The sequence below is a fragment of the Oncorhynchus mykiss genome, chromosome 18, assembly GCF_013265735.2.
Source record: "Oncorhynchus mykiss isolate Arlee chromosome 18, USDA_OmykA_1.1, whole genome shotgun sequence".
Classification (NCBI taxonomy): Eukaryota; Metazoa; Chordata; class Actinopteri; order Salmoniformes; family Salmonidae; genus Oncorhynchus; species Oncorhynchus mykiss.
The window spans coordinates 13445904-13515995 of NC_048582.1; the positions used below are offsets into that span (position 1 = coordinate 13445904).

General features: G+C 43.4%; 1 protein-coding gene and 2 long non-coding RNA genes across 6 annotated transcripts; 2 read left to right on the forward strand and 1 right to left on the reverse strand.

The window, feature by feature from the left end:
• Positions 1-4253: 4253 nt before the first annotated feature.
• On the forward strand, positions 4254-5775 carry LOC118941043. Its single transcript, XR_005037325.1, has 2 exons — positions 4254-4458; positions 5543-5775. It is a non-coding gene; the product is annotated as an uncharacterized LOC118941043 (long non-coding RNA).
• A 14225-nt stretch (positions 5776-20000) lies between these two features.
• On the reverse strand, positions 20001-24167 carry LOC110495499. Its single transcript, XR_002469429.2, has 5 exons — positions 24066-24167; positions 23647-23985; positions 23155-23262; positions 22709-22800; positions 20001-20974 (listed from the first exon to the last, which is right to left on the reverse strand). It is a non-coding gene; the product is annotated as an uncharacterized LOC110495499 (long non-coding RNA).
• A 5003-nt stretch (positions 24168-29170) lies between these two features.
• Positions 29171-57365, forward strand: LOC110495498 (sentrin-specific protease 7-like). 4 transcript variants are annotated; one of them, XM_036951883.1, is made up of 23 exons: positions 29175-29422; positions 29672-29779; positions 31098-31186; positions 33776-34006; positions 34398-34498; positions 37120-37307; positions 37920-38290; positions 38330-38436; positions 42411-42532; positions 43418-43564; positions 44862-44895; positions 46379-46603; positions 47911-48149; positions 50235-50311; positions 51398-51514; positions 51864-51983; positions 52252-52344; positions 54715-54887; positions 55515-55567; positions 55671-55714; positions 55803-55871; positions 55979-56129; positions 56315-57365. In XM_036951883.1, the coding sequence occupies exons 2-23, from the start codon at positions 29672-29674 to the stop codon at positions 56456-56458; spliced, it is 3003 nt and encodes a 1000-aa protein (XP_036807778.1). In that variant the 5' UTR covers positions 29175-29422; the 3' UTR covers positions 56459-57365. The 4 variants fall into 4 exon arrangements, with proteins under 4 accessions (XP_021426469.2, XP_036807778.1, XP_036807777.1 ...); XM_021570794.2 differs by having other exon boundaries at positions 29171-29422; positions 37923-38436; XM_036951882.1 differs by having other exon boundaries at positions 29175-29417; positions 37920-38436.
• The last annotated feature ends 12727 nt before the right edge of the window (positions 57366-70092 follow it).

The following is a 70092-nucleotide window of genomic DNA, read 5'->3' on the forward strand; positions in this document are numbered from 1 at the left end:
ATTCCAGTGGGTCAGAAGTTAACATACACTAAGTTGACTGTGACTTTAAACAGCTTGGAAAATTCCAGAAAATTATGTCATGGCTTTAGGAGCTTCTGATAGGCTAATTGACATAATTTGATTCAATTGGAGGTTTACCTGTGGATAAATTTCAAGGCCTACCTTCAAAATCAGTGCCTCGATGCTTGACACCAAGGGAAAATCAAAAGAAATCAGCCAAGACCTCAGGAAAAAAAGTGTAGACCTCCACAAGGTTGGTTCATCCTTGGGAGCAATTTCCAAACGCCTGAAGGTACCACGTTCATTTGTACAAACAATAGTATGGTAGTATAAACACCATGGGACCACGCAGCCAACATACCGCTCAGGAAGGAGATGCGTTCTGTCTCCTAGAGATGAACATACTTTGGTGAGAAAAATGCTAATATATCCCAGAACATCAGCAAATAAATTTTTGAAGATGCTGGAGGAAACCGGTACAAAAGTATCTATATCCATAGTAAAACGAGTCCTATATCAGCGTAACCTGAAAGGCCGCTCAGCAAGGAAGAAGCCACTGCTCCAAAACCGCCATAAAAAAAGCCAGACTACGGTTTGCAACAGCACATTGGGACAAAGAACATACTTTTTGGAGAAATGTCCTCTGGTCTGATGAAACAAAAATAGAACTGTTTGGCCATAATGACCATCGTTATGTTTGGAGGAAAAAGGGGGAGGCTTGCAAGCCGAAGAACACCATCCCAACCGTGAAGCATGGGGTGGCAGCATCATGTTGTGTGGGTGCTTTGCTGCACGAGGGACTGGCGCACTTCACAAAATAGATGGCACCATGAGGCAGGAAATTTATGTGGATATATTGAAGCAACATCTCAGACATCAGTCAGGAAGTTAAAGCTTGGTCTCAAATAGGTCTTCCAAATGGACAATGACCCCAAGCATACTTCCAAAGTTGTGGCAATATGGCTGAAGGAGAACAAAGTCAAGGTATTGGAGTGGCCGTCTCAAAGCCCTGACCTCAATCCCATAGAAGATTTGTGGGCAGAAATGAAAAAGCGTGTGTGAGCAAGGAGGCCTACAAACCGGACTCAGTTACACCAGCTCTGTCAGGAGGAATGGGCCAAAACTCACCCAACTTATTGTGGGAAGCTTGTGGAAGGCTACCCGAAATGTCTGACCCAAGTTAAACAATTTAAAGGCAATGCTACTAAATACTAATTGAGCGTATGTAAACTTCTGACCCATTGGGAATGTGATGAAAGAAATAAAAGCTGAAATAAATCATTCTCTCTGCTATTATTCTGACATTTCAAATTTTTCAAATAAAGTGGTCATCCTAACTGGCGTAAGACAGGGAATTTTTACTAGGATTACATTTCAGGAATTGTGAAAAACTAAGTTTAAATGTATTTGGCTAAGGTGTATGTAAACTTCCGACTTCAACTGTACATATGAGATGATTATTGTAGGATATGTATACATTATTAGAGTGGCGTTATTTAAAGTAACTAGTGAAAACTTTTAAGTCCATTTATTAGTTGCAAGAGATTTGAGTCTGTATGTTGGCAGCAGCCTCCATGTTAGTGATGGCTGTTTTGCCTCTATGTTAGTGATGGCCTTGAGATAGAAGGTGTTTTTCAGTCTCTCTGTCCCAGTTTTGATGCACCTGTACTGACCTCAACTTCTGGATGATAGTGGGGTGAACAGGCAGCGGCTCGGGTGGTTGTTGTCCTTGTTGGTAATCAAGCCTACGACTCTAGTGTCATCTGCAAACTTGATAATTGAGTTGGAGGCGTGCATGGCCACGCAGTCATGGATGAACAGGGAGTACAGGATAGGGCTGAGAACGCAACCTTGTGGGGCCCCAGTGTTGAGGATCAGCGGAGTGGAGATGTTGTTTCCTACCCTCACCACCTGGGGGCGGCCCATCAGAAAGTCCAGGACCCATTTGCACAGGGCCGGGTCGAGACCCAGGGTCTCGAGCTCAATGACGAATTTGGAGGGTACTATGGTGTTAAATGCTGAGCTGTAGTCAATGAACAGCATTCTTACATAGGTATTCCTCTTGTCCAGATGGGATAGGCTAGTGTGCAGTGTGATGGTGATTGCGTCGTCTGTGAACCTATTGGGGCGGTAAGAAAATTGGAATGGGTCTTATTATGCTATTCCCTACGCCTTAAGTAGGGAATAGCTACACTCTTTGTATTTGGTCATGTTTCCAGTCGCCTTTCCATGATTAAAAGCGGTGGTTCGCGCTTTCAGTTTTGCGCGACTGCTGCCATCAATTCACGGTTTCTGGTTAGGGAATGTTTTAATAGTCACAGTGGGTACAACATCACTGATGCAGTTGCTAATAAACTCGCTCACAGAGTCAGCGTATACGTCAATGTTATTGCCTGAGCCTATCCGGAACATATCCCAGTTCACATGATCGAAGCAATCTTGAAGAGTGGAATCCAATTGGTCAGACCAGCGTTGGATAGACCTGAGCATCGGCGTTTTCTGTTTTATTTTCTGTCTATATGCTGGGAGCAACAAAATTAAGTCATGGTCAGATTTCCAAAGGGAGGGCGGGGGAGGGCTTTGCATGCATTGTTAGAGTAGCAATGGTCCAGAATGCTACCAACGCGTGTCACGCATTCGATATGCTGATAGAATTTACGAAGCCTTGTTCTCTGATTAGCTTTGTTAAAATCCCCAGCTACAATAAATGTAGCCTCAGGATATATGGTTTCCAGTTTACATAGAGTCCAGTGAAGTTCTTTCAGGGCCGTCGAGGTATTTGCTTGGGGGGATATACACGGCTGTGACTATAATCGAAGAGAATTATCTTGGTAGATATTGAGGTCAGCATTTGATTGTAAGGAATTCTAGGTCAGGTGAACAAAAGGACTTGAGTTCCTGTATGTTGTTATGATCACACCATGAGTGGTTAATCATAAGGCATACACCCCTGCCCTTCTTTTTACCAGATAGTTGTTTTTTTCTGTCGGCGTGATGCATGAAGAAACCCGGTGGCTGTACCGACTGACAACATATCCCGAGTGAGCCATGTTTCCGTGAAACAGAGAATGTTACAATCTCCGATGTCTCTCTGGAAGGCAACTCGTGCCCTAACTTCGTCCACCTTGTTATCTAGAGATTGGACATTGGCGAGTAATATGCTTAGAATCGGTGGATGGTGTGCTCGCCTTCTAAGTCTGACCAGTAGGCCGCTCCGTCTGCCTCTCCTGCGGCGACCGCGTTGTTTTGGATCGTCCTCTGGGATAAGATCCCATGTCCAGGGTGGAGGTCCGAACAATGGATCCACTTCGGGAAAGTTGTATTCCTGGTTGTAATTTTGGTGAGTTGACGTCGCTTTAAAACCCAATAGTTCTTCCCGGATGTATATAATAACACTTGAGATTTTCAGAGCTAACAATGTAAGAAATAATACATAAAAAAATGACCTCATAGTTTCCTAAGGACCTGAAGCGAGGTGACCATCTCTGTCGGCGCCATGTTTTTTTGTTGTTGTTTTTTTGCATTAATTGTCCAAAAACTATGGCTAAATCATTGTGCATGACTTACTCTACACAGGAAACACATCTTATCGTGTTCACATATCTAAAAGGTAGAGCTATGTTGTTCTGGTTTAAGACAACTTTGTTAGGACAGGGTAATAGTTCCTGTGAAACCATGATGTGTATTGCAACAGACCACCTTCTGCCAGACAAATTATTGCACAAGCATCACATAAACAACTAGAATACTGGAAACAATCACCATTTACATGGTGATATTTTTTGCGTGTTGTGGTGTGTGGTATTTTCCACTGTGCAAGAGCTTTCTCGTGACTAAAAGGCTCTACTTCAACTGATTGGGTCATGAGTCATACAAGTATTTTGTTTCTGTGATCCTTACTGCAATTTCATTGGCCATTTCCACAGAAGTCACAGCTTTAGAACAAAAAGGAAGTTAAGCAGCTGATTACTGTAATCATGACATTTTACTAGAAGATAGTTACACTAATGGATTGACCATTCATGTATATATATATATATTGTGGCAAAGAAGGGGGTCGAGTGATAAATGGCAGATATGTGAGAGCAGAACTAATAAACGGGCTCTGCCCGATCACTAAAATGGCCACCCCTGTGAGAACTACAGATCACAAAATGGCCGACCGCCAAAACTACAAGTCCCAGAAGCAAGGGGAACCCTCAGAAGGTGGAGCCGACACACAGATAAAGGGTCAAGAAAAACCAGGAAGAGTGAGAGAGTGCTGGAAGGATCTATGAACAATAGAGAAAGAGACAATAGAAATTGGCTGGATTTACCGTGTATGAGCTGGACTGTTTTGGACTTACCTGTTGGTGTTTGGACCTGGACCTACTGAGAACCCGATTTGTGTACCGAACCCTGCTATCCTTGATCTCGCCTACGGCCTGGGTGGACCAGGACTGAGAAACAAACACACAGGTACTGTCCTGTTCGAAAGAACTCTCATTCTTGGGTGATTTGGTGACAGTTTACCACTTAATTTGTGACAAACGCTCCTAACCTTGAAGAGGTTTGCCACAATATATATATATATATATATATATATATCACACTAGGACTAGCTGGAGTTGTTAGCTTGCACTTGTGAAAGCATGCATTATACTGCAATAGTAACTATTGATTCAAGTTCAGGATGTAATCCTCTTGGTGGTGCTGTGATCTGTGTCACTGATTTAATAAACAACAACAATGCAATTCATATTTTAAAAAGACCATACCAACAGTCAAAGTTAAGTTATGATATGTAGTATGGTTTTCAGTATTTGATACTGTTAAGTTTAATCAATTTGTGAGGGAGAATGCTGCAACTGTTCAGGTGGTGTACAACAAGTCTCTTACCTCTGGTCTGCATCTTGAGGTGGTCTTAGTTTTGAAAGACAGTTTATGTTCTGTTATGCCAAGGCCACGATATGTACTGAAATACAAACCAACATAGGAAAAGTCTATATCAATATTACACAAGTAACATCTACATTCTCAGCATACAACATTCTAATGTTAAACTATTTAAAACGTTCACATTATTTAATTATCTAGTATTTTTTTATTCACTCAACCAGGATTACAACAATCAGAATAACATTCAGAACACTGTAAATGGACAGAAGACAGTTCTCCCATGATGACCTGCAGTTGGAGGGCTGGTTTAGTTAGTCAGCATAAACAAAACAGATTTACTGCACAGCCAATGTGTTACATCTGCTCCTGCCATGCCCTCTACTGCTCATCCTGTGTCTCCTTGACATGCCACCACTCCCCCAGTACACTCTCCCTCTCCGTGTGTGTGATTGTGTGGGCGGAGACAGGTGTGCTGGAGTCAGAGCAGATCCCCACCAGCTGCAACCTGTTCCATAATCATAAACTCTTCAAATACTCAGCCCTTCCACTTCTACGCTGCCAGATCATAATCTCTGCTCAGTCAGCCTATGCGTCTAGCTGTTTGTTACTGTTAGATCCTGTTATGCCTGTTTTCCTTGACTGACGCTGTTCTCCTCTCCGCTAGTTACCCCCGCTCTGACTCTGGTCCCTGTCTCCAGTTCCACGTCTCGTCATCCTGCTACTCTTTCCTGGATTCTCCACTCTACTACTCCCTTGGATTCCCCTCCGGACCTGCTTACCCTGTCCCAACTCCTCTCGCTCCAGCCTCAGCACCTGTTTTCCTGCAACCCAACCGAGCTTCCCCTGGCCTGCACTCCCTCTTCCCCCTGTGTTTAAATAAATACCTTGGTTACTTCATCCCAGTCTCCTCGTCTAAGTCTGCTCTTGGGTTCCCCTGTTCCACTCCGAGTAACATGCATCCTTAGTTATTCTAAACCAGTTTTACAAGACATCACACATTTGTAACACAACAAGGAAGACTGTAATAAACAGGATGTTAATATTGGTCTGCATCCCACATTCAACATATGTAGTGACATCATATCAAAATGTGATATTTTTAATTGAAGATGTGTCACGCCCTGAACTTAGATCCTTTAAATTCTCTATTTTGTAGGTCAGGGTGTGACTAGGCTGGGAAATCTATGTTTATATTTCTTTGTTGGCCGAGTATGGTTCCCAATCAGAGGCAGCTGTCTATCATTGTCTCTGATTGGGGATCATACGTAGACAGCCCTTCTCCAAATTGCATTTGGCTCAGAGCAGGGCAGCACGGCTGGCCCTTAAAAGTACACGGAGAGATAACAATGTAAATATGCATGTCAATCTCTCGTGGCTCAAAGTGGAATGTCATGTCCAATTTGTTTGTCCAATTTGCTGAGTAGTGTTGGAGGCTATTTTGTAAATGACATAGCCGATCCGTAGGATAGTCAGTTTTCCGAGGGTGTATTTGGCGGCATGAGTGAAGGATGCTTTGTTGCGAAATAGGAATATTTAATTTTGGATTGGAGATGCTTAATGTGAGTCTGGAAGGAGAGTTTACAGTCTAACCAGATACCAAGGTATTTGTGGTTGTCCACATATTCTAAGTCAGAACCTTCCAGAGTAGTGATACTAGACGGATGGGCGGGTGCGGGCATTGATCGGTTGAAGAGCATGCATTTAGTTTTACTTGCATTTAAGAGCAGTTGGAGGCCACGGAAGGAGAATTGTATGGCATTGAAGCTCGTCTGGAGGTTTGTTAACAGTGTCCAAAGGGCCAGAAGTATACAGAATGGTGTCGTCTGCGTAGAGGTGGATCAGAGAATCACCAGCAGCAAGAGCGACATCACTGATGTATACAGAGAAAAGAGTCGGTCCAAGAATTGGACTGCTGCACCCCCATAGAGACTGCCAGAGGTCTGGACAACAGGCCCTCCAATTTGACACACTGAACTCTATCTGAGAAGTAGTTGGTAAACCAGGCGTGGCAGTCATTTGAGAAACCAAGGCTGTTGAGTCTGCCAATAACAATGTGGTGATTGACAGAGTCAAAGGACTTGGCTAGGTCGATGAAGACTGCTGCACAGTATTGCCTTTTATCTATGGCAGTTATGATATCGTTTAGGATCTTGAGCGTGGCTGAGGTGCACTCATGACCAGCTTGGAAACTAGATCGCATAGCGGAGAAGTACGGTGGGATTCGAAATGGTCGTAATCTGTTTGTTACCTTGGCTTTTGAAGACTTTAGAAAGGCAGGGTAGGACAGGTATAGGTCTGTAACAGTTTGGGTCCAGAGAGTCTCCCCCTTTGAAGAGGGGGATGACCGTGGCAGCTTTCCAATCTTTAGGGATCTCAGCCGATACAAAAGAGAGGTTGAACAGGCTAGTAATAGGGGTTGCAACAATTGTGGCGGATACTTTTAGAAAGAGAAGGTCCAGATTGTCTAGCCCAGCTGATTTGTAGGGGTCCAGATTTTGCAGCTCTTTCAGAACATCATCTATCTGGATTTGGGTGAAGGAGAAATGGGGATGCTTGGGCAAGTTGCTGTGGGGGGTGCAGAGCTGTTGACCGGGGTAGGGGTAGCCAGGTGGAATGCATGGCCAGTCGTAGAAAAATGCTTATTGAAATGATCCATTAACGTAGATTTATCGGTGGTGACAGTGTTTCCAAGCCTCAGTGCAGTGGGCAGCTGGGAGGAGGTTATCTTATTCTCCATGGACTTTACAGTGTCCCAGAACTTTTTGGAATTTGTGCTTACGGATGCAAATTTCTGTTTTAAAAAGCTAGCCTTTGCTTTCCTAACTGCCTGTGGATATTGGTTCCTAACTTCCCTGAAAAGTTGCACATCAGTATAAATAAAACAAACTTTGGGGAGGCTTCTGGTGTTAACATGCATGAATCCAAGGCTTTTACGGTTACCGAAGTCAACAAATGATAGCGCCTGGGGAATACTAGTGGAACTGGGGGCTACACGGTCTGGGTTAACCTCTACATTACCAGAGGAACGGAGGAGGAGTAGGATAAGGGTACGGCTTAACCTCTTAGAGCTCTAGGGGCGCTATTTCATTTTTGGATAAAAAACGTTCCCGTTTTAAGCGCGATATTTTGTCACGAAAAGATGCTCGACTATGCATATTCTTGACAGTTTTGGAAAGAAAACACTCTGAAGTTTCAGAATCTGCAAAGATTTTGTCTGTAAGTGCCCCAGAACTCATTCTACAGGCGAAACCAAGATGATGCATCACCCAGGAATTAGCAGAATTTCTGAAGCTCTGTTTTCCATTCTCTCCTTATATGGCTGTGATTGCGCAACGAATGAGCCTACACTTTCTGTCGTTCGCCCAAGGTCTTAGCAGCATTGTGACGTATTTGTAGGCATATCATTGGAAGATTGGCCATAAGAGACTACATTTTCCAGAGGTCCGCCCGGTGTCCTTTGTCTAAATTTGTGCGTAATCTTCAGGTGCAGGCATTTTCTCCTGGGATTCAGGAGAGAAAGCATGTTTCCAAGAACGATGTATCAATGAAGAGATATGTGAAAAACACCTTGAGGATTGATTCTAAACAACGTCTGCCATGTTTTCAGTCGATATTATGGAGTTAATTTGGAAAAAAGTTTGCGTTTTGAGGACTGAATTTATGGATTTTTTTTGGTAGCCAAATGTGATGTATAAAACGGAGCTATTTCTAATACACAAGGAATCTTTTTGGAAAAACTGAGCATCTGCTATCTAACTGAGAGTATCCTCATTGAAAACATCAGAAGTTCTTCAAAGGTAAATTATTTTATTTGAAGGCTTTTATGTTTTTGTTAATGTTGCGTGCTGGATGCTAACGCTAATGCTAACGCTAAATGCTAACGCGAAATGCTAACTCTAGCTAGCTACTTTTACACAAATGATTGTTTTCCTATGGTTGAGAAGCATATTTTGAAAATCTGAGATGACAGTGTTGTTTACAAAAGGCTAAGCTTGAGAGATGGCATATTTATTTCATTTCATTTGCGATTTTCATAAATAGTTAACGTTGTGTTATGCTAATGAGCTTGCTGATAGATTTACACAATCCTGGATACAGGGGTTTTTTCATAGCTAAACGTGACGCAGAAAACGGAGCGATTTGTCCTAAACAAATAATCTTTCAGGAAAAACTGAACATTTGCTATCTGAGTCTCCTCAATGAAAACATCTGAAGTTCTTCAAAGGTAAATGATTTTTTTGAATGCTTTTCTGTTTTTTTGTGTAAATGTTGCCAGCTGAATGCTAATGCTAAATGCTACGTTAGCCATCAATACTGTTACACAAATGATTGTTTTGCAATGGTTGAGAAGCATATTTTGAAAATCTGAGATGACAGTGTTGTTAACAAAAGGCTAAGCTTGAGAGCTAGCATATTTATTTCATTTGATTTGCGATTTTCATGGATAGTTAACGTTGCGTTATGGTAATGAGCTTGAGTCTGTATTCACGAACCCGGATCCGGGATGGGGAGATCAGAAAGGTTAAGGTTATAAGAACTGGTAGTCCAGTGAGTTGGCGACAGAGAATAAAAGGAGCAGATTTTTGGGAGTGGTAGAATAGATTCAAGGCATAATGTACAGACAAGGGTATGGTAGGATGTGAGTACAGTGGAGGTAAACCTAGGCGTTGAGTGACGATGAGAGAGGTTGAGTCTCTGGAGGCACCAGTTACGCCAGGTGAGGTCTCCGCATGTGTGTGGGGTGGGACAAAAGAGCTATCTAAGGCATTTTGAGAGGGACTGCAGGCTCGACAGTGAAATAAAACAATAAGAGCTAGCCAAGACAGCAGTAGACAAGGCATATTTACATTTGAGAGAGGCATAAAGCAACCACAGGTGTTGATCAGGAGAGCTAAGACAACAACAGGTAAATGGCGATGAATGGGCAGAGCGGGTCAGTTAGGTACATACAGGCCCTGAGTTCGAGGCTGGGGCTGACATGTAAACAGGATGAGAGTGAACACGCTTTCATCAATTTCTTCTTTTGTTTTCTTCTTCCTGGGATTTGGTTGGCGGATCGCATCCAACTTTTAGTACTGGTGTGTGAGGCCATTCACGGCCTACCTACATTTAAAAAAATAAAACATTTATTTCACCTTTATTTTACCAGGTAGGTTAGTTGAGAACAAGTTCTCATTTACAACTGCGACCTGGCCAAGATAAACCATAGCAGTGTGAACAGACAACAACACAGAGTTACACATGGAGTAAAACAATAAACAAGTCAATAACACAGTAGAAAAAAAGAAAAGAAAAGAGTCCATATACATTGTGTGCAAAAGGCATGAGGAGGTAGGCGAATAATTACAATTTAGCAGATTAACACTGGAGTGATAAATGATTAGATGGTCATGTGCAGGTAGAGATACTGGTGTGCAAAAGAGCAGAAAAGTAAATAAATAAAAACAGTATGGGGATGAGGTAGGTAAATTTGGTGGGCTATTTACCGATGGACTATGTACAGCTGCAGCGATCGGTTAGCTGCTCAGATAGCAGATGTTTAAAGTTGGTGAGGGAGATAAAAGTCTCCAACTTCAGCGATTTTTGCAATTCGTTCCAGTCACAGGCAGCAGAGAACTGGAAGGAAAGGCGGCCAAATGAGGTGTTGGCTTTAGGGATGATCAGTGAGATACACCTGCTGGAGCACGTGCTACGGGTGGGTGTTGCCATCGTGACCAGTGAACTGAGATAAGGCGGAGCTTTACCTAGCATGGAATTGTAGATGACCTGGAGCCAGTGGGTCTGGCTACGAATATGTAGCGAGGACCAGCCGACTAGAGCATACAGGTCGCATTGGTGGGTGGTATAAGGTGCTTTAGTAACAAAACGGATGGCACTGTGATAAACTGCATCCAGTTTGCTGAGTAGAGTATTGGAAGCTATTTTGTAGATGACATCGCTGAAGTCGAGGATCGGTAGGATAGTCAGTTTTACTAGGGTAAGTTTGGCGGCATGAGTGAAGGAGGCTTTGTTGCGGAATAGAAAGCCGATTCTAGATTTGATTTTAGATTGGAGATGTTTGATATGAGTCTGGAAGGAGAGTTTACAGTCTAGCCAGACACCTAGGTACTTATAGATGTCCACATATTCTAGGTCGGAACCATCCAGGGTGGTGATGCTAGTCGGGCGTGCGGGTGCAGGCAGCGAACGGTTGAAAAGCACGCATTTGGTTTTACTAGCGTTTAAGAGCAGTTGGAGGCCACGGAAGGAGTGTTGTATGGCATTGAAGCTCGTTTGGAGGTTAGATAGCACAGTGTCCAAGGAAGGGCCAGAAATATACAGAATGGTGTCGTCTGCGTAGAGGTGGATCAGGGAATCGCCCGCAGCAAGAGCAACATCATTGATATTTACAGAGAAAAGAGTTGGCCAGAGAATTGAACCCTGTAGAGACTGCCAGAGGACCGGACAACATGCCCTCCGATTTGACACACTAAACTCTGTCTGCAAAGTAGTTGGTGAACCAGGCAAGGCAGTCATTAGAAACACCAAGAGGTGTGAGAGGGGTGCAACCAAGAGGAAAGCTATGAAATGAAGAGTATAACTCTTACTCTGGGGAATAATTTAATACATATTTGTGGGAAAATATATTTAAAAATATATATATTCTGATGATGTTTAGGCCAGCAGAGAAGGCCTTGCTGGCCCTGACAGCCCACCACTGCTAACAACTAAGTCTTCAATAAAACTCCCAAGGTGTGACTTTTCTTGAATTAATATATTGAAAACGTTTATGTTGTGAAACTGCAAAATACAGAAAATAATATACTTTAGTATTGAATTCACACTGACACACTGTAGCTGTACATTATACATTTAGTATTCAATTCACACCGACATACTGTAGCTGTACATTATACATTTGAAGTTGCATAAACACAAAGCACGTGCTAAGGTACCATGCATCTGGCATGATGCCAAACCATATGGCTAAGTGTTACTCATATGGTAATTGCCAAACTCCTTTCATTACTCAAATAATGTACAACCATCTATGGAGAATAACAAAGCATATTACACTAGAAACAGTAACAAAACTACAGTATTGTATATTTTACAATTCGTATGCATGACGCACGAGCAAAGTAATACAGCTTACCTTCTAACAGGATGGCAGTACAATACTACAACAATGGGGGAAATGAAAATTGCCCTATCACCTATTATCCCTAAAAATCCACCACCCACCACCCTATCTAGTCCTACTCCAGACCAACGGCATTAGAGGACATATCACTACCACTCAACACCCCCTACAGCTGCCACCACAACCTCTATGTTCTGTGACTTTCAAACCATTTCTACAGTATAATTAACAACCATGGTTATAAATGCTAAAGATCCCACTTTACTGAAGCACATATTCTTCCCATCACTGTCTCTTGATCTCTACCTACTCACATGAATCCTCTCAGGATCCCTCACCCAGTACCATCTTCCTCTACCACTCTCTTCACTGCTACGGCATACAACACTTTCTGTACTACTCTGACCCTGGCACCTCAACCTGCCTTTCTCTCACAGGACACCTCCGATCTCCAGCCTCATGATCACCCCCACAACTAATACAAACAACTTTCTCCACTGATACTACACATTCCTTCATCTCATGCCCTCCTGCACACTTCTCACATCTAGGCATCTCCCTCCTACACACTGTTGCAATATGCCCATAAACTTCACACCTAAAAACACTGTCATATTTTCAGAACTTAAACTCTCACGGGATAACTGACACATCCTATCTTGACCTTTTCTGGTAACGACTCTGCATCAAAACTCAGCATGACATGATCTATTGCTCACCAAACAGCGTGCATCACAGACACCGGGAATCTTCCATTTCAACTGCTCCTCCTCAACACTTAATGCCACCCCCGTTATCACTCCTTTCAATGGCGCCCTGCTCCAGAGAGCAAAGCATGTCACAATTATTGTCCCTAATCTCGTAATCCGGAGCGCCCGCTCCCTCTGGGCGCAGGAAACACAACAAATCATCACCAGTCCACTCCGAGTTACATTCACTATCTTAACAGTCCCCAACCTCTCCTCCACCCAACCTGACACCACATATGGATCACCCAAAAATCAAGGATCTATTCTCTCTACAAATCTCACTCCCACTGGTGCAAAATCATCCTCATCATCCTTGGAAGGAGGCCCAAACTCTGCGTTCCTCGCCCAGGTACTTCACCCTCACTCTCAACAAGTTAAGATTTAAACTTTAACGTCAATTATCTAGAAACGCGTTCAAAAATATATGCATATTTGCAGATGTTGTACCTTAGACCCTATTCCACATCATCTGAGTTTGTTGTGTTGTGCCTGCCATTGGTTCAGACACAACATGCTCTTGAATACAGGGTGGGTGCTATTTTATTTGGTTGTTAGGTAGCCTAGCGCATAAAGCATTGGGCCTGCAACGGAAAGGGCGCTGGTTTGAATACCTGAGCCAACAAGTTGAAAAATCTGTAGATGTGTTCTTGAGCAAGGTACTTAACCCTAACTTGCTCAAAGGAGCCCCGTTCTACTATGGCTGAACCTGTAAATCAACACATTTCACTGCACATATCCAGTGTACTGACAATAAAACATCATTGATTTGTTTTTCAATCATAGAAATAAAAGTCACCATTGAAATGTACATTTAATTGAAACTTCTAATTACTACCACAAAGATGACCGCCGGTCCATCCACTATTGAAGGTCAACTTAAATGGTCATCTCTATTCTGTTTTTTTTATTTCTATGATTTAAATAGAGTTCCTATGGAGGATGGAAAGTATCATTTAAAACAACAGATATTCCTATTCAAGTCACCGTTCTTTGATGTGTGGACCTCCAACCATCTTTGAGGTTCCATTTGATTTATATTTGAGTCATTTATCACCCAAAACATGACACCCACCCTGTGTTCAAGAGCATGTTGTGTCTCAACCGATGGCGGGCACAACACCAAAACCTTAGATGATGTCAAATGGGGTCTAAGCTACAACACATGCGACTGCAAATATGAAACAAATCTGAGTTAGTTAACATTAAAGGTTAAAAGATCACATTTTTATTAAAAATATTTTTTCCCCCCCAGAAATTATAGAAGAGTTTGACAACCCTGTTTCTAAGCTTTTAAATGATTTCAATTTCAACCGTTTATCTTTTCCAGTGATGAAGACAAGGTTTCATTCTGTTGGGTTCTGAGAGTATGAAATATACTTATTCATGTCACTTAGGGAGGGCTTAGGTTTAGAGGGTCTACACCAGAAGCTAATGGTTATCTGTAGGAGGAAGGTATATAGTGTGTGCAATTAATCTTGGAATGTGCTGAGTGCAGGGAAGCGAGGTCAGGTCAGGTCACGTTAAGGGAGAAAGAAAAGTTTATGTCCTTATTACAGTAAAGATACAGTGTTTTCACAGATGTGTAGGAGGAGACTCAGCCTAGGAGGAAGGGTTAAATATCAGTGCTTGTTCAGATGTGTAGGAGGAGACTCAGCCTAGGAGGAAGGGTTAAATATCAGTGCTTGTTCAGATGTGTAGGAGGAGACTCAGGAGGAAGGGTTAAATATCAGTGCTTGTGTGAACAATGTCTTTGTCTGAATGCAGCTGTATTGGCCCTCTGGGAAGAATAAACGTAGTTAAACTTTCCTAGTGTCCGTAGAGTTTTTTACTCTGAACCTAACAATTCAAATCTAAAGTGGTGCTGTCAAAAAAAGATTGACTTCAAATGGTTTACCCATAGGCATAGCTGGCAAGTATATACTATAACTCAAATAATATACATGTCCCATCATCATGCCAATGAAACCTTTTGAGTTGGACATTGTCGGTCACACACTCTCCAAAGGTGCGTCCCGAATGGAACACTAGAGAATGTTGATTTTGTCCATCCACACCAGATGCAAACAGGACACGCAGGTTGAAATATCAAAACGAACTCGGAACCAATTATATTAATTTGGGGACAGGTCGAAAAGCATCAAACATTCATGGCAATTTAGCTAGATAGCTTCCTGTTGCTAGTTAATTTGTCCTGGGACATGAACATTGGGTTGTTATTTCAATTGAAATGCACAAGGTGCACAAGGTGCATCTACTCTTACTTTGTTTCCAGTAATTTCTCCTCCTTCGAGCTTCTTCTTCTTTGGACTTTATATGGCGGTAGGCAACCAACTTTAAGGTGCAGTACCACCACCAACTGGCCTGCAGTTTGTCTTTCAATCACTGACGCGAGTATATGTTCCTAAAATCAATGAGGAGATTTGCAGTGTATCAAGCGTCACAAATAGAACCAAGTTCTACGTTAGCACCTGGCTACGCAGACGCTCGTTGACGCGCGCGAGCAGTTTGGATGCAAGGAATTGAATAACATGTGTATGGACATTTATTTTACAACGAGTGGTGTGGTCAGCCCGCCATAAACAGGATCAGCAAGTGACGTGACGCGACGTACTGGACCAGAGCTTATTTGGACAGTGTTCAAAGACAATGTGCTGCTGGATTAAGTATGTCAATTATCTCTCCGAGATCATTTACCTCTACACTCCCTTGTGAGTAGAATGTGTCCACCTCTTTTCTGCACTAGGGCTTTTGCCTCATGGCTGGTTTCTGTTGGTTATTTGTTGGGTTACCAGGATGCATTGTGCGAACACATGCAGTGCTTTCTATTTTGAACCTACTCAAATGTAGTCTGCCAAAATGTGTGGTATTGTGTGTATCACTGAAAATCATGATGACACATAAGGACTAAAAAGTGCAGGTTATATTATATTGATGTGATCCTTGAGATGTTATACTTTGCTGAGATGTTTGTGTACACTGCCTCACCTCAAATCCCTGACTACAGTTTGTTTGTTTGCAGCACACCTAACCAGCCTGAGAGGATGATGTCACAGGGGGTATTTAGGAGCCCAGTAGAGTCCCTGTAGATGGAGTCATTTCCCTGATATGTAGAACCCATAGCACCAGGCCCTGCAACCTGCCTCAACTAACACCCGTACCCTGTCATAACACACACACCTTGCCCTGCCTCAACTAACACCCGTACCCTGTCATAACACACACACCTTGCCCTGCCACAACTAACACCCGTACCCTGTCATAACACACACACCTTGCCCTGCCACAACTGGGTAAATGAAGTGTCATCAAGGACAGACACTCTGAAGAGTTTTGTGATTATTGCATCATTGTTCTAGAAGCTATGGCTAAATCATTTTACATGATTTACTGGACATGTGTAGGGTATACCTTATCTCAAAGCATTTTTGTTTGTTTGTTATTGTTTAAGACAACTTTGTTACGGTAGAGTAACAACCCCTGTGATGGCATTCATTACAAAAGTCTATTGCAACAGACAAATTCTTACACACTGGGGAACAACACATTGTAAAACCTCAGCATGACACCCTTTACATGAGCTATTTGTGTGGTGGTGAAATGTGCTACTTTCCACTGTGCAAGATCTTTCTCAAAACTTCTGCTGAGTGGGTCATGAGTCATACCTTTCTTTTGTTCCTGTGATCTTCACTGCAATTTCAATGGCCATTTCCACAGAAGTCACAGCTTTAGAACAAAAAGGAAGTTAAGCAGCTGATTACTGTAATCATGACATTTTACTAGAAGATAGTTACACTAATGGATTGACCGTTCATGTATATAATAACACACTGGGACTAGCTGGAGTTGTTAGCTTGTACTTGTGGAACTATGCATTATACTGCAATAGTAACTATTGATTCAAGTTCAGGATGTAATCCTCTTGGTGGTGCTGTGATCTGTGTCACTGATTTAAATGACAAAACACCTACAGTGGGGCAAAAAAGTATTTAGTCAGCCACCAATTGTGCAAGTTCTCCCACTTAAAAAGATTAGAGAGGCCTGTAATTTTCATCATAGGTATACTTCAACTATGACAGACAAAATGAGATAATAAAAAAAATCCAGAAAATCACATTGTAGGATTTTTAATGAATTTATTTGCAAATTATGATGGAAAATAAGTATTTGATCAATAACAAAAGTTTCTCAATACTTTGTTATATACCCTCTGTTGGCAATGACAGAGGTCAAACGTTTTCTGTAAGTCTTCACAAGGTTTTCACACACTGTTGCTGGTATTTTGGCCCATTCCTCCATGCAGATCTCCTCTAGAGCAGTGATGTTTTGGGGCTGTTGCTGGGAAACATGGACTTTCAACAAACTCCAAAGATTTTCTATGGGGTTGAGATCTGGAGACTGGCTAGGCCACTCCAGGACCTTGAAATGCTTCTTACAAAGCCACTCCTTCATTGCCCGGGCATCCCGTGTGTTTGGGATCATTGTCATGCTGAAAGACCCAGCCACGTTTCATCTTCAATGCCCTTGCTGATGGAAGGAGGTTTTCACTCAAAATCTCACGATACATGGCCCCATTCATTCTTTCCTTTACACGGATAAGTTGTCCTGTTCCCTTTGCAGAAAAACAGCCCCAACGCATGATGTTTCCACCCCCATACTTTACAGTAGGTATGGTGTTCTTTGGATGCAACTCAGCATTATTTGTCCTGCAAACACGACGAGTTGAGTTTTTACCAAAAAGTTATATTTTGGTTTCATCTGACCATATGACATTCTCCCAATCTTCTTCTGGATCATCCAAATGCTCTCTCGCAAACTCCAGACGGGCCTGGACATGTACTGCCTTAAGCAGTGGGACACGTCTGGCACTGCAAGATTTGAGTCCCTGGCGGCGTAGTGTGTTACTGATGGTAGGCTTTGTTACTTTGGTCCCAGCTCTCTGCAGGTCATTCACTAGGTCCCCCCGTGTGGTTCTGGGATTTTTGCTCACCGTTCTTGTGATCATTTTGACCCCACGGGGTGAGATCTTGCATGGAGCCCCAGATCGAGGGAGATTATCAGTGGTCTTGTATGTCTTCCATTTCCTAATAATAGCTCCCACAGTTGATTTCTTCAAACCAAGCTGCTTACCTATTGCAGATTCAGTCTTCCCAGCCTAGTGCAGGTCTACAATTTTGTTTCTGGTGTCCTTTGACAGCTCTTTGGTCTTGGCCATAGTGGAGTTTGGAGTGTGACTGTTTGAGGTTGTAGACAGGTGTCTTTTATACTGATAACAATTTCAAACAGGTTCCATTAATACAGATAACGAGTGGAGGACAGAGGAGCCTCTTAAAGAAGAAGTTACAGGTCTGTGAGAGCCAGAAATCTTGCTTGTTTGTAGGTGACCAAATACTTATTTTCCACCATAATTTGCAAATAAATTCATTAAAAATCCTACAATGTGATTTTCTGGATTTTTTTAATCTAATTTTGTCTGTCATAGTTGAAGTATACCTATGATGAAAATTACAGGCCTCTCACATCTTTTTAAGTGGGAGAACTTGCACAATTGGTTGCTGACTAAATACATTTTTGCCCCACTGTACATGTTATGTTATATGCTTTTCACTATTTGAATTGGTGAGTAAGAATGCTGCAACTGTTCAGGCACCAAACAAAAAGTATCTTACCTCTGGTCTGCATCTTGAGGTGGTCTTAGTTTTGAAAGACAGTTTCTGTTCTGATATGCCAAGGTCACGATATGTACTGAAATATACACCAACAACATAGGAAAAGTCTATATCAATATTACACTAGCAACATCTACATTTTCAGCATATAACATTAAAATGTTAAACTATTTAAAATGTTCACATTATTTAATTATCTAGTATTTTTATTCACTCAACCAGGATTATAACAATCAGAATAAAATTCATTACACTGTAAATGGACAGACGACAGTTCTCCCATGATGACCTGCAGTTGGAGGGCTGGTTTAGATAATCAGCATAAACCTCTGGGGAAAACAAAACAGATTTACTGCACAGCCAATGTGCTACATCTGCTCCTGCCACTGCCTCTCCTGCTCATCCTGTGTCTCCTTTCCCTTTTTCATCCCGTGTCTCCTCCCCCAGTGCTCTCTCCTTCTCTCTGTGTGTGTGTGTGATTGTGTGGGCAGAGACAGGTATGCTGGAGTCAAGGCAGATCACCACCAGCTGCAACCTGTTCCATAATCAATACCTCTACAAATACTCAGCCCTGCCACTTCCACGCTGCCAGATCGTAATCTCTGCTCAGTCAGCCTACGCGTCTAGCTGTTTGTTACTGTTAGATCCTGTTATGCCTGCTTTACTTGCGTGACACTGTTTTCCTCTCCGCTAGTTACCCCCGCTCTGACTCTGGTCCCTGTCTCCAGTTCCACGTCTCGTCATCTTGCTACTCTTTCCTGGATTCCCCACTCTACTACTCCCTTGGATTCCCCTCCGGACCTGCTTACCCTGTCCCAACCCCTCTCGCTTCAGCCTCAGCCTCCACACCTGGTTTCCTGCAACCCAACCGAGCTTCCCCTGGCCTGCACTCCATCTTCCCCCTGTGTTTAAATAAATACCTTGGTTATTTCATCCCAATCTTCTCGTCTGAGTCTGCTCTTGGATTCCCCTGTTCCACTCCGGGTAACATAATGTTATATATCCTGGGTTATTCTAAACCAGTTTAACAAGACATCACACATTTGTAACACAACAAGGAAGACCGTAATGAACAGGATGTTTAAAGTGGTCTGCATCCCACATTCAACATATGTTGTGACAGGATAAATACTCAAAATGTGATATATTTAAATAAAGATGTATATTTTGATGAAATATATTTGTAATTTAATTGAATCTGCACTGGTGGTTATGAGTCTGGTGCCATTGCTGAATAGTAGACCCTGGTCTTCTTTCTGTGCACAGTAAAAACCTCCACAATCACCTACTGTTACATTCTAGAGGTCAGATGTATCATAGTCATGCCCACATGCCCACCTATAGACTTACTCATTGCAGGGACACATTATTTCCTTCGACATTTATTAAATCCAATAACTGAATTTCAATTCAAGTCCCGAATTGAATAGCAATTTACTTTATTGACCCGCCCCCCTTTCATATAGGTGTGTCTTTATGGTCAGTTAGCTTTCATTACTAGTGGAACACCTAACTTAAGTAAAGTTCAAACTTAAAAAAGTGATGAAAAAAATAATACAATGATGTGGGTCATTGTTAACTTGCTTAAAGTTTCCACATGAAGCGCAAGTCTGTGCAAAGAGGAAGTGGTGATTGTCAATTCATCTCTGGCATCTCTGGCAGAGCAAGAAAAGCTATTGAAAACATGAACCGGGTTAAACAAAACAAACAAACCTAGCGCAAGCCAGCCTGTAGCGTAACACCCTACACAAAGATCAATTCCACACACAGACATGGGGGAAACAGATGGTAATATACATTTAATATGATGAGGGAATGTGAACCAGGTAAACAAGACAAAAGAAATGGAAACTGAAAGGTTGAGCGACGATGGCTAGAAGACCGGTGACGTCAACCGCCGAACGCCGCCCGAACAAGGAGCGGGACCGACCTCGGCAGAAGTTGTGACACTACCTTCTACTCAGAAAGGTGTTGTGGGGCACATGAAGTAGGCTTTCTAATGAACTAATTGAAAGCTTGTACAAGTCATGAAAAATGGTTTATTGTACAATAATTGGGACATGTAACTTAGCTCACAAACAGGATATGTGTGGTTGATGCAGCATCAATACACTACAAAAGGCTTGGGGGCTTTTTCTACAGAAATGCACAAACCTCTTCCTAACTGCTTCACAAAAAAAGTAACAGTTTACTTTCAAGACAGGCAAATATGAACTTATTTCCAGCAATGAAAAATGAAAAACATGAATCAAGACACAAAAGTAATAATTTCCTTCAAAGATATTTCCTTCAAAGATATTGCTGACTGGTATATAGACGATAGTGACGAAGAGCACCACTAAATACATTACACAAAAATATGAATATTATGAGTAGATTCACTTTATCTTCCAAAGTCATTTTCTAGTTCACATTATCCATCAAAGTCAAGATTTGGCACCTTATTAAGTAGTAGTTGTGAGTTCATGATTTGGAAACTGGACTCTTGAGTAAATAGTTGAGGCTATGTGGTCGGGCCTTAGTCCTCTCGCTTGGGGTACCAGCTGTATCACTTCATACTGAAAAACAATGTGGTTATGAGTGAAAACATCCCTCATAAAGATAAATATAATATATTGTTAAATACTGTATATACAGTGCCTTGCGAAAGTATTCGGCCCCCTTGAACTTTGCAACCTTTTGCCACATTTCAGGCTTCAAACAAAGATATAAAACTGTATTTTTTTGTGAAGAATCAACAACAAGTGGGACACAATCATGAAGTGGAATGACATTTATTGGATATTTCAAACTTATTTAACAAATCAAAAACTGAAAAATTGGACGTGCAAAATTATTCAGCCCCCTTAAGTTAATACTTTGTAGCGCCACCTTTTGCTGCGATTACAGCTGTAAGTCGCTTGGGGTATGTCTCTATCAGTTTTGCACATCGAGAGACTGACATTTTTTCCCATTCCTCCTTGCAAAACAGCTCGAGCTCAGTGAGGTTGGATGGAGAGCATTTGTGAACAGCAGTTTTCAGTTCTTTCCATAGATTCTCAATTGGATTCAGGTCTGGACTTTGACTTGGCCATTCTAACACCTGGATATGTTTATTTTTGAACCATTCCATTGTAGATTTTGCTTTATGTTTTGGATCATTGTCTTGTTGGAAGACAAATCTCCGTCCCAGTCTCAGGTCTTTTGCAAACTCAATCAGGTTTTCTTCCAGAATGGTCCTGTATTTGGCTCCATCCATCTTCCCATCAATTATAACCATCTTCCCTGTCCCTGCTGAAGAAAAGCAGGCCCAAACCATGATGCTGCCACCACCATGTTTGACAGTGGGGATGGTGTGTTCAGGGTGATGAGCTGTGTTGCTTTTACGCCAAACATTACGTTTTGCATTGTTGCCAAAAAGTTCAATTTTGGTTTCATCTGACCAGAGCACCTTCTTCCACATGTTTGGTGTGTCTCCCAGGTGGCTTGTGGCAAACTTTAAACGACACTTTTTATGGATATCTTTAAGAAATGGCTTTCTTCTTGCCACTCTTCCATAAAGGCCAGATTTGTGCAATATACGACTGATTGTTGTCCTATGGACAGAGTCTCCCACCTCAGCTGTAGATCTCTGCAGTTCATCCAGAGTGATCATGGGCCTCTTGGCTGCATCTCTGATCAGTCTTCTCCTTGTATGAGCTGAAAGTTTAGAGGGACGGCCAGGTCTTGGTAGATTTGCAGTGGTCTGATACTCCTTCCATTTCAATATTATCGCTTGCACAGTGCTCCTTGGGATGTTTAAAGCTTGGGAAATCTTTTTGTATCCAAATCCGGCTTTAAACTTCTTCACAACAGTATCTCGGACCTGCCTGGTGTGTTCCTTGTTCTTCATGATGCTCTCTGCGCTTTTAACGGACCTCTGAGACTATCACAGTGCAGGTGCATTTATACGGAGACTTGATTACACACAGGTGGATTGTATTTATCATCATTAGTCATTTAGGTCAACATTGGATCATTCAGAGATCCTCACTGAACTTCTGGAGAGAGTTTGTTGCACTGAAAGTAAAGGGGCTGAATAATTTTGCTCGCCCAATTTTTCAGTTTTTGATTTGTTAAAAAAGTTTGAAATATCCAATAAATGTCGTTCCACTTCATGATTGTGTCCCACTTGTTGTTGATTCTTCACAAAAAAATACAGTTTTATATCTTTATGTTTGAAGCCTGAAATGTGGCAAAAGGTCGCAAAGTTCAAGGGGGCCGAATACTTTCGCAAGGCACTGTATATATATATTCTCACTACAGATACTGACCTCTAGACTGTCTGTCCTTTCAGGTGGTTCAGGGGTTGGAGGAGAGTCATGGTTCTTCTGGCAAGCAACTCTCTTCCACAGCACTGAAATGGCTAAGATGACCCATACAGATGGAATTAGTAAAGACTATTGTGATCACACTTCACTGAGTAACATCTTACAGTGTGTATTGGGTCTCCATGCAGTCAAAAGTACAGTAACAGATAGTCCTAACATTGCTTGTAAAGGCAGGAAAGGGTAGCCTGGTATCCATGCCATTTAGCAGACGCTTTTATCCTAAGCGACTTATAGTCATGCCTGTATACACTTTACATATGGGTGGCACGAGGAATCAAACCCACAACCCTGGTAACACAAGTGCCATGTTCTACCAACTGAGCCACAACATACCACCACAATGTTACTAGGTTACTAACAAACCCCACTTTAAGAGTGTAGAAACACACCTGACACCAATAAAATGAGCACTGCATTCAAGACCGCGGATCCAATGAGAAGACCCTTTAGCCATGTTGTGTTGAAGTCTCTGGGTTGCTCTGTTGCTTCAGGATCAACTGAAATGGGCAAATGTACTTACTTAGAATTTCTGCATTTTATTTCAACCAAATGTGATAGCCTAAATAAGCACAATATGTTTACAATCATTAAAAGACTTGAGACTATTAAAGTCACTATTAAATTAGTTGAAAAATGACAAACACAATCACTTATGGAGCTTCACACTTATATTTGTTGCTTCGTTGATTGATTCGAGAACTGCAGGGTTATGGAAAACATTTATAGCCTAGATTCACTTTGAGTTATGGTACTCAAAATGGATGTAACATTTCTGTAGTGGTCTTACACCTAGCTGCTTTAAACATGAACAAAAACACTTTTCAGAAGTATGTTTTAGACAAAATAGAGAATGTTGGTGATTGGATGAAATGTGCACTTACCAGGGGTCATGAGTCTGGTGCCGTTACTGAAAAGGAAACTATTGTTTTCTTTCTTTGCACAGTAATACACTCCACAATCATCTACTGTTACATTCTGTATTAACAATCTATGTCCTGTTTCTAATGAATATTTCTGTCTATAATTCTTATTGTAATAAAAAGCATCAGGACTCCTACTAGTGAAAGAGCGAAGTATGGCCAGTGGAGGCTGTGGTTGGCGATGTAGGTACCAATGTGCATCAGTTACAGTTTTAAGGGAACAGTTCAGTGTTGCATTGTGTCCAAGTTCTACCAGTGTCTCTGTCAAAGCCTCAGCTCCAACACACAGTTTTAAGACACCTAAGAACAGAAGAATCCATGAGACACTTCATTTATTGTAAAATGAATGTAAAATAAATAAGAAAAATAAATGGTCTTACAGAACAGACAGGCAACAGTCCTCGACATCCTCAGAGCTGTGATAAATCTTTGAGACTGAACTGACTTCCTCCTTCTAACAGACATCTGACTGAACACACAATGCAACCACATGATCTAAACACTCTTTAATAAAGAGCATTGAGGAAGTGAATATGTTTCCTTTAAATAACACTGTGGTGTCAAAGTAACTACTTTCTAATTGAAAAGTTGACTAAAATAACAATGTTTTTATTGTGCAGCACATGTTCAGTCTCAAGATATCAACAAAACATCTGTCATTTGGTAGTACAATATTAATAACTGATCTGGAAATATTTCAATATCTTAGTTACTAAAACTGCTTCTTGTTGACAGGAGGGACACACTGACTCAAAGCTATTTCAATCCCATTTCCAATTTTGACTTTACAGATGGCCCTGGTTTATGCATTGACTCAGCAACAAATATTATATTAAAAGTGCATTAAATATAGTTTGCAATGGTTAGAGCGTTGGGCCAGTACCCGAAAAGGTTGCTGGATCGAATCCCCGAGCTGCCAAGGTAAAGGTCTGTCATTATGCAACGCAGAATGCAATGCAGTTAACCCACTGCTCCCCAAGCGCCTAAGATGTGGATGTCGATTAATGCAGCCCCCCGCATCTCTCTGATTCAGAGGGGTTGGGTTAAATGCGGAAGACACATTTCAGTTGTACAACTGACTAGATATCCCCTTTCCCTTTAAGTGGTCCTATCAGTAAACACACCGTGGCTACAGGCAATTTGGAATAGCTTTTTTCCTCTCCTCTTGAAAGGTGGTTCTAGCATGAGGTATATTTTAAGTCTTCTATTAAATGCATTCCAGACAAAAACACGTTTTTCATCAGTTTAAACACTCAGTACTTGTCAACAGTTTCATAAGAGGTACAATGACCAATTTCTATGCTGTAAGTCAAATAAAGTGGAGAGTTGGACTGAGGAGGAGTAACAGGAAGGTGCGGTTCTGTCTTCTGATGCTCATGCTGCTGCTCTTAGAATCACCTTCAGGCTCAGGAGCAGTTTCTCTGTAAAATAGTTATCATAGCTGTTTAGGCCCCTTACTTTTTTCAGTCTTTACGGCTTTGAGTTAAGTTAGTTTCAGAATAGGTGGCAAGGAATAAGTTAGTCCTAAATATTTCCATAACTAAAAGCATTGTATTTGGGACAAATCATTCACTAAACCCTAAACCTCAACTACATCTCACAATGAATAATGTGGAAATTGAGCAAGTTGAGGTGATTAAACTGCTTGGAGTAACTCTGGATTGTAAAACTGTCATGGTCAAAACATATTTATACGACAGTAGCTGAGATGGGGAGAAGTCTGTCCATAATAAAGCACTCCTCTGCCTTCTTAACAACACTATCAACAAGGCAGGTCCTACAGGCCCTAGTTTTGTCGCACCTCGACTACTATTCAGTAGTGTGGTCAGGTGCCACAAAGAGGGACTTAGGAAAATTGCAGTTGGCTCAGAACAGGGCAGCACGGCTGGCCCTTAAAAGTACACAGAGAGCTAACAATGATAGCATGTCAATCTCTCATGGCTCAAAGTGGAGGACAAATTGACGTCATCACTACCTGTTTTTGTAAGAAGTGTTGAGAAGCTGAATGTACCGAGCTGTCTGTTTAAACTACTAGCACACAACTCGGACACCCATGCATACCCCACAAGACATGCCACCAGAGGTCTCTTCACAGTCCTCAAGTCCAGAATAGACTATGGGAGGCGCACAGTACCACATAGAGCCATGACTACATGGAACTCTATTCCACATCAGGTAACTGATGCAAGCAGTAAAATTTGATAAAAAAAAACATACAAATACACCTTATGTAACAGCAGGAACTGTGAAGAGACACACAAAGTACAGACATTTTGTATTTTTTATGTTAGATATAGTAGTGGTGTAATAATGTTACATGATTTTTGTTTTTTATGCAATGTAAACGCTTTAATGTGTTTTCACCCTGTGAGGACAGACGCTGGTAGAGACAAGAAGCAGGTACAGGGAGTGAACATTTAATTAACAACGGACATGGAACAGGGCAGGAAAGCGTCTGGAAATGAAAACATAACGACATTAATGCTGACAAAGGGAATAAAGTTAGCAGCAGACCAATATAGAGGGGGTAATCAACAAAGTAAAGGTGAGTCCAATATTGCGCAGCTGCACGTAATGATGGTGACAGGTGTGCGTAATGAAGGCAGTCCGGCGCCAGAGAGGGAGCAGGTGTGACAGACCCCAGGAAGCGTGCCTTGGCAGCAGCTAATGGGGATCCCTAATAAATACAAATACTGTATCAACTTCTTAAAACTGTTCATGGAAATTCCAATACTGTATAGATAAGCAAAGGCAGAATCATGACCATTCTCTATGAATTGTCTGTTACACTTGGTTGTAATACAAACCTTGAACAGAAAGTTCCACTTGACGAAGAATGTCCTCTGTTGGTATGAAACATGAATAACTTCCACTATCAGAGTCCTTGAGATCAGGAAAAAAGTATTTGATCACCTGCTGATTTTGTACGTTTGCCCACTGACAAAGAAATGATCAGTCTATAATTTTAAGGGTAGGTTTATTTGAACAGTGAGAGACAGAATAACAACAAAAAAATCCAGAAAAACGCATGTCAAAAATGTTATAAATTGATTTACATTTTAATGAGGGAAATAAGTATCCTGCTCCAGAGAGCAAAGCACGTCACAATTATTGTCCCTAATCTCGTAATCCGGAGCGCCCGCTCAATCTGGGCGCAGGAAACCTAACAAATCATCACCAGTCCACTCCGAGTTACATTCACTATCTTAACAGTCCCCAACCTCTCCTCCACCCAACCTGACAGCACATATGGATCAACCGAAAAGCAAGGATCCATTCTTTCTACATATCTCATTCCTACTGGACCGAAATCATCCTCATCATCCTTGGGACAAGGCCAGAACTTGGCGTTCCTCGCCGCAGGTACTTTACCCTCACTCTCAACAAGTTCCATCACTGAACTACGGGAGCACGTCCCTGTTTTTACACTTGATGCACATGTTCCTGACCTCACTGCTTCCCTCTACACTCAACATCTTTTCCACAGTCATCACTGCACCTGCCACCACATTTAATTCATCCTCCCTCTTGTCATGAGGGGTCATGTCTCGAAAGGATAGAGCTTAAGTCAAATATATATTTTTTGTGCATTTTAGCTAACCCTAACAGCTTTTCTAACCTTAACCTAAGTATCCTAACCTGCTACGTTCATTATTCTAACCTGCTGTGTAAGTTCTCCTAAACCTTCTGCGAAAAGTCACTTTTGAAAAAGCTGTATCCGTTTTAACATGTCCGTTTTAACATAATGTATCATGGAAATAAGTACCATGAGAACTCACACAGAATATGGCCAGTGGAGGCTGTGTTGTTTGTCGCTGTATGTACCAGTATGTATTTTCTGCACTACTGGGTGGAAAAGTACCATTTATAGTCACATTGTGTCCAAGTTCCACCAGTGTGTCTGTCAAAGCCTCAGCTCCAACAGTTTGAAGGCACCTAAGAACAGAAGAATCCATGAAACACTTCACTTAATACGTTAAATGAACAAGTCAATTCACATAAAAAGTTATGATCTTACAGAACACACTGGCAACAATATGTAATTTCCTCAGAGCTGTGATCTTTGAGACAGAACTGACTTCCTCCTAAGGCAGACGTCTGAATGAACACACTGTGCAAGTGCTAACCACATGATCTAACCACTGATTATAGATCTGTAATGTGTGTGTTTGATTGACACTGGTGTGACCTTTGTACAGTATGTGGGGTTGCATGGAGAATGAAGGAATGCAATGCCAGAGCTCTAGTGCTAAATACTTTAAAATACTTATATGAAACAATAAAGAACAACGGTGGGAGTTCAAAAAGTCTGGCACCAACAAATGCGTTAACAATGGAACAATGCCATTTTCACATGCATGTACTGTAGTTTACTTGATTCCTATGATACAGTGTATGTGTCGCAGGAGGGATCTGAACCCTGGTCTCCAACGTCTTGACCATCAGACCAAGAGGAGGGCTCTCACATCACCAGAACTTGAGCCAGACTCATGTCTGCTACATATGTATTGCTCAAGGAATGATATTGCACTTCTTCTAAACATCTATGCAGACACAGAGTGCTCCTTTTGCTGTATTTTTCAAGGACATGTCACAGGTTCATGTGTCAAATCCAATCAAATCAAAGATTATTTGTCATATGCACATGATACAGCAGGGTGTAAACCATGATTTAAAAAACTATCTATAAAGAAAATACCATAGGTATTATTTACATATGTAGGAAGAGGGATAAAGTGGGATAAGGGGAAGCTCGCATTCTGTCCAGACCTGGGCAGGAAATAGTTGTATTTGTAGTTTATTTGAAAATATCAACTTTTCACTTGAGGTTAGTTTAAAAAAAAAAGTATTTTCTTTGATATTCAAATACAGGTCTCAGAAAACCAAATAATATTTGACTATATTTTGAATACCTCTCAGAAGACCAAATAATATTTGAAGTTATTTGAAAGCAAAAAAATATTAATTTGATGAAGTTAGCTAGTTTCTCATGTCCATATCAGATGAAAACAAAAGCAGGCCTAATGATTTTGATAATTAGCTAGCTAGCCTAGATCTAACACAAAGCTAGCTAGCTGCTAGCAACAGCGTCTGTTTAACTGGTAGCTAATGGTACGTGGATATTTCAACACCAACGGTCGATCGCACAAATAAATCCAGATTTTATCAATTTCTTCTTAGCCTTTCGTATACAACAAATTCTAGGTGCTAAATTGTCTAGTAGTTACTAAATGTGATAGAAAGCTATTTGTTGTGACGTTATTTACAGTAGATAGCTAGATACGGAAGTCTTGCACTGCGCAACCATAGCATTACGCCGTCCCACTACTACTGTATTTGATTGTGCATTTGCAATTCATAAACCGCTTATGTATCACCAGAGCGGATCCATAAATAATGATTGTGTGGCTTAATTACCTTTGCCTACACATGATACACCAATTTTAGGTCTAGTAATAAACCGACCAAACCTATTTTGCGCTTTAAGAGTGCAAACAGGTTGCGCGTAAACATGCTTTCAACAATTTCCTGTTAACGCTAGAGGCGCCTCTGTTGTTGATGGCTTCTTGCTGCTAGATTGATGTAGCATTTTACTAGAAGCAGTCATCCCTTGCTTGCTAGCCAATATGATAACATTTAATTGGTTGCAAATTACAACGTAATGGCGTCTTTACAATGCTTCTTGTTTTCGTTCGTTAGCCATCTTTCCGTCTGATTCAGCACCCTTGACAGTTAAGTAAGTTGGCTTGTTAGCTAACTTAGCTAGCTATGTTGGCTAACAAGGCTTTTCATATTACAGGTAGCTAGCTAACTGTGTCACATATTTCTGAACATAACCTGTGCATTGTTGTTAACTTGATTAGGAGGTGTTGGAAAATAGCTAGTTCTGGTCTAGTAACGTTAGTGGGCGGACTAACGGCCTGGACCAGAGCTACAACATAGTTAGCTACAAGCAGGTCCGTAATACAGTAATTATTCATTTCAGATGGCAGTTCCCTTCAAAATCCCCAAGAGAAAACAGCCATCAGAAGCTGACAACATGCACATGCAGTCCCCTCTCTCACGTCTCCGGGATACCTCCAGCCCATTCGAGGTATCCCTTATCATTTCCATTTGAAGTGGACATGTGAACTGCATTTTCACACGGTGACTCATTATTTGTGAATGAATGTTGTGCTTATATTTGCTCATGGTGATAAGTGAGATCGGCATAGCTAGAAGGTATACACTGGGTGTCCAAAACATTAGGAACACTTGCTCTTTCCATGACAGACTGACCGTGTGAATCCAGTTGAAAGCTATAATACCTTATTGATGTCACTTGTTAAATCCACTTCAGTGTAGATGAAAGAGATGAAACGGGTTAAAGAAGGATTTTTAAGCCTTGAGACAATTATGACATGGATTGTGTGTGTGCCATTCAGAGGGTGAATGGGCAAGACAGAAGATTTAAGTGCCTTTGAATGGGGTATGGTACTAGATGCCAGGCGCACTGGTTTGAGTGTCGAACTGCAACGCTGCTGGGTTTTTCCAGCTCAACAGTGTCCCGTGTGTATCAAGAATGGTCCACCACCCAAAGGACAACACGGGCCAGCATCCCTGTGGAACACATATGACACCTTGTAGAGTCCATGTCTCAACGAATTGAGGCTGTTCTGAGGGCAAAAGAGGGTGCAACTCAATATTAGGTGTTCCTAATAAAATACTGTATAAAATGAAACCTCCCAAAGTGCTGCCCAAATAACTCTACCTACATGTACATATTACCTCAATTACCTTGACCAACCGGTGCCCCCGCACATTGACTCTGTACCGGTACCCCCTGTATATAGTCTCACTATTGTTATTTTATTGCTGCTCTTTGATTACTTGTTCCTTTTTATTTCTTATTCATATTTTTTAAACTGCATTGTTGGTTAGGGGCTTGTAAGTAAGCATTTCACTGTAAGGTTTACCTACACCTGTTGTATTCGGCGCATGTGCCGAATAAAATTTGATTTGATTTTGAAATGGCACCCTATTTCCTATATAACCAATGCACTACTTTGGACCAAAACCCACAGGGTGGCTAGTGCACAACTGGGACAATGGCAGAGGAGGCTGGTGGGAGGAGCTATAGGAGGATGGGCTCATTTTAATGGCTGGAATGGAATTAATGGAACGGTATCAAACATATGAAAACCACATTTGACTCGTTCTATTAATTTCATTCCAGCCATTGCAAGGAGCCCATTCTCCCATAGTGCCTCCTACCAGCCTCCTCTGGAATAGGGTGCCATTTGCGACCCAACCCAAGACTCTTCTCTAATTTAAACCGATCACTCTCAAGACACTTTAAAAGCTGTAGGTCAATGTACTATGTATCCTATGGGTTAATAGTTATGCTGAAACAACACTGTGTGTCATTTCAGACAAGCTGGTGCAATGGCTCTTCAAATGGAAAAAGGCCTGAACAGGTTGGCTCTCTGAATGGACACATCCCCAGAGCAGGGAAACAGAGGTATGTATAGATATGATCTATAGGTCCATAGCGTTCATGCTGCTGAGATTAATGAACAGCATCAATAAGTGACGTGACACACTGGACCATAGCTTATTTTTTCATTTTTTACATTTAATTTCATTTTTACCCCATTTTCTCCCCAATTTCATGGTATCCAATTGTTTAGTAGCTACTATCTTGCCTCATCGCTACAACTCCCGTACGGGCTCGGGAGAGACGAAGGTTGAAAGTCATGCGTCCTCCGATACACAACCCAACCAAGCCGCACTGCTTCTTAACACAGCGCGCATCCAACCCGGAAGCCAGCCGCACCAATGTGTCGGAGGAAACACTGTGCACCTGGCAACCTTGGTTAGCGCGCACTGCGCCCGGCCCGCCACAAGAGTCGCTGGTGCCCGATGAGACAAGGATATCCCTACCGGCCAACCCCTCCCTAACCCGGACGACGCTAGGCCAATTGTGCGTCGTCCCACGGACCTCCCGGTCGCGGCCGGTTACGGCGCGAACCCAGAGTCTCTGGTGGCACAGCTGGCGCTGCAGTACAGCGCCCTTAACCACTGCGTCACCCGGGAGGCTGACCAGAGTTATTTGGACAGTGTTGCTGGATTAAGAATGTCAATTATCTCTCCTAGATGACTTACTTGAGTCACCTCTTGACCCCGTTGGGAGCGTAACGTGTCAACAATGACACTCTCTCCACCACTTTTCTACGCTTTCGCCTCGTGCCTGGTTTTTGTTGGTTATTTTGTTGCCAGGATGCAGTGGTCATGGATATCTGCAGTGCTTACTGTTTTCAGTAGATGGTGCTCATCAACCAGTTAAATGTACCTGGTCAAAATGTCTAGTACAGTGTGTATAGCTGGAAATCATGATGACAAAACAAGTGCAGGTTATATTATACAGATGACATTACCGTTAATGTTGAAGTCGGAAGTTTACATACACCTTAGCCAAATACATTTAAACTCAGTTTTTCACAATTCCTTACATTTAATCCTAGTAAAAATTCCCTGTTTTAGGTAAGTTAGGATCACCACTTTATTTTAAGAATGTGAAATGTCAGAATAATAGTAGAGAGAATGACTTATATCAGCTTTTATTTCTTTCATCACATTCCCAGTGGGTCAGAAGTTTACATACACTCAATTAGTATTTGGTAGCATTGCCTTTAAATTGTTTAACTTGGGTCAAATGTTTCGGGTAGCCTTCCACAAGTTTCCCACAATAACTTGGGTGAATTTTGTCTCATTCCTCCTGACAGAGCTTGTGTAACTGAGTCCGGTTTGTAGGCCTCCATGCTCGCACACGCTTTTTCAGTTCTTCCCACAAATTTTCTATGGGATTGAGGTCAGGGCTTTGTGATGGCCACTCCAATACCTTGACTTTGTTGTCCTTAAGGCATTTTGCCACAACTTTGAAAGAATGCTTGGGGTCATTGTCCATTTGGAAGACCCATTTGCGACCAAGCTTTAACTTCCTGTCTTGAGATGTTGCTTCAATATAGCCACATAATTTTCTGGCATCATGATGCCACCTATTTTGTGAAGTGCACCAGTCCCTCGTGCAGCAAAGCACCCCCACAAAATTATGCTGCCACCCCCGTGCTTCACGTTTGGGATGGTGTTCTTCAGCTTGCAAGCCTCCCCCTTTTTCCTCCTAACATAATGAATGGTCATTATGGCCAAACGGTTCTATTTTTGTTTCATCAGACCAGAGGACATTTCTCCAAAAAGTACAATCTTTGTCCCTATGTGCAGTTGCAAACCGTAGTCTGGCTTTGTTATGGCGGTTTTGGAGCAGTGGCCTCTTCCTTGCTAAGTGGCCTTTCGGGTTATGTCGATATAGGACTTGTTTTACTGTGGATATAGATAGTTTTGTACCTGCTTCCTCCAGCAAGGTCCTTTGCTGTCCTTTGCTGTTGTTCTGGGATTGATTTGCACGTTTCGCACCAAAGTACGCTCATCTCTAGGAGACAGAATGCGTCTCCTTCCTGAGCAGTATGACGGCTGCGTGGTCCCATGGTGCTCGTACTATTGTTTGTACAATTGCACCCAAGGATGAACCAGACTTGTGGAGGTCTACACTTTTTTTTCTGAGGTCTTGGCTGATTTATTTATTTTTCCCATGATGTCAAGCAAAGAGGCACTGAGTTTGAAGGTAGGCCTTGAAATACATCCACAAGTACACCTCCAATTGACTCAAATGATGTCAATTCACCTATTAGAAGCTTCTAAAGTCAGGAATTTTCCAAGCTGTTTAAAGGCAGTCAACTTAGTGTATGTAAACTTCTGACCCACTGGAATTGTGATACAGTGAATTATAAATTAAATAATCTGTGTGTAAACAATTGTTGGAAAAATTACTTGTGTCATGGACAAATTAGATGTTCTTACCGACTTGCCAAAACTATAACGTTTGTTAACGTTTGTTAACAAGAAATGTGTGGAGTGGTTGAAAAATGAGTTTTAATGACTCCAACCTAAGTGTATGTAAACTTCTGACTTCAACTGTATATGTTATTGATGTAGTTCCTGAGATTTTAGATAGACTTTGCTGAGACTTTGGTCATTGTTTGCTTGTTTGCAGCACTCCTAACCGGCTACTTCTGAGGGATGTCTGTGAAGCGCGTCTTGGACCTGGCCAATCGGACAAATGGACCTCCAGCCAGTCAACAGGCTTCCAGAGACCAGCTCAGACCCCAGAACATCATCCACCGTCCAGAACACCTCACATCCAATCAAGCCCTGTGACATCATCATCAACACACAAAGCTGAACAAAGACTCCCAGCAGCCTCTCCTCCCTGCTTCAAAAATGGGTATGACATCAGGGCGGCATGTAGCCTAGCGGTTAAGAGCGTTGGGCCAGTATCCGAAAGGTTGCTGTTTTGAATCCTAGAGCTGACTACGTGAAAAATCTGCCAATGTGCCCTTGAGCAAGGCACTTAACCCTAATTGCTCCTGTAAGTCGATATGGATAAATGTAAAATAAAATTACAATGTAATAGATTGATAACTGAAAAACGGATAACTTTACGTCTAGGAATTAGAACGTAGTTGATTTTTTAAATGTGAATTGACTTCTGATTCTGCTTGTTCGGTTCACACTTGTTCTGGTATCTGTCACTCTGTCAGAACTAGAAGTGACACCAACCATAGAAATCTATGCTTGGAATCATTTGAACTGATTGTACCGTTGTCCTCCACTAGATGGCGCCCTAAGAGGGCATCAGACACACTGTGTCGGGACAAGAATCAAGAGACTGGGTGTGTGTCGCCACTGCTCAAGACGCGCCGTGCAGAGTTCAGTGGTCAGTGTCACACACACACCACACAGAGAGAGAGAGTTCATTGGGGTGGAATCCTAGCTTACCGTTCAATCTTTCTCACACAGTCCAAAACAATCCCGAGACAATGTGCTCAGCTTAGGGAGGCCTGATGAAGAAAATCTACACTTGTGGATGCTACGCTATTTTTGTGAAAATGTATTATTTGTCTAAAAACATTTGTCTTAAATCTCGGTGCTCAGTCTAGGCTGTAGATCCACAGCAGTTGGAGGGCGCTTATATCTACATTGTCTTAACCAATTAAGGGTCAAACATACTTGTGTAATCAGGAGTTTAACTCGTTAAGTGTTTTGTTGCAGTTTCAAATCAAATTTTATTGGTCACATACACATGGTTAGCCGGTGTTAATGCGAGTGTAGCGAAATGATTGTGCTTCTAGTGCCGACAGTGCAGTAGTATCTAACAAGTAATCTAACAATTTCACAACAACTACCTTATACACGCAAGTGTAAAGGAATTAATAAGAATAGGACATAGGCAAGATGAAGGAGATGGTATAGAGTACAGTATATACATATGAGATGAGAAATGTAGGGTGACAACGACGAGACGGCCTACAGGGAGGAGGTGAGGGCCCTCGGAGTGTGGTGTCAGGAAAATAACCTCACACTCAACGTCAACAAAACTAAGGAGATGATTGTGGACTTCAGGAAACAGCAGAGGGAACACCCCCCTATCCACATCGATGGAACAGTAGTGGAGAGGGTAGCAAGTTTTAAGTTCCTCGGCATACACATCACAGACAAACTGAATTGGTCCACTCACACAGACAGCATCGTGAAGAAGGCGCAGCAGCGCCTCTTCAACCTCAGGAGGCTGAAGAAATTCGGTTTGTCACCAAAAGCACTCACAAACTTCTACAGATGCACAATCGAGAGCATCCTGGCGGGCTGTATCACCGCCTGGTACGGCAACTGCTCCGCCCACAACCGTAAGGCTCTCCAGAGGGTAGTGAGGTCTGCACAACGCATCACCGGGTGCAAACTACCTGCCCTCCAGGACACCTACACCACCCGATGTTACAGGAAGGCCATAAAGATCATCAAGGACATCAACCACCCAAGCCACTGCCTGTTCACCCCGCTATCATCCAGAAGGCGAGGTCAGTACAGGTGCATCAAAGCTGGGATCACTCAATGTTAGTGATGGCTGTTTAACAGTCTGATGGCCTTGAGATAGAAGCTGTTTTTCAGTCTCTCGGTCCCAACTTTGATGCACCTGCACTGACCTCGCCTTCTGGATGATATCGGAGTGAACAGGCAGTGGCTCGGGTGGTTGTTGTCTTTAATGATCATTTTGGCCTTCCTGTGACATCGGATGGTGTAGGCGTCGTGCAGACCTCACTACCCTCTGGAGAGCTTTACGGTTGTGGGCGGAGCAGTTGCCGTACCAGGCGGTGATGGTCTCGATTATGCATCTGTAGAAGTTTGTGACAAGCCAAATTTATTTGTACGCCAAGGAACTTAAAACTTTCCACCTTCTCCACTACTGTCCTGTTGATGTGGATAGGGGGCTGCTCCCTCTGCTGTTTACTGAAGTCCACAATCATCTCCTTTGTTTTGTTGACGTTGAGTGTGAGGTTATTTTCCTGACACCACACTCCGAGGGCCCTCACCTCCTCCCTGTAGGCCGTCTCGTCGTTGTTGGTAATCAAGCCTACCACTGTAGTGTTTGGCCACCCAGTCATGGGTGAACAGGGAGTACAGGAGAGGGCTGTGAACGCACCCTTGTGGGGCCCCAGTGTTGAGGATCAGCGGGGTGGCAATGTTGTTTCCTACCCTCACCACCTGGGGGTGGCCCGTCAGAAAGTCCAGGATGCAGTTACACAGGGCGGGGTCGAGACCCAGTTACTATGGTGTTAAATGCTGAGCTGTATTCGATGAACAGCATTCTTACATAGGTATTCCTCTTGTCCAGATGGGTTAGGGCAGTGGGCAGTGTGATTGCGTCGTCTGTGGACCTGTTGAGGCGGTAAGCAAATTGGAGTGGGTCTAGGGTGTCAGGTAGGGTGGAGGTGATCTGATCCTTCACTAGTCTCTCACAGCACTTCATGATGACGGTAGTGAGTGATAGCCGTGTAGCTCAGTTACCTTAGCTTTATTGGGAACAGGAACAATGGTGGCCCTCTTGAAGCATGAGTAGTGGGGTTAACATTTAGCAGGTGTTGCTGTGTTTAACCAAACCTCCCCCTGCATTTCCCTCTTCTTCTATATTGTGTTGGCAAGCCTGACCATTTTCCTGGTTGGATAAACAAATGCTTAACTTTATGGCCTTGTTAAAAATGCCTGCAGTAAACAATCTCTTTCCTTCAGACTGCTTTTCTTTTAACTCTTTCTCGTTCAGGAGACACAACATTTAGCTGTGTGCTTTAGCCAACTCCTGTGGCTATCGCTGTCATGTCATACATGTAGGCAAGCAGGCTACTGTCTCTTCAACAAGGGTCAAAATGGAACTGTTGTGTTTCGTTGTTTCGGTTCCCACTGAGGCCACCCATACGAAAACGTTTATCAAAGTCACTTTGGATAAAAGTGTCTGCTAAACGGCATATATTTTAGTATTCATTGTCTGTTTTACATCTTCCTCAGGAGATTCCCAAATGTCTGTGAGATGCAGCCCAGTGCAGTCGGAGCAGGATTCTGCATCAGAACCATCTCCAGAAAGAGAGGTGGACAGTTCCTCAAAGACGGACGACAGGCTCTCTGTCTCCCCAGGAGACTCAACATGGAGGAGACATGACTCTGGGATGAATGGATCTCCTCCACAAAACACAGAGGTAGGACTATAGCTGTGTCTCAAGTGGGACCCTCTTCCCTAGATAGTGCACTATAGTTAATAGGATGCCATTTGGGACACATACAGTTGACTGGCCTCAGGACTCACATAAATATATGTCTAGTGGGAAACAATTGCTTATACTTACTAGTCTGGTACATAGTTATTGGTCGTAACCATACTTGTTAGCTAGCTAGGTTGAGCGTTGGCTAGCTTTTTCAAGCATTGTTAGTGTTGGCTAACTCAGTGTTGCTAGGTCTATTCCTCACAGTGAAATGACAACAGTGAACAGCCAAGTTGCTTAACTTCCACCCTATACAGATAGTCCTGATTCAGCTGAGCTGGTAGCTCCATATCTTGCAACAGGATAACAGCCCAGAGTGGCTTGGTCTATAGAATAGTATAGAGTCTATAGTATAGAGTCTTGTAAAGTGTGGCAGTTGAAAACAAACTGTAGTGAACTATATGAGAACTAACTGGTTAGTGTAGGTGCATTTGCAGGCTCATATGTTTTCATTTATGATTTCTTTTTCTAGTTGATTGTAATCATTTCTAGGGGAATTTCTGTTAGGTTAACCCCTGTGACTAATAGTCCTACCTGGTGTGCTTTCAGAAGGAGGGGAAGGGAAGTTCAGGATCACTGCAGAAACAGATCAAGAGGACTAGTGGTTCACCAGGGACGGGCCCCAGGGGAAGTGTCCCTGTCCCAGCAGGCCACCGAAGCCAGAGCCCAGATAGTGACGACCCTCCCGACCGCCCCTTGATGTCAGGGGCCAGAGGTGCATCCACAGGGTCCCCGAGACACCCCCTCTCCGCTGTGGCTTCAGTGACCCAGGCCACACAGGAGAAACGGTTTTCCTTTAGCAGGCCTCCCCTACGGGCTAACCTCACAGACAGAGAGAGCAGACCTCCCCTCCGGGCTAACCTCACAGACAGAGAGAGCAGGCCTCCCCTCCGGGCTAACCTCACAGACAGAGAGAGCAGGCCTCCCCTCCGGGCTAACCTCACAGACAGAGAGAGCAGGCCTCCCCTACGGGCTAACCTCACAGAGAGAGAGAGGAGGCCTCCAACCAAGTGTCTCTCCCTCCATCTCAGGCTGAGGAGGCCCAAGCCCACTTCCACAGAACCTAGTAAGTTGACCCACTGTTGAACCCTTCATAGCATATTGATCAGAACATACCACATCACGCATAGACTGGCGGTATGACGTCACATACTACTCTGTAATATGAGTGTTGTTACGCTGAACCAACATTATAAACGAAGCAAAATGCCCTCCTCACCCAGTGGCGTCAGTATAGAATATCATCCGACACCAAGGGATGAACAGGCGAGGAAGTGGTTTCAGCTGTATGTCTTAGTGGGGTTCAGGGCCATTACATAACAGACTGGCTAGTATCACGACAACAACAGAAAGAAGGCGTATTAGACAAATTCCCAGAATGGCACTTGATCCAGACAGATAAACTCAGCTACTGTTATGCAATCAGTTGGACTTAGTTTTTACTAATCTAAGTACCAAACAACATAATGGTAATTTATTTGAATGGTAAATCTGCATTGATAAACCGGGTGAATCAAGATGTAGCCTAGGTCTATTCACAATACAGGTGAATGCATAATATTCAACAGGATTGTGTGCATTGAGCTTGTTGTAGCTGATATTATGGGGCTACAGATGATAAGCAAATCCTTTCCATTTAGGACTTATTTTATTGGCAACTGTTAGAACATATTATTTTATTGTACTGATCAACATTTGCAGAAGAAGAAGCGATATCTTTTATCAAAGTGTGTGGTGTCTCTTTAAGAAAGTAATGAGGTCATTTGCAAGGCAGAATGTGGCTGTGGAATCTGACTTTGTGGCTATGCAAACCAGACTGGAGGCGAGGGAGACTAAGGGTGCGTTCGTAAATTCACTCTGGCTAGAGCAGATTAAAAACGGATGAATTTACAAATGTGCAACACCTGTTGAATATTACCGGTGTCAGTAAACGTTGGCAAAAAAACATAATTCAATTGTTGCCAGAATCACAGTTAGTCACCAACGCTCTAGATAACATGAAAACAGCCTAACCAGCTCTGCTGGAGCGAGTAAAATGGTCAGAGTGAGGTGTTCTCTCATTTATCTCTGGAAGTAGCTAGCCAGCTACAGAACGCTCGGATCAACCTTTCTCCTCGGCCAGAGCGTCCAGCGTGCACTCTATACGCTCCCGAGATTGAAACACTCTGAATTTACTAACGACCCAGAGCACATTCTGACACACTGGAAGCAATTTTACAGGGAAACTCCCTCTGTTGGCATGGTGCACCACCACCGTGGCATTAGAATGGATCCTCTAGAAGGACCTAAGCTCCACCCCTATAATCAACACTAACCTTAACTTCTATGCAGCTAAGCCACGCCCATAGCCACTGATTGGATCTGTGGTGAGCTGCGTCCTTAGCAAGGACCTATTCTAGCAGAGACCCATGGGCTTCCTCTCTCTAGTGGAGTCTTGGCCCTTCAAATCCACAGTGATTAGGTAGTAACGAGTACAGGAGCCTTCATAATGATGACGAGCTGGGGAGCCAAGAAGCGGTTGGAAGAGAGAGGAAACTCCAGCTTGGGTTTGTAATTTTCGGTACAGACAATATTTGCCATTAAGATATATTTTTGTCAACATGGGGCTGGGGCATTACCAGGGGAATGATGAGGACACAACATCCGATGAGGATCCTCATCTGGTCTGCATTTGTTCTCTCTTCTCCTAATGGGTCCTAGTTACAGCTTTACAAGCTCTTTGTGGTCAGAGATGTGTAGCCAGAGGCGGGCCTGGGAAACCATCAGCTGTCAGCGGTGCTGAGAGATTAATGCCTGGCTCCACCGCAGAGGGGTGGCTCACTTTTTTTGAGGTGTGTGTGTGTTTGAATATGTGTGTGTGTGTGTGTTTGAAGACGTGTGTGTGTCTTCACGTGCACTCAAAGTGCTGACAAGGAAAAGACCATAGCAGGCTTGGTTATTCTCAGTCCCCTTTGTCCTTCTGTGTTAATGTACCATGCATGGTGGAGGAGAGAGAGGAGGCAGGCAGGGAGAGAGAGAGAGAGAGAGAGAGAGGAGGCAGGCAGGCAGGGAGCGAGAGAGGCAGGCAGGCAGGGAGAGAGAGAGAGAGAGAGAGAGAGAGAGGAGGCAGGGAGAGAGAGAGAGGAGGAGGCAGGGAGAGAGAGAGAGAGAGAGAGAGGAGGCAGGGAGAGAGAGAGAGAGAGAGAGAGAGAGAGAGAGGAGGCAGGCAGGGAGAGAGAGAGAGGAGGCAGGCAGGGAGAGAGAGAGAGAGGAGGCAGGCAGGGAGAGAGAGAGAGAGGAGGCGGGCAGGGAGAGAGAGAGAGAGAGAGAGAGAGCAGGCAGGGAGAGAGAGGGGGCAGGGATAGGGAAACAGCAGGAAGTGGGAGGAGGAGGAGAGAAGAGGGATGAGACAGGAGGGGAGGGAGAGGAATATGTAGGTCCCGTGTGGATCAGTTGGTAGAGCATGGCATTGCAACACCAGGGTTATGGGGAGGAGGGATGGGGAGACAAGTAGTCACCCAGATTATAGCCAAAGCTCTCTATAAAGCCCATTAGTCCTGTGTCTGTCTACTGGCACTTGACCCACACTGACCCAATCCCCTTCCCCCCTCCACTTCCCCCTCCGACTCTGGGTCCTTCCGCTGCTACCAGGAGCTTCTAGTCCCCCTTTAAATGAATCCATGGACTTTGTGTGAGCAGCTAACAACCATCTCCAGATAGGTCCGTGATCCTATGTCAGGACCTGTACAATGTAGGCTAATCTGTATTTATGTCAAAGGTATTGGTGAACAACATGATGTAGGCTAATATTGCGTACTTCATCATAATCAATGTGATATATTAAAAGAGGAGGTGCAGTTAAAAATGTGATTATTCTTTTTTTTAAATGATGCTATTTTCACACTATCACTGAAATTATGATAATGCCCTTTTTGTGTAAGAGATGTTAGAAAACAATGCTTTGAATTTCAGCTTGTTCTGATGGGATGGAACTTTTGGCCCACAGCATGACATCACAATGTGATCTGATTATAATAGACCAATGACTGTTCATCTGGGAAAGGGGATGGGCTCTAGACCCTCCTATCAGCCAATCAGGGATGTCTATGTAAATATCTTCACATTTGTTTCTTAACGCCCACATGATCAGAGAGTGTTTCAAGGGCAAAAGGAGGCTCAGGGAAATGCACTCAGTTCCTGATGTTTGGTATACTCAGTGTAAATGTTAAAAATAATATATGTTGGAGTTATTTTCATTAAATAAACAGACAGTGATTTATTAGACATACAGTGATTTACAAATAAAATTACAAAGACTGCTTGGGGGCTTTAAAAATTGTGATAATGGCCCATTGCAATGTGTTAGCTAATCATTCATCAAAGTAGTCATCTTGAGTACAAATAGATACCACTCCAATCCTCTTAAGTCCTTCACTGACTGTTAGTGTGCCAGCAACTGACACACTCATTAACACACTGACTTGAAAGTGACAGTCTCAGTCGGTGGTAGAGCACGGAAGGGGCTTCTGCTCTCAACTTCAGTGACAGTCAGTGTGCCAGCAGCTCCTTCGTGAAGCCACCCCATTGACACACTAACTAACGGTGTCAGTGTCACTTCAAGGTGCCAGTCCCAGTAGGTGGCACCATAGATATACAACAGTTATGGGTGGTACAGCAGGACAAGTTGCTCCAGTTCTGGCTAGCTCAGCGCTGAGCGTCACACTCCAGATGACTCCCTGGCAAGCCTATTACCCTGGGCCCACCAACCCCAGCCTTGGCATGGACCGACCTCAGTGTGTGTAGGCACCTTACTATATACAGTACAATCCCCTCACCTACAGACTGGTGTCTCTCTCTGTCTCTCTCTCCTCTCTCTTCCCTCATTTTGAAAGGAAGGCTAGTATATTCTGGGTGTAACTATCTTCCGCTTATCATTTAAGCCCAGTGTTTTTACACCCAGCTGCTGCAACAGACCACTGGCCTGTAATATTATCAGTTCCCCTTGTTTGTTTAACGACAGTGTATAATCACCATACTAAGTCGAGTGTCTGTGTGTGTCAGTTGTGCTTTCCAGTGAGGATGAGGAGGACATGGATGATGAAGAAGAGTGCCCCAGGCTGAAGACCCCACAACAGAGCCCCAGGCAAGGCCAACCCACCCCAGAGGAACATGTACCCAAACAGGTAGGGGGGCGGCATGTGTCTCTAATGATCATGGTACATCATCACATGTAGGAGGCCTATTCCCTTTAAGTGAGTAGAATTCTAATGATATGGTTCTAATTCCATGGTTGCCTGGATAAATAACGTATTGTCTGGTTTCAAATAATATTAGAGCCTTTTGACAGTCAGAGAGCATCAAATCAAGCAAACAAATCAAGACGGACATTTTTATATGCAGTACTCAGAGAAGCCAGCTATTTCAGACTTGGATTGAGAGGTCAGACTTGGAGAAGACAACATTGTAGCCTGTATCACGACTGAGGTGAGGTTTGCCAGCTCTTGTCAGCTAACTGCCTGTCTGTAACACATGTAGAGGTTTAGCTAGCTAGCAGACAGTGGGGATTGGGAATGTGTAAGTAATAAAAGAAACCAGTCTGGTGCTGTGAGATAATTAGTAGTAGAAAGGCTCCCCAGTGGATGTTTTAGAAGAAGCAGGTAACTCTGGTTAAGATCCAACATGTTTGTTATTGTGTTTCGGGACGCTGTAGAGGAACAGATGTAACCCCTGTTGTTGAGCATCTCGAATAGAGCTTCCCATCACTGTTCTAGGATTTCTGTGTTGCTCAGTGCAGTGTCTCTTCTTTTACTGTAGCTGGAGGGACCTAGCTGAAAGGCCTCCACCTTAAACTCCACCCACTGTAACTTGTTGCACCTAAAAGACAAGACATCACCAATTGAAAACATTCTAGGAAATCGTGGTCGATTTAAAGCATTTGCTTCTAGGAAAGCCTTTGCTTCATGCCTGGGAAGAAATCTGTTTAAGCAGTTGAGGTAAATATGAGGTGTTTTGTGCAATATTGTGAATTATTTCCATGTGTGCCGGTGCCTCTGTGTTGTGATTGGCAGGCTGTGGTTGGAGAGAAGGTCACAGGGTCACAGAGCGTATCGGAGCACCAACCTGGCAGCACACAGCCACTGCCTCCTATCATGGAACTGTCCTTCTCTACACTGCACGCTGGGGTGGTCCGAGCGCAGGCCAATGGAAACCTGGTGGTAAGACACTTTGGCTAGTGGTGTGTGTGTAGGTCACTCTATCTTTGTGTACACATAGGCGCGTGCTTGTGCTCCACATTCAAAATTAGCTGAGCATAATACCTGTGAGTTCCAAATTTGTGTCTCAGTTGAAGCCTTTATGAATGTAAGACAGAAACAACCAGGTTCTTTCCCCACTGTCCTGATTTCACATCAATATTTGCCCAGCTTCTTTCTTTCTTTCTTTCTTTCTTTCTTTCTTTCTCTCTTTCTTTCTTTCTTTCTTTCTCTTTTTCTTTCTCTCTTTCTTTCTCTCTTTCTTTCCATGCTCTCTTCCAGATAGCTTCCCCCTTAATGTGATTGGCCCATCACTAGTTTTTGTTCCTGGTTTATATTTTAATAAAGGACATGTGTTGTCCAACGTCTTAATGGGCCAGTCCTCACAAAATAGGGCTTACATATTACACTGATGGGACGGATGGAGAGAGCTGTAATAAAATAGAAGATCAAATATGTGCCTCTACTTTGAACGCTTGGATCACAACCTTCACTGGCAGTCTCAAAAACCCACATGCCAGTCTCTTACTGGGACAATAACATGATAAGCAACTCAAGATCATAACTCACCAGGTGTTCTCCAAACTCCCATCAAATCCATTCAAGGGCCATAAAATCCTTTAACAAGCAATTAAGAAATAGTGTGGTGCTAATGACAGAGTCCCGCGGTGAATTAAACCGCGGTCAGTGAGTCCGGAGCAGTTGCCTTGTGGTCAATAGATTACTGTGTCAAACTGTTGTTGTTTTCCACTGTGAGGTCAGCAAAACAACAGGGAAGTCCCCATTGCCTAATTTATTTATTTAGCTGCTTTTGTCATGTCTGGAAATGTTCCTTCTGTTGTTGAACGAGGTCTTTTTTTTGTTGACGACCCTTTTAAACAGAATATGTATTATTCTGTTATGATTGGTATTGTTTCCATAGCAACCATGCTAAACATGTCCAATGTGACTACCTATTCAATCCTTTCAGATCTACACAAGTGCATCTGGTCTGGGCTAGGGGAATACGGGTCTAGGGGAATAAGGTTCTAAAGGTTGGTCAAGACTGAGCATCAGGGTCAGGGGTCAGTCTACCCTCCTAATATGTAAACCCAACAGGATGCTTTATAATATCCCTCCACCTGTCTTCAATCTCTTCTCCTCCTTTACCTCTTCTCTAATCAGCTATTTTATTCATCCTCCCTCTTATTACATACCGTAATGACAAAATGTCAGCATTTTCCTCCTGCTAATATATTTAATCTCCCTCCTCTTTTTGTAGGTAACAGATGATGGCATCACTCTACCGCTGAAAGGTAATCACTGACAGCTTGACATTGCAGCTGTGTGTATGTGTGGTAGAGTATGACTTAGACTAATGATCAGATGGGGGAAGATGATAAAAAGCTCTCAAAAAGCCTCAGAGGGTGAAGTCACTGTGTGTTTTAGTCTTTACTGCAACACATGCAGGGTCCTTCCCTTCCCCAGGGGGATCATATGGGCTCCATAGCCTCCCTGAGCCACCCTCTTCCTGCTGCCGTCATAGACTGCGGCCTCATGAGACTTAGGTCAAGGTATTCAGATGAGGAGGGCAGCGGGCAGATGAGTGGCAGTCTGTTTGTGCCATCGTGCCAACTCCTTGGCCCTCATTGTCATGCTAAACATGTTTGGCTTGACAATAAGCAAATGAGTTGGCAAGAGCACAATCAGATCTGGAACCAGGTTGGTGAAGTCAGACTGGCAAACACACTTCTGTTCTGAGTGTAGTGTAGTGCTGAAATCCATTGTCCAGCAAGGAAAGGTAGTTGGCCAGTACGATGCAAAAGACCTGTAGTTAACGATTTACAGGTATTATATACATGTAGAAGGATCAGATCAGCCTATTCTATATTTAAGCAATAAGGCCCGAGGGGGTGTGGTATATGGCCAAAACAGCTGTATACCCCGGCTAAGTGCTGTTCTTAAACACGACGCAACGCGGAGTGCCTGTATACAGCCCTTAGTCGTGGTATATTGGCCATATACCACAACCCCCTGAGGTGCCTTATTGATATTATATACTGGTTCCAATGTAATTAGAGCTGTAAAAATAAACGTTTTGTTATCCTTGTGGTATATGGTGAAATATACCACGGCTGTCAGCCAATCAGCATTCAGGTCTCGACCCACCCAGTTTGTAATATTAATTATGTGTAATGATTTAATTCCAGCCTGACGTTCCCTTAGATAACCCGTCTTTAATCCTTTATATAAATCTCATTACGGTTACGCTTGTTATTGTCCCATGGCTTACCCTGTTGTTTACTGTAGGTGAGCATGTAACGACCCTGGTCAACTGTCTGTGACCCTGTGAGGGTCACACACACGTGCCCCCATACACACACTTGCACCTGAACACACACACACCTCTACACACGTACCTGTTTTTCTCTGGACTGGGTTAGGGTTAAGAAGCTCAGCTTAGGGTTCTATTTACGTTTGGCGACGGTAGGCCATACTGGTCTGCACAACCTTTTCACCCCACTTGACTCCGGGTACATCTGTGGATCTTACTAGTGTCCTAAGCTTATGTTGAGCAGGAGGTGGTCAGTTAGTGAGAGCATGGTGCTAGTAACTCCAGGGTCTTGGATTCTTAACCCCCGATAGTCAGTGTATTAGACAGTCTTTCTGCCTTCTCCAAAATACTGTAGAAGACCTTTAAATAAATGATAGAAATAATCCAACAAAAAAGACTTCCCTGTCATCAGATATCCAGTATGATCAAAACAGAATTATTACACCCTCCCCCTTCTCCAACAGATTCCAGGGTGTCATCCGAGGAGGAGGGGGGACTGTCGGTGAGCCTGGTGGCGTCCCAGCTCAGAGGGTACGCGGTGTGGGACGGGGGTCTAGCGCAAGACGGGAGTCTCTTCCAGGGTTGTCCCGGCCGAGCGGCCCCCTCCCTGCTCTTCCTCTGGGTGTCTGAGGCCCAGGCCAACCTGGTACAGACAGAGCTCTCAGCCCTCCACCCCGTTACACTGCCTGGTAAGACTACTCTACCAACTGGGAGAACGAAGACAGAGAAATTCATTACAATGTTAGTTGAGACTTGAGAGTCCATGTTAGCTTTAAAAGAGCAGCCTTGAAAAAGAGATGTCAATCTCAATGTGACTTCCCTGGTTAAATGGAGGATAAATACATCTATAGTAATATGAATAGTGGGTCAACATATTTTCACCAGATGCAGAGAATTTGATGCATGAGGCGGGATAAATTGGGACTGGTGTTCCGTCCGATCCAGAGGTGGATAAATTGGGACTGGTGTTCCGTCCGATCCAGAGGTGGATTCATTGGGACTGGTGTTCCGTCCGATCCAGAGGTGGATAAATTGGGACTGGTGTTCCATCAGATCCAGAGGTGGATAAATTGGGACTGGTGTTCCATCCGATCCAGAGGTGGATTCATTGGGACTGGTGTTCCATCCGATCCAGAGGTGGATTCATTGGGACTGGTGTTCCGTCCGATCCAGAGGTGGATTCATTGGGACTGGTGTTCCGTCCGATCCAGAGGTGGATAAATTGGGACTGGTGTTCCGTCCGATCCAGAGGTGGATTCATTGGGACTGGTGTTCCATCCGATCCAGAGGTGGATAAATTGGGACTGGTGTTCTGTCCGATCCAGAGGTGGATAAATTGGGACTGGTGTTCCGTCCGATCCAGAGGTGGATTCATTGGGACTGGTGTTCCGTCCGATCCAGAGGTGGATAAATTGGGACTGGTGTTCCATCAGATCCAGAGGTGGATAAATTGGGACTGGTGTTCCATCCGATCCAGAGATGGATTCATTGGGACTGGTGTTCCGTCCGATCCAGAGGTGGATTCATTGGGACTGGTGTTCCATCCGATCCAGAGGTGGATTCATTGGGACTGGTGTTCCGTCCGATCCAGAGGTGGATTCATTGGGACTGGTGTTCCATCCGATCCAGAGGTGGATTCATTGGGACTGGTGTTCCGTCCGATCCAGAGGTGGATTCATTGGGACTGGTGTTCCATCCGATCCAGAGGTGGATTAATTAAAGGTTCAAGGTTAAAGGTTCAATCAAGCTGCGAAGGTCAACAGGAAAACAAACTTCTCAAGATTCTGCCACCAAAACCTAAAGAAAAACAAGGAAGTGTAGAAGTGGTACGTTGTCCTTAATGTGGGCCAGTTACTGAGTATTAGTGGGCGGATCACACCGCCATGACTCAACCACACTTTCTAGAGGAAAAAGGCATCACCTGCCAACGTGTGGAACAGTGTGTGCATCTGTCCGTGTGTTAATGTGTGTGTTCTCTCCTATTGTGGATATATAGGTCAGGCCTGTCCATTCCTCCTCCTGGTCCTAAGAGAACAGCTAGGTGATCTGCAGGCTGCTCTGCTAGCCTCCATGCTGGATGTAGAGGCCTTCCGTCAGGGCCGCTCCTACGACCTGAAGAGTCCCCTGTCCTGGGCAGACGGCCTGGCACTGATACACAGCTGTCCCCAGGACGCCCACCTCCTCACCCTGCTGGGGCAGAGCCTGCTGGCAGACCCCAGCCTGGGGACAGCAAAGGTCAGTATAGTCACTCAGGAGCTCAGAACTGTGAAAGAAATTAAATGCAAATACGAAAAATAACTGGTTGCATTTGTGCGATTGTGACCTCGTGGAACTACACTAATTAGCATAGCGCAACGGTCAAAAAATATTACTAGAAAATATTCATGAAATCACAAGTGAAATATAGTGAAACACAGATTAGCCTTTTGTTAATCACCCTGTCATCTCAGATTTTGAAATTATGCTTTACAGCCAAAGCAAGACAAGCGTTTGTGTAAGTTTATCGATAGCCTAGCATAGCATTATGTCCAGCTAGCAGCAGGAAGCTTGGTCACGAAAATCTGAAAAGCAATCAAATTAACCGTTTACCTTTTGATGATCTTCGGATGTTTTCACTGACGAGACTCCCAGTTAGACAGCAAATGTTCCTTTTGTTCCATAAAGATTATTTTTATACCCAAAATTCCTCAGTTTGTTTGTCACGTTATGTTCAGAAATCCACCGGAAATAGCGGTCACGACAACGGCGAAAAAAAATTCAAAAGATATCCATAATATCGACAGAAACATGGCAAACGTTTTTTATAATCAATCCTCAAGGTCTTTTTCAAATATCTATTCGATAATATATCAACCAGGACAATTGGCTTTTCAGTAGGAGCGAGAGGGAAAAGGACTACCTCTGTCTTTTACGCAAGAATCACTCTGAGAGCCCTCAGCTGGCCACTTACGCAATGTAGTCGTTTACGCTCATTCTTCAACATAAAGGCGTGAAACTACATCTAAAGGCTGTAGACACCTTAGGGAATACGTAGAAAAGGGAATCTAGTTGATATCCCTTTCAGTGGCCAATAGGGGTGCATAGGAACACAGTAGTTTCAAAACATGAGTCACTTCCTGATTGGATTTTTCTTAGGCTTTCGCCTGCAATATCAGTTCTGTTATACTCACAGACAATATTTTGACAGTTTTGGAAACTTTAGAGTGTTTTCTATCCTAGGCTGTCAATTATATGCATATTCTAGCATCTGGTCCTGAGAAATAGGCGGTTTACTTTGGGAACGTTGTTTTTCCAAAAATAAAAATAGTGCCCCCTAGTTTCAAAAGGAATTCTGCGTCCCATTAGTTCTATTTTCCACGTAACATTACGAGGATCACGCAACCTGATAGACTGCAACTTTAATTATGATCCACGTCACAAAAAGCATTACAAAGGTATAATAAAAAAATCTATATTAACCTCTTTGCTATTAAATGGAGTCGTGAGTTTAGAAGACTGCGCGATGAAGAATGAATGAGTGTCGGGTATTAGCTATAGAGGCAATGCTTCTAAAATGCCTTTGCACTAGATTTTATATTTTATACATTTCGAACATCTGAAATGATGTATGCGCTGCAAAGAAATATAAAGGGCAAGAGGACTAGAGAACAGCGTTCAGATTCTCTTGGCGGTAGCCTAGTCAAGCTTTGTGTAGCCAGTCATTTGTTTTTGTTTTAATGTTTTCAAAATGATTTTGCTTTTAGTGTTGATTAGGAATCGTGTCTAAAAAGCCACTACTTGTGAGCTGGCCCAAGTGATTGGCCCAGTTTGAGAGGTGACAAGCGTTCCTATACTATAGCGACTAAACTTGGGCGCATGTGCTAAGAAAAACATTATAGACTTGATTTGGTACAATTCTATAATTGCGATCAGACTCACACACAGCGCGCGTGCGGGTGAAAGAAACCCCCAATTCTGCGCGTGCTATGCGCGCGAGTTGAATCTCCAATTTGCCAAGGCGTCTGGTACTCTAAAAAGTTGGACAGGGTTGGCAGTCCTGCAGCATGTCTGGCCAACACACACACAGTGAGTGGCGTCATCCTCTTCCTCTCTGCTGTTCATCATCAGAGCAGACCTTGACTTTATCATCTCGATCCCCCTCATTCCCATCACTCACCAAAACGTTGAATTTGATCACCTGTTCCCCTTGTCCAAAATACATTGGAGGACAATCCCCCATGCAGTCAGATGAATCTGTAGAGTCTGACGTGTTTGACTGGGGTGATGACTTCTGGCGGGTGATTCTGTAATGTTTTTCTGTTCTGTTCTTGTTCTGATCAGGGGAGCCCCAGTCGGACCAGAGGGAACCACAGAAGCAGAGAGCCTTACTCCAGACTCAAGGGCCTGCTGCCCACCAGGTGAGGGCAGTATATCTTGCTGCCCACCAGGTGAGGGCAGTATATCTTGCTGCCCACCAGGTGAGGGCAGTATATCTTGCTGCCCACCAGGTGAGGGCAGTATATATTGCTGCCCACCAGGTGAAGGCAGTATATCTTGCTGCCCACCAGGTGAGGGCAGTATATCTTGCTGCCCACCAGGTGAGGGCAGTATATATTGCTGCCCACCAGGTGAAGGCAGTATATCTTGCTGCCCACCAAGTGAGGGCAGTATATCTTGCTGCCCACCGGGTGAGGGCAGTATATCTTGCTGCCCACCAGATGAAGGCAGTATATCTTGCTGCCCAACAGGTGAGGGCAGTATATCTTGCTGCCCACCAGGTGAAGGCAGTATATATTGCTGCCCACCAGGTGAAGGCAGTATATCTTGCTGCCCACCAGGTGAGGGCAGTATATCTTGCTGCCCACCAGGTGAAGGCAGTATATCTTGCTGCCCACCAAGTGAGGGCAGTATATCTTGCTGCCCACCAAGTGAGGGCAGTATATATTGCTGCCCACCAGGTGAGGGCAGTATATCTTGCTGCCCACCAGGTGAGGGCAGTATATCTTGCTGCCCACCAGGTGAAGGCAGTATATCTTGCTGCCCACCAGGTGAGGGCAGTATATCTTGCTGCCCACCAGGTGAGGGCAGTATATCTTGCTGCCCACCAGGTGAGGGCAGTATATCTTGCTGCCCACCAGGTGAGGGCAGTATATCTTGCTGCCCACCAGGTGAAGGCAGTATATCTTGCTGCCCACCAGGTGAGGGCAGTATATCTTGCTGCCCACCAGGTGAAGGCAGTATATCTTGCTGCCCACCAGGTGAGGGCAGTATATCTTGCTGCCCACCAGGTGAGGGCAGTATATCTTGCTGCCCACCAGGTGAGGGCAGTATATCTTGCTGCCCACCAGGTGAGGGCAGTATATCTTGCTGCTCACCAGGTGAGGGCAGTATATCTTGCTGCTCACCAGTTTATTGTTATGGATGGTTTTCAATGTAGAATATACTACCTGTTAGTATTAGTTGTTGTTGTTTACACATTAACTATTGGATCTCTTCATCATCAGGTTGATCCAGTACCCACCACTCCCTTCTAAAGGAGGAATCACCGTGACAACAGAGGACCTAGACTGTCTGGACAGTGGCCAGTTCCTCAATGATGTCATCATCGACTTCTACCTTAAGTGAGCTCTAGTGATCTGCCTGTGGACCAATGTTTTTCTCCTGTCATGTGAACATCTTAGCCACCTGGCAGACGTGTAACCTGTGATCATACAACAGGTGGATCTAATCCTGAATGCTGATTGGTTCAAACCACAACTAAGTACAATGAAGCAGGACTAAGGGGACTTTTCTGACCAGCAGCCCTTTGACAGGCTGACCAGCCAAAACCTAAAACTGACCATTATCATAACCAAACCCTAACATTAGCTTCATTTAACATATATGGAAATCAGCCATGTCCCTTAGTTTATCTCAGCCACACAGCATGTGACAGTCCAGCAAAACCTCCGTATCTTCCTGTCCCCTCAGGTATCTTCTCCTGGAGCGGGCCCCGGGGCCCCTGGCAGAGAGATGTCATGTCTTCAGCAGCTTCTTCTACAAGCAGCTGACCCGCCGGGACACGTCCCTGGAGGAGGAGGCTGCCATTCCGTAAGGAGATCAGCACTCAGCGTCTTTTAACGGCCGCACGTCACATGGCGCCCCGCCGGGGGCTCATGTTTGGCTTTAGGCTCCTGGCGGCGTGCTCTACGTAGGCTGGGGGCTTAGTCACATGCTAACGATGTTAATGATGGTATTGACCGAAGTTAAGGAGCATTTTACTCTTGTTAAGAGTATTGTTAAGAGATATTCTTCCTGGATTGTGATGGAAGGAGTAGTATGCGTTGCTGTGAAGTGTGTCCCCTCTCCTTCCTCTCAGAGCCAGGGACAGGAGACACCAGAGGGTGAGGACGTGGACCCGCCATGTTGACATCTTCAACAAGGACTACCTGTTTGTGCCGGTCAATCACAAGTGAGTGAGAATCATAGACACGCATGCACTCACACACACTCTCACACACACACACACACACACACACACACACACACACACACACACACACATACACACACACACACACACACACACACACACACACACACACACAGAGGGTAGAGCCAAGACTTGGACCAATAACGACATAATTTCTGTCGACCTCGCAAAGCAGAACAGAATACTTCTACTCTACTCTACCCTACACTATACTACTCTGCCCTGCACTACACTGCCTTTCCCTACACTATACTACACTATACTATGCTTCACTACATTACTCTACACTTCACTACTCTACACTGCTCTACTCTACTGTACACTACTCTATACTACACTATACTATGCTACTGTACACTACACTACTGTACACTACACTACTCTACACTGCTCTACTCTACCGTACACTACTCTATACTACACTATACTATCCTACTGTACACTACTGTACACTTCACTACTCTACACTGCTCTACTCTACACTGCTCTACTCTACTGTACACTACTCTATACTACACTATACTATGCTACTGTACACTACACTACTGTACACTACACTACTGTACACTACACTACTCTACACTGCTCTACTCTACTGTACACTACTCTATACTACACTATACTATGCTACTGTACACTACACTACTGTACACTACACTACTCTACTCTACTCTACACTGCTCTACTCTACACTGCTCTACTCTACTGTACACTACTCTATACTACACTATACTATGCTACTGTACACTACACTACTGTACACTACACTACTCTACTCTACTCTACACTGCTCTACTCTACACTGCTCTACTCTACTGTACACTACTCTATACTACACTATACTATGCTACTGTACACTACACTACTGTACACTACACTACTGTACACTACACTACTCTACACTGCTCTACTCTACACTACTCTACTCTACACTGCTCTACTCTACTCTACTCTACACTGCTCTACTCTACACTGCTCTACTCAGTGCACAGTGCTCTTTTCTTCATCCTTCCCTCTAGCTGTCATGGCTCTGACAAAAAGACATGAAAACAGGGACATTAAACTGGAGCGGAGGCAGTGTCCAGGCAGGGCAGGGCTCCAGCATAGTGGAGATGAATGGATGTGGCCTGAGCTGTAGTCTCTGTCTGTCTGTCTGTGGGTGTGTGTACTAGTCTCAAGGCTGCGCTGGTGTTGAAACAGCCTCTGTCACGCCTGACAGAGACGGGGCCGGATGTGCGTACCTTCATTCATATGGCTGTGGAATGATGACGGTCTGGAGGGAGTGCTGCACAGCGTTCCCTGTTCCCTCGACTCCCCACTTCACTTTAGGACCACGGTAGAAGGGTTTTAGTCTACATACTGTACCTTTGTCAACACGGTCTTCTGTTCCCGGCACAATGATTTAGAACCCTGGCTCAGTCCGTGGAGCGTGGCTCTTGCAATGCCAAGTGCTGTAGGTTCAATTCCTCCCATAGGGAAAATGTCTGCAGGCATGACACTGTCACTTTGGATATCAGTGTCTGCTAAATGGCATATATTATTATATACAACTGCAGACCTATTTTACATATCTTAATGGGTTTTCTATAAAAAAGCATCAGTGACAATAAGGAGCATTTTACTCTTGTTAAGAGTATTGTGTCCCCTGACGTGTAGCTGGAAAATGGGCTACGATACAGAAACAGATTTATATTCTGACACGGTATGTTCCAGTATGTTCCTATACAAGAGAATCAGGCTAGGACAGGGGCCACAGCCGGGCTAGGACAGGGGCCACAGCCAGGCTAGGACAGGGGCCACAGCCGGGCTAGGACAGGGGCCACAGCCGGGCTAGGACAGGGGCCACAGCCGGGCTAGGACAGGGGCCACAGCCAGGCTAGGACAGGGGCCACAGCCAGGCTAGGACAGGGGCCACAGCCAGGCTAGGACAGGGGCCACAGCCAGGCTAGGACAGGGGACACAGCAGTTCCCTATAGTGTCTTGTGAATGCCATTTACTCCACTAGACTGACTGGTTTCTCTCTTTACACATTGAAACAACACATTGCTCTGTATTTCCATGATCAAATCCATCTATATGTGTAGATGAGAATGTAGATGCGGTAACACAGATCTCTTTATCCCCATTCCATTACGCTTTCTCACCTAGGATAGGATACGATGAACTGTAATATCCCAGATTGTCTTAGACACACAGTACTGCTGTATACAAAATAGACACTGTACATTACACACTGTACATAATGTATACATTACCCTTATCATACACATTGAACACTTCTCATATAGCCACATACATTATACATTGCACATTCCCTTGTGTCTGAATCCCTTGTGTCTGTTTCCCCAGAGCCCACTGGTACCTTGTGGTGATCTGTTTCCCTGGCCTGGAGCAGGCCCAGCATGAGGAGTGGTCTGGCCTAGCTGGAGTGGAGGCCAATGGGGGGAAGAGGAAATGCCAGCCCCAGGCTTCAACTGGGCCTTCTCCAGAAGCCAGCAACCCCAAACTGCAGAACGGAGCAGGTGCGTTGGACAGCGCCGATGCATTGTGTGTTTGTGATATTTACCTTGGCAGAATCTCACTTCTCTCACCAGGACCCTGTAATAGTGTTTCTAATCAACCCAGGTTGTGTTCACACGCTTTGTTTAACTTTAATGATCAAATTAACGTTTGGTTAGATCGTTTTTATTTTTCCTTAATATTGTTGGAAGGCAGCTAGTGGGCTTTTTAGGCTGCGATGTCAGTCCCTAACTACCCTTTAAAACCCTATGTTAGGGCTTATGTTGTATACAACATAAACCCTCTGAAAATGAGGTCTCTCTAAAAAAAAAAACTGACGGTTAGGGGGTGTTCTACTTATACCTGGATGTGATGTGTGTTATGTGTGCATGTTCATGCATGTGTGTAATTGAATCCCAACTGCAGATGGAATTATTTGGTTGACCTGGTGGCTGTAGTTCAGGTCTAGCGTGTCCTCCATACCCAGCCAAGAAACACTGAGAAACAGAGCATGCACATTTGGCCATAACACCACAGAACAAAATCAAAGGAACTAAACATTTGCTGCTGATTTAAAAGGTGTGTGTGTGTGTGTGTGTGTGTGTGTGTGTGTGTGTGTGTGTGTGTGTGTGTGTACGTACTTCCTTCAGGTGGAACAGGTGGAGACAGTGGGAAACCTACATTGAGGACCCACAACCCACCAGTAAATATCACTCTCTTTTGTAAAACAAAACAAAAATTACAAAAAATATAAATGTTTTGGGCATGTGTGCAACATCCTAAATTACATTATCCCAATTTTGAAGGCGTGTACCCAAGATGGTTGTCAGAGGGAGACCATCATTAAGAAGTGAGTGCATTAACTGTGAATGAATTGGCTGTACTTCCTCCATCTATAACAGTGTGTGTAGTATCACGGGGTTGTCTTCTCTCTGTAGACCCTGCATTCTCATCATGGACTCCCTGAAGATCTCTTACCATGAGAGCATCTATAAGCTCTTGCGGGAGTGAGTACTCTCTGTGTGTGTGTCTGTCGCGCTTGCATTGTTTTGTGTGTGTGGTTCATATATGTGTTTGTACACTAGTTTCAACCTCTCCCGTCTGTCCTCTCCAGTTACCTACATGTAGAGTGGGAGGTGCGTAGAGGAACACGCAGAGACTTCACTGTAGACAGTATGAAGGCTTCCCACTGTACAGTCCCTCTACAGAACAACAGCAGCGACTGTGGCCTCTACCTCCTGCAGTACGTGGAGAGCTTTCTGCAGGTACGGCCCTCCCCCTGTAAACTCCCACGTTTAACAACAAGCTGACATCAACCATCCATTTCATGGGCACTTTTCTGTCTCCACTACACTGTCTAAAACACTTGATCTGAAATGATAACTGCCTGTCCCATGTATGACATCACACCTTATTCTGAACCTCTGGTTGGCTCACTGACTTTCTCCAGAACCCAGTGGTGCACTTTGACCTCCCCCTGCGTTTGGAGCGCTGGTTTCCACGGCAACAGGTGTGGAGGAAGAGGGAGGAGATCCGGAGCCTGGTGATGGAGCTGCACGGTCGCCAAGGCAATGGCGGGAGCAGCTGCAGGTAGCCAAGGTACCTGATCAGCAATGCACTACTACTACAATACCCCTAAACTGTGAAGGACTTTTACTTTTTAAATGTACAATACATGTAATATCTATTTTTGTATTACTATTTTTTTTAAATAAAATGTCACAGGATGTTTGTTTCTCACTTGTATGTAATGTGCATGTACAAAATAATAGGATTGTAAAATTGAATAAAATTGTTCATGTAATGTTTAGTTTTTATGTTATGTTATAGAAGAGAGCATTTGGAATGGACATTATTACACAAGGATATGAGTGAGTGCTCAAATCTAGTTTGCTGAGCAAAAGTGTAACTCATGTACCCAGAACAGGTTTCTTTTTCAAATGTCCTTATGACTCACACATAAAACCACTATAAATATTAAAGTCAATATTACTCAGTTATTCCTGTTCAGTGTGTCAGGCTGCTGTTTCTGACCATAAAGGACTCAATATGCACATGATTGTTTGCAGCTGCTAAACAATAGTGTTATCACTACAGACAAGTCAACACATTGGCAGTGTTTTAGTTTTGGCTCCTCATGTTGTAGCTGCTTAGTTTGTAAGGAAAACCCCGTGTTCCAGTGGGGAACACTGAGTAAGCTTACACAATGACCACTTGTAATATGATGATTAGAACAGCACCTCTCCCCTGTTCTGTTTACAGGCAGAACTCAATTCCCCTTTGTGTTTGTGCTGTATGAAAGTCTATGGACCTGACTCACTCTGTCATAAGAAACAGAAATAACATTCTCCCCACACAGTAAGGGTTTCCATTTGAGTTTCTGTTTGTTTTCACGGTGTAAACATTGATTTGTTAATGGCATGTTTATAATGATGTATTTACAATGATGTATTTATAATGTGGTATATTCCTGGATTAAAGATGCCCCCAAAGTCTACCTAGCAACGGCTGGACAGAACTCTCTTCTGTCACCATCACAATATTGTAGAGCGAGAATCCCAGATATGACCTTTTAAGTTATTGTGTGTTTTTCACGCGGGCACAGTTAATAGGTTTTTCAGTTTGGGTCGTTAACACTAAGTCTGATAGGATATGTGCTTAACCATATGTACTTAATTGGTTTAAGTTGGTACAATGAGCGTTTTTGGATAATTGGAGTCTTTGGTGTAGCCTCTCACAGCATGTGGGCCCCAGACAGAGCCCTCTTAGACAGGACAGAGCCCTCCTTCTCCCTGCTGTTGGAAGGGTAAAGGTCACCCCCCCACATCTCCAAAATGAGTTGGGCTACCCTTTTCCTATTCGCCCCATCCAAATCTCTACCCCATTGATTTAGCCACTGTCAGAAAATGGCCCCACTACTACAGTATACAAATGAGTGTTTATCAATTCTTCCATATTGTTATTCTAATACTATATAATTATGTTGGCTTTAATTCTGTCTTATAGTTCAGTAAAAGCCGTATAGTCAAATGCAGTAGCCGGTTTGAAGGTCTAAGTTGTGCTGTTAAGGTAAGGCCATAGGTCGACTGGTTAACTATGGATGGGCTTTACGGGGTTCAAGGGTTCCATAGAATTAACCAAGGACATTCATACTGCTTAACTTGTCTTACACCTTCCAGCCTACAACTACTAATGCATTGGTTTAGGGTCTGGAGATCAGGACTGAGATCAAGGTCCTTCCAATAGACCGGTCCAGATAGTCAACAGGTAGTCTGGAGATCAGGACTGAGATCAATGTCCTTCCAATAGACCGGTCCAGATAGTCAACAGGTAGTCTGGAGATCAGGACTGAGATCAATGTCCTTCCAATAGACCGGTCCAGATAGTCAACAGGTAGTCTGGAGATCAGGACTGAGATCAATGTCCTTCCAATAGACCGGTCCAGATAGTCAACAGGTAGTCTGGAGATCAGGACTGAGATCAATGTCCTTCCAATAGACCGGTCCAGATAGTCAACAGGTAGTCTGGAGATCAGGACTGAGATCAATGTCCTTCCAATAGACCGGTCCAGATAGTCAACAGGTAGTCTGGAGATCAGGACTGAGATCAATGTCCTTCCAATAGACCGGTCCAGATAGTCAACAGGTAGTCTGGAGATCAGGACTGAGATCAATGTCCTTCCAATAGACCGGTCCAGATAGTCAACAGGTAGTCTGGAGATCAGGACTGAGATCAATGTCCTTCCAATAGACCGGTCCAGATAGTCAACAGGTAGTCTGGAGATCAGGACTGAGATCAATGTCCTTCCAATAGACCGGTCCAGATAGTCAACAGGTAGTCTGGAGATCAGGACTGAGATCAAGGTCCTTCCAATAGACCGGTCCAGATAGTCAACAGGTAGTCTGGAGATCAGGACTAAGATCAAGGTCCTTCCAATAGACCGGTCCAGATAGTCAACAGGTAGTCTGGAGATCAGGACTGAGATCAATGTCCTTCCAATAGACCGGTCCAGATAGTCAACAGGTAGTCTGGAGATCAGGACTGAGATCAATGTCCTTCCAATAGACCGGTCCAGATAGTCAACAGGTAGTCTGGAGATCAGGACTGAGCTCAAGGTCCTTCCAATAGACCGGTCCAGATAGTCAACAGGTAGTCTGGAGACGTGTTTTATAGAGAACCATGTTAAAGCAGTTTGAAGTTTTGTTTTAATTTACAGATAGTTTAACCCATTTAAATGGGCTAACATAAAATCTACTGACAATAAAGAAACTCCATCAAGTGACTGAGTGAAAGTCTTCATTGTGAGCGATAATTGTTAACTGGCATGTTTAGATGAAAACACAATGACGTGTTGGACAAAATAACCATGTATCTTGTCATCTTGGCCACCTCAGCAGGTTACTGTAGAAGACTTTTAACCCCAGATATCTCTGAAAGGGGGTTGGTCATCTGCTGCTGTTATTTTCCCCGAGGTCAGGACGTCAGGGGGTGCGACCATGTGGGGCAAACAACCGGGAACCTACCAACCATGTCAACAAAGACGGGAAACACCGAGCATATGGGACCTCCGATGGCGAGAGGATTTGGGGACTGAGGAGCTATGCAGTTGGCTCTGGCCTTCATTCATTTGGCCTGCTTCCTAAATGGCACCCTATTCCTTATGCAGTGCACTACTCTTGACCAGAGCCCTATGTGCCCTGCTTAAAAGTAGTGCACTATCAAGGGAATATGGTGCCATTTAGAACACACACCTGGAGGGCGTCTGCTGAAATGCATTGGCTAAGGGATAATGTGAAGCAGAATTCACCAAGCGTTGGATTGTTCACCCACTAATAGGGAACGTGAGCTGGGCTTAGACCGTCGTGAGACAGGTTAGTTCATCCCTAGGTAATTAGCAGGGTCCCTGCTGGGGCCAAGCAGGATTACAGGTCATTGCCTGTATAAGAATGCTACTAATTTCATTAGATGGTGGGTCAGTGGGGGTCGCTTGCTGAAAGGAAGTGTTCATTAACCTCTCTGGGATATGTGGAACGGTAGCGTACCACAACAACAGCCAGTGAAAGTGCAGGGTGCCAAATTCAAAACAACAGTAATCCGATAATTAAAATTCCTCAAACATACAAGTATTTCACATCATTTTAAAGACTAACTTGTTGTAAATCCAGCCACAGTGTCCGATTTCAAAAAGGCTTTACGACAAAAGCACACCATGCGATTGTTAGGTCAGTACCTAGTCACAGAAAAACACAGCCATTTTTCCAGCCAAAGAGAGGAGTCACAAAAAGCAGAAATGGAGATAAAATTAATCCCTAACCTTTGATGATCTTCATCAGATGACACTCATAGGACTTCATGTTACACAATACATGTATGTTTGTTTGATAAAGTTCATATTTATATCCAAAAATCTCAGTTTACATTGGCACATTTTTTTCCGTAGTTCCAAAACCTCCTGAGATTTTGCAGAGAGCCACATAAATTTACAGAAATACTCATAATGAACATTGCTAAAAGATACAAGTGTTATGCATGGAATTTTAGATCCACTTCTCCTTAATGCAACCACTGTGTAAGATTTCAAAAAAGCTTTACCGAAAAAGCACACCATGCAATAATCTGAGTACAGTGCTCAGACCATAGCCATACAGACATCCTCCATGTTGTGGAGTCAACAGAAGTCAGAAATAGCAGTGTAAATATTAACTTTCCTTTGATGATCTTCATCAGAATGCACTCCCAGGAATCCCAGTTCCACAATAAATGTTTGATTTGTTCGATAATGTCCATTTATGTCCAAATACCTCCTTTTTGTTAACGTGTTTAGTACACAATCCAAACTCACAACGCGCGGGCAAGTCCAGGCGAAAGTTCAGACGAAAAGTCATATTACAGGTCGTAGAAACATGTCAAACGAAGTATAGAATCAATCTTTAGGATGTTTTTAACATAAATCTTCAATAATGTTTAACCCGGAGAATTCCCTTGTCTGTAGAAATGCGATGGAACGCAGGTCGCTCTCACGTGAGCGCGCGTGATCAGCTCATGCCACTCTGGCAGCAGACCCATGACTCCTTCAGCTCTCATTCCCCCCTCCTTCACATTAGAAGCATCAAACAAGGTTCTAAAGACTGTTGACATCTAGTAGAAGCCTTAGGAAGTGCAATATGACCCCATAGACACTGTATATTCGATAGGCAATGACTTGAAAAACTACAAATATCAGATTTCCCACTTCCTGGTTGGATTTTTTCTCAGGTTTTTGCCTGCCATGTGAGTTCTGTTATACTCACAGACATCATTCAAACTGTTTTAGAAACTGGGCACCTTTTTATCCAAGCTACTCAATACTGCCCCCAGTCCCAAAGCAGTTAAGAGGATTTTGTACAGTAAATTGTAGCCTATGTTTAAAAGAATTGAAGCACAATTTAACTGTTCAATTTTCAAATGACTTGTGGCGCCTTGTCGGCGCCTTGACTTTAATTTGATAGATAAGTATTCATTTGACTTGAGCTGCTGTTATTTAGTATTAATGACATGACTGTCCTGATCAGGTCAGGTTACAGGAGACCACAACCCTACAGATTATCTCTCAACTCCAACAGAGGAGGAGAGATAGGGGTCTGAAGATGTGGGGGTTTTATGACCCCTCACGCCCCTGGTAAATTTCAGGCCACAGACAAATTATTTTGTCCTGTTACTATGGAGAACCAGCCTCAGAACATTAAACATTAAATAAAGGGACTTTGGAACAATGGTTTCCGTCAGCCACAATGGTGGTCATGACGATAGATGGAATATGAAAATGTATGTCATTTTTGTTTTGTTATTAAAGTCTTATAGATGACGTTATTACAAAAACATTGTAACGTGAAGAGTTTTCCTAGTATATGTTTGATGTTTATACATTATACGTTGTGTGGAAAATGTCAAAATCAAAGGGAATGTTTTGGTAAAGATGAAATGTGAATTTAGTTGTCTAAAATTGGATTTGAGAAAAACCTACACCTTGCACTTAACTTGGTATGCCCAGAGAATTGCCCTAAAGGCGGTTACGCCCACTTCTGACACGAGGGTATAAAACCTGTGAGTAAAGAATTTACAGAGACTACGTGACCCAAGCTGCAGCCAAGGTCTAAAAAGTCAACGAACCCAGAACACACCAAAAGTTTGAAGACAAAGAAATCATTTTCTACCCAAGCTACGGATGAGTAGCTGTGTCTAAGCGGGTGAATTCAAGTCGAACCACCTAGCCTCCATCTCCCATCGAATCATGGTATCTAAAGGGTTTCATTCCTATGCTGTGAGCTCTGAGCTACAGAGCTGTCTGTCCTCAGAAGACCCATTCCAGAGCAAGGGTGAGGGAACAGACTCCTAAGCCAAAAGGACACTGACATCGTGAGGATGACCAGAAAGGTGTGCCGGAGAAGTGCGTCATCGAGCAGCCTGAACGGTCCCCTGAACGGTCCACGCAGAGAATCCTCTGAGGTCTTCCCCACGTAATTACATCCTTATTTTCTGACCCATAAGAGCGGCAGTTAGGGGCAAGGGTTAGAATAGCATAGCTGACAAATTCACCCAAATGTATATTTATCTCGTGTACTTTCTTTTTCCTCTCTCTCTTTGAAATCCACATTTTGGGTAACATGCGCCATAGTGTGTTGGCCCATTATACTAAGTTCTAATCAATAGCCTATAATGTGTTTTGTCTATGTGTATCTTTTATCATCATTTTAGCTTTCTAATAAATAAATATTAAACCAAGATTGGTGTGGTACGAACTCATTGGTGAGACCCGGGTCCGTGCAGATTCACGGGCTATACGACGTTCAGAACGAGATTGTAGAGGCAACTGGTTAATTAGCAGCTGTTGTAAAATCGATATTCTGATATTCTTTGAGTTAATTTGGGAAATAGAAACTCAATAAAAACTAGTTTTCCCATGGTGACCCAGGTTAATGAGTTAATAATTGCTTGATTCAGATAATCACGCAATTAGAAACTTTTAATCATTCGATGAACAACAGTCGTCACATTAACTAATACAACGTCAATACAACAGCATTGTTATGATGAGCATGCCTCACACTCTCAACTGTGTCCTTGCTTACTGTGGGTCACCATAGTTACAGACTGAATGGAGTGGAGGTTGGATCTGGGGCCAAAAGCCACAGGTAGGATTGGGCGCATTTCCGTTAATCACTGTTGACGTGTATTAGTCCAGTTCTCTGGGCTTGGCCTTGTCTGTCTGGTTACGTTCCAAATGGCACCCTATTTCCTATATAGTACACTCCTTTTGACCAAAGCACTATATAGGGAATAGGGTGCCATTTGGGATGCATACTCTGTCTTGTAGACAGTAGGCTAGGCCATGATGAGGTAACTGTGCTCCACAAGGGGCCACAGGAAAGCTAATCTGAGCCGGACGGCTGGATTATACAGATTTAGCTAGTTCTTTGGACACGATGGCTCTCTAGAGCCCCCCCCCCCCCCCTGTTCTTCTGTAGTCTCTTCATAGAAAACCAGCTTCCAATCCCAGAATTTCTGCAGGGGTCCAGACTTGTTGACCGTAGGCAACTTTATCATTCCCCAGGCTACGTTACAGTATTTGTCAAAGGCTGCTGGTAATACAGTATTCACACGGTGAGAGACACCTTTTGATTAGGTCTACCCTGTCCATTCATTATAATCTACAAGGCAAAACTGATCCTAGATCAGCACTCCAATAATATGTGCCATGGTGTGTTGTAATCCTGTATGTTTATGTTTGACTCTGTCCTTACATGTCCTTATTGGTTTCCATTAACTCATTGACCGGTGTGAATATCTCATTGTGAGGTTAGTATTACAGGTCTAATCAGAGGGTGTTGTTTTTCTTTGCCTTGCAGGACAGTGGTATCATCTTGATACCTGGACAGGAGCCCAGACCTAACGAAGACACTGGCCCATCTGCTGATCACATTATCCAATAAACCATGTTACCATTGTTGATTCACCGTTGCCGTAACGTCACCGTCATCAGCTGAGTGAGTGTCCAACTAGTCTGGCAAGAGACTAATGGCAAGACAACGAAAAGCAACAGATTATTTCATTATAATATATATTCTGTGTATACTGTTAAAGTATAATTAGTTTGTTGGCTACCTACCTACCTCTGTTTTTAATTGTATTTCCTATTCCCGGATCTGTTGATAATATGTCACCTGACTATAATTTGAAAACAACAAAGTTAGCCATTTGACACAGAGAGATCTCAACTGTATAAAGGTACTTGGAGAAAGCTAAGTCAATTCAAAAACAGTGATTAATTTCAATATCTGAAATCTATTGAGTTGAGATTTAATTGACCCCAAGCCCTATTATAGACAACTGAATCAGTAAAAATGACTAAAGCTGGCAACATAAGCAGTCCAGGGAGAGTTTTGGGGTGAGAGTGAGTAGATGGTGAGGTCATAAAGGCAGCCCTCTGAGCCTTTGTCCTTTTAAGACTCCACCTACCCTTCTAGCGCTAACTTCCAAACAAGCCTCAGTCTGTCAATCAGGCCTCACCAGAGAGAGAGACCACCTGGCTGCCTTGCCCTAGTCTCAGCCATCTCACCTCAGAAACCACCTACTCTGCTCTCTGAGAAGGCATGCAAGGCAGTTATCCACTAATGACCGGACGTGTGACAGGTCTCGACCCAATCCCAAGCCCAGCGACAAGCACATCCTTACTGACCTGTTCACCAGATGTGCTACCTGTCCTAGACCTGCTGTTTTGAACTCTCTAGAGACAGCAGGAGCGGTAGAGATACTCTGAATGATCGGCTATGAAAAGACAACTGACATTTAATCCTGAGGTGCTGACCTGTTGCACCCTCGACAACCACTGTGATTATTATTATTTGACCCTGCTGGTCATCATTGATTGATTGAACCCTACCTCTAACCCTAACCCTAACCCTACCTCTAACCCTACTTCTAACACTACCTCTAACCCTACCTCTAACCCTACCTCTACCTTTAACCCTACCTCTAACCCTACTTCTAACCCTACTTCTAACCCTACCTCTACCTCTAACCCTACCTCTAACCCTACCTCTAACCCTACCTCTACCTTTAACCCTACCTCTAACCCTACTTCTAACCCTACTTCTAACCCTACCTCTAACCCTACCTCTAACCCTACCTCTACCTCTAACCCTAACCCTAGCTTCATGTCCACATTCTGGTTCAACCCTAACTCTACCTTCATGTCCACATCCTGTTCAACCCTAACCCTAGCTTCATGTCCACACCCTGTTCAACCCTAACCCTAGCTTCATGTCCACACCCTGGTTCAACCCTAACCCTAGCTTAATGTCCACATTCTGGTTCAACCCTAACCCTAGCTTCATGTCCACATCCTGTTCAACCCTAACCATAGCTTCATGTCCACATCCTGTTCAACCCTAACCCTACCTTCATGTCCACATCCTGTTCAAACCTAGCCTCAACCATACCCATAACCCTAACCCTAACCCTAGCCCAACCCTAACCCTTACATGGAACACCCATATCCTCTCTGAGATGTTTCAGTGGTTTTACTCCACCCCCCTGGAAACAAGGATAACCCTCTGATTTCTTCTTCTTCTCTGTACAACTCCACTATTGGGTGTGAACTTCTTGTCTAGATAATTTATGGAACCTTCAAACAAGTGAACCCATGCGTGGACTGGAAAATTACGGCATATTCAATAGACTCCCAAAAGACATAGAAAATGACTTCCACTGAATGATATGCTAGCTATGCCATTCTACATCCAAAACCACAATGGCTTTAATAACAGCTCTCCCCCATGCATAGTCTCTAAGTATCCATAGCACCGATAGAAAACAGTGATATCAAGTCTTACTAAGGGGTCTCAGTTGGGACACAGTCGAGTCACTGAACTCCATGAATGTCAGTTGTGTTACCATGCAAAGAGGAGATTTATCAACCAGCTGTGCATTTGCTTGGGATTCAGTACTAATGGAAAGGTCATCGGGTGTAGCTCAAATCTGATCATGTAGTACTTCTCCAATGACGTGAACGCCATGACGCCAATAGATAAGTGAATCATCCCTTTGATGGGCCAGATCACTTCCTGTTTTCGTCTCCTTGTGTTTTGAAACACAGGAAGACATAGTGTAGTGAGTAGAGTTCTTTTTAATAAAGAAGTGTTAGCTTTAACTTGCACTATGCAGAAATCGCTCCACCATTTCCTGGTTGCTAAAGTTCTAATAGTTTGCCTAATTTCAGTTTATGTGACAAAACAAGCAAGTATAGTGTCGAGAATCATAGTACCATCTAAACTGCTGTTGAAATATATTTTCAGCTGTTTGGAGCTGGTGTGCAAAACCGAAAGTAAAAGATGCAAAACCTAAACTTAAGAATAGGAAGCATAGAAATAGCATGAACAGAACAGATCTACCACTTTTTAGACTTTCTTTCAATGAGAATGACGGATCTATAACTCATGTTCTGTTATAATCTCCACCCAGCCCAGCCAGAAGAGGACTAGCCACCCCTCATAGCCTGGTTTCTTCCTAGGTTTTGGCCTTTCTAGGGAGTTTTTCCTAGCCATTGTGCTTCTACACCTGCATTGCTTGCTGTTTGTGGTTTTAGGCAGGGTTTTTGTACAGCACTTTGTGACATCAGCTGATGTATGAAGGGCTTTATAAATAAATGTGATTGATACTGGAATGAATCCAATGCTCTATACCAAACACTTGCCCTTATTTGAAGTCCTATTTACAGATGTCAATTGTCTGCCACAACAATGTTAGACGTTGTGAATACAATAGACAGACGGACAATTCCGTTTGCTGTTCTGTTCTGATTTCCTCTGTCCTGAAGGGAATAAGCACCTTTCCTGTCAGAAAGGATAAGTAGCATCTAGTCACCTGGGTCTACCCCCTTGAGCTGCACTGTCCTGCTACAGGTCAGACGAGCTTATTGGCAGCAATGTTCATTACTCACCACCAAATCAGCCTCACGGGAAGATTGCATGTCTGTGTTGTGGTACAACAGGTTCCACAAATACTGACCTCTACTGACTCACCAACACATACAGCTGTAATATCTTAATTTGAGCCAGTTTGCTACAGCAGGAAAATAATCCTGGAGAAACAGGACATTTTAATTATGTGGATTATAATGAATGGACATTTCTTGTAGGGTTCGATACATTTCAAAGTGGAAATTACGAACTTTAGAAGCCTTTTTAAAACTTGAATACACTACAAGTTTGCATTTACTGCTGTGCGGGAAAATTCTCAGCGACAAAAGAGTGATCAAATTAAGATTCTACATCTGTACTCACCTGAATTTATACTGACCTACCTATACTTACTGCTATGTGTAATGGCATTGGGCAGAGAGGTTTCAAGATTGCCCTGAAAGACAGAGACAAAGGACACATTCACATACTCTCTCTAGCTTAAATGAAGGCCACAATCAATTTGTGGTGATTTTGAATGCATTTCACATCTGTTGATAATGTAGATACATGTATCACTAGCCACTTTGTTTACATACTCATCTCATATGTATATACTGTACTCGATACCATCTACTGGATCTTGCCTATGCTGCTCTGTACCATCACTCATTCATATATCATTCATTTATCTTTATGTACATATTCTTTATCCCCTTACACTGTGTATAAGACAGTAGTTTTGGAATTGTTAGTTAGATTACTTGTTGGTTATTACTGCATTGTCGGAACTAGAAGCACAAGCATTTCACTACACTCGCATTAACATCTGCTAACCATGTGTATGTGACAAATAACATTTGATTTGATTTGATTTGATTTAATGTCACCGTGAGAATCACATTTCACATTGTGAATCTCTGCAGTACTGTAAATATAAAAGGAATGAGTAAGTAATGGATTAATGTTTTAATCATTTAATAAGCAGACCAAGCCAATCATATCACTTAAATTAGCAACTTATAGGATATAAAGTGTGTCCAAGTAGGATAAGTTGTTTTTGCATGTTTTGCAGCTGTGAAAATATGCAATTATGTCAAAAATAAAATGACCATCACTATCCCTATTCCCAACATTGGCCTACACAGATTATTCACAAGTTAAACAACCATGCACGGTTAGACTAAAGTCTTGCAGAGGCACCACTAAAGCTTATCAAATAGGATTAGGAAGCAGAAAGAAATCTCCTGCCAAAGTCCCATCTGCTTACCTGAGTAAGGCTGGGGAGCTGTCTTCAGCACTGTAACCACATCCCGTTACACTGGGGGGATAGCCTAGCCCACGAGGACTAACCAGAGGAATAGCCCTATTTTTACACAATGCTATCAAGTGGATGGACAGTAAACAAAACCCTATTGTTGATGAACTGAGAAGGATTGAGAAGATTTTAATCTAGACTGGGGCTGCATCTTGGATCTTGGCTCTTTGAGAAATGCCGGGGCTAACGAGGAACTGTGTTTTTTGGGTTGTGTCTGCCATCCTTCTGACAGGATACTTTGACACGGGTAGGTACAGTAGAGGATTTAATGATGACTGTTTGACTTCTGGTCACATGTATAACTCAGTCTCATGTACTTTTACAGATGCTTCGCATGGGGTTGCTATGGATAGAGGTTTGGTAGTGAAACACTTGAAATCTCAAGACCCCTCTGGGATTTCAAGACAACTGGAGTCAGATGAAGGTCTGGAGGCCTTGACCCACAAGACATACAAAGGAAAGGGTGCTATTTCTAGAAGAAAGCGGAATATTCTTTTTCCCAGTGGAGTGAAGCTTTGTTCTCAAGAGACTGTAGACCAGGCGATAGAAAACCATCTGAAGTACTTTCACCAGCGAGGTAAGCTTTTTCACTACTGTATCTCATGGGCCCTGGGGATTCATTATGACCTGGAGTCTATTCATCTACAATCTTTGTTGTTCAGCCAGATTAATTTAATTCCTGTGATGTGTACACTCTTATGCAAAAGGTTTTCAAAAGGGTTCTTCCGTTGTCCCCATAGAATAACCCTTTTGGTTCCAGGTAAAACCCTTTTGGGTTCCATGTAGAACCCTCTGTGGAAAGTGTTTTACGTGGAAGCCAAAAGGTTTCTACCCGGAAACAAAAGGGGTCTACCTGCAACCAAGAAGGGTTCCTCAAAAGGTTCTCCTATGGGGACAGCCGAAGAACCCTTTTAGGTTCTAGATAGTGCCTTTTTTTTCTAAGAGTGTATGTGACAGAAGGCTAACAAAACCATTATATACCAGCAAAATGAGTACAACTTTCTGTGATGATCTTATATTTAATTGGGAATGGACAGGTGGGGAAGATAAATAGATGTTTGTCATGTAAATGCGTGCTCTTTAATCACCTCCAACATGAACCATGCAGTAAGCAGTACTTTTCCAGCCTCTATATTAAAGCCCTATGGTCATCCACGTGCATGACTTCAGCTGTTGAAATACAGCCCGGTGTTACCATTCTCTATCAGTCGTTTGTTTGGAACAATGGTTCAGAACCTTGTTGGAACTCAAGGGAAATTACTAGAAGTCAATCAACGACAGTAACTAATCTATCATGATTCAAGGGCTATAGTTATGGTAGTCAGTCATGGAGGCTGAGAAACGCTCCACGTTTAAGGTCAAAGTCAAACGTCCAACCTCATTTTGGTACAGACTGATTGATAAGGGCCAGATTTCAGGTGAGGCCAGGCAGAGAGCCTGGCACCAGACAGCCTTGCACCAGGGTGCCCTTCTGTCAGTTCAATCCGAACACGTGGTGCTCCACCTGGGGAAGCTTAGAGAGAAAGCCCCAGTCCTCGGTCTGAACCCTGCCTCGCTACCGAAATAGTAGTCCTCTAGACATTGATGAAATGAGCCATGCTGCCAGGAAAATATGAGAGCCCTCAGGCCTGCTCCCGCTAGCTCCTCTACCAAGGGCTTTCTGGTTGTCCTCAGCCTCCAAACCTGAAATGTAGCCTACAGATGTGGCTGCAGATTGAGAGAAAAAGAAAGGGGGTTAACGTTTTTTGCCAGCTTTTTTTGTTCCAAAGCAGAGGTACTGGTACATTGTGAAAACCACATGTCTTGAGCTGAGAAGTCATTTCAATGTCAGCAGTGGTGGTGAAATGGTGATGCTGTCTGGAACCTGGGAGTATATGTGTGTATGGATCAAAAAATGACCTCACATTTCCCTGATTGCCTTCATTTTTCATAGCTGTCCATTGGAGAGATTTTTCCTGTCAGGATCGCTGGCTA

Bases quoted from the DNA above. Each gene is read 5' to 3' on its own strand.
- LOC110495498 (XM_036951882.1), top strand. From the start codon at position 29,672: ATGGCAGTTCCCTTCAAAATCCCCAAGAGAAAACAGCCATCAGAAGCT. The intron at 46,604-47,910 runs GTAAGACTACTC...GTGGATATATAG, and splicing joins CCACCCCGTTACACTGCCTG to GTCAGGCCTGTCCATTCCTC. The intron at 51,515-51,863 runs GTGAGCTCTAGT...CTGTCCCCTCAG, and splicing joins ATCATCGACTTCTACCTTAA to GTATCTTCTCCTGGAGCGGG.